The sequence below is a fragment of the Anolis carolinensis genome, chromosome 1 (genome assembly GCF_035594765.1).
Source record: "Anolis carolinensis isolate JA03-04 chromosome 1, rAnoCar3.1.pri, whole genome shotgun sequence".
Classification (NCBI taxonomy): Eukaryota; Metazoa; Chordata; class Lepidosauria; order Squamata; family Dactyloidae; genus Anolis; species Anolis carolinensis.
This window is the reverse complement of record NC_085841.1, coordinates 261,991,249-262,063,337: the sequence shown is the minus strand read 5'-3', so window position 1 is coordinate 262,063,337 and position 72,089 is coordinate 261,991,249. Positions and strand designations below refer to the sequence as shown.

General features: G+C 40.1%; 1 protein-coding gene and 1 long non-coding RNA gene across 2 annotated transcripts; one reads left to right on the top strand and one right to left on the bottom strand.

Moving 5' to 3' along the window:
* Nucleotides 1-11,800: 11,800 nt before the first annotated feature.
* Nucleotides 11,801-40,693, bottom strand: chka (choline kinase alpha). The gene is made up of 12 exons (XM_003214845.4): nt 40,187-40,693; nt 33,482-33,593; nt 25,198-25,251; nt 21,777-21,890; nt 20,936-21,069; nt 20,719-20,823; nt 19,735-19,793; nt 19,094-19,181; nt 16,414-16,522; nt 15,040-15,146; nt 14,588-14,669; nt 11,801-12,949 (listed from the first exon to the last, which is right to left on the bottom strand). The coding sequence occupies exons 1-12, from the start codon at nt 40,516-40,518 to the stop codon at nt 12,890-12,892; spliced, it is 1,356 nt and encodes a 451-aa protein (XP_003214893.1). The 5' UTR covers nt 40,519-40,693; the 3' UTR covers nt 11,801-12,889.
* A 22,738-nt stretch (nt 40,694-63,431) lies between these two features.
* On the top strand, nt 63,432-69,477 carry LOC134295356 (uncharacterized). The gene is made up of 2 exons (XR_010001900.1): nt 63,432-67,915; nt 69,270-69,477. It is a non-coding gene; the product is annotated as an uncharacterized LOC134295356 (long non-coding RNA).
* The last annotated feature ends 2,612 nt before the right edge of the window (nt 69,478-72,089 follow it).

The window sequence follows — 72,089 nt, the reverse complement described above, 5'->3', positions numbered from 1 at the left end:
GATGATTGTGGAGACAAATGGGGGGCATGCTGAGAGGCTTCTAAAGAGGGAGGCTGCCATCTTTGCCTTCCTCTGAATTTGAGAGTGGGATTTGCCCCAAGAGCTTCCAATGGTAGAATGTCACATCCTGGACCTTTTTTACTTTCCAAAATTGATAGTTTGCAACCATTCATGATCCCACAGCTGCATCTCAATCAAAGATACATATAGAAATACAGGACCAGTACGGCTCTATTGCACAGAGCTTACTTGGGCATGTATAAAGGGTAGTTTTTTAACAAATATATTGCTATTTCTCTAAGCATTTGCATTTTGGAAGGACCGAGGCTGGATCTACACTGCCCTATGTTCCAGGATCTGATCTCTAAGCTACTGGCCAGAAATCATGAATTTGGACAGAAGTCATTGGACAGCAGCAGGGCCATAGCCAGAAAAAAAATGGGGGAGGGGGGCGGCGGTTTGAAACTTTTTAAGCGAATCATGAAGAGTAGTTTCATAATGCAAAATAATTTAGAAATGAGGCTCCATCGATAAACTTCAGTGGACACTCAAGACAGATAAACTTCAGTGGACACTCATGGGGATTTGTTTAATCAGTTAAAATTCATGACTAAACCAGGTTTTTTTAAAACCTGAAAGCTTGGAGAAGATAATGATGCTTGGGAAAATGGAAGGAAAAGGGAAGAGGGGCCGACCAAGGGCAGGATGGATGGATGTTATCCGTGAAGTGACTGGCTTGACCTTGAAGGAGCCGCGAGTGGACACAGCCAACAGAGAGCTCTGACGTGGGCTGGTCCATGAGGTCACAAAGAGTCGGAAGCGACTGAACAAATAAACAACAAAAGCTATATTTTCTATCTCCTTTCTTGTCTTTTTTGTTTTTTCCATTGTTAGTCTTTTTTTTACATATTTCAAAAAGTTATTAAAATATATTTTACAAAGATTATTGTGGGAAGGCCTTCATTGTGTCTATTGTTATCTGAGGAGAAGTTATATAATCGTATTAAATATTTCATTGCAAGTCAAAAACCATATTTTTTGCACGTAAGATTAGGTGTAATTCTGAGTGTCACTGTATCTAGTTCTTGACAGTTTCAAGAAGAGTTTATTCCAGATCTCTGTCTTACACACACACACACACACACACACACAGATGCATTCCAGGAAACATCTGACTACATACTGGCTGTTCAGCACTTTTTGGATGCACTGTTGGCTCTGAGTCAGGTTCAAGGAGTTCAAATGCCTTGTGGCTTACTATAGAAGGGAGGTTGTAGATTTCAACCATCAATGAAGTACATAATGTTTGTACAAGCATCTGTGTACTCTGAACTGGAGATAAAAATGAGGTGAGGCAATGCCCGTCCATAAGGACTGAGATGACCCAGGAAGCACAGTGATAAAAAGGCCAGTGAGGTGGAAAGACTGCCAGAGCTAAAAAAAGCAAGTTCTTAAACTAAGAAATATTTCGCAGAATTTGGAAAAAGTTACTGTGAGACTATGCCTTTGGGAATCCCTCAGATAACACAAACAAGCCATCTAGGAAATTTTGGTCTGTCTAGTGTGAAAATATTTTCCATGCTCTGGTAACAGGCTAAGGATGGGGTTCTCAAACATTTTCAGCCACAGAGCCTTTTTTGAAGCAAAAGTTTCTCATGGAGCCCCAAGAAATGTTTATATGTTATAGTATATATTATATTATATGCATATCAGGCATGAGCATGGGCCTATATCAGGCCCCTGGTGGCGCAATGGGTTAAACCTTTGTGTCTGCAGGACTGCTGACCAAAAGGTTGGTGGTTCAAATCCAGAGAGTGGGGTGAGGTCCTATCTGTTAGCTCCAGCTTTCCGTGCGGGGACATGAGAGAAGCCTCCCACAGGATGGTAAAACATCAGGGCACCCCTTGGGCAACGTTTTTGCAGGTGGTTAATTCTCTCACACCAGAAGCGACTTGCAGTTTCTCAAGTCACTCCTAACATGAGAAAAAAGGCATGGGCAAAGTTTTTGACACATTGCGTTTTAAAATTTGACAGACGGGCTGGGCCATTGGAGGATTGATGGAGAGTGTTTTTGTGGGCTAACTGAAAAAAACATGAACAAAATGAAGAACAGTTTTAACCAACATAAACATAAGTATTTCAGTGGAATACCACAGGGGCCATCCAGTCCAAATTCTGCCATGCAGGAAAATCACAATCAAAGCTCCCCCAACAGATGACCACCCAGCCTTTGTAATAATAATAGTAATCGGAGCAACCCCAGGAGCCATTCAGTCCAACCCCCTTCTGCCATGCAGGAAATCAGAGCTCCCCCAACAGATGGCCACCCAACATTTGTAGTAGTAGTACAGTAGAGTCTCACTTATCCAACATAAACGGGCCGGCAGAATGTTGGATAAGCGAATATGTTGGATAATAAGGAGGAATTAAGGAAAAGCCTATTAAACATCAAATTAGATTATGATTTTACAAATTAAACACCAAAACATCATGTTTTACAACAAATTTGACAGAAAAAGTAGTTCAATACGTAGTAATGCTCTGTAGTAATTACTGTATTTACGAATTTAGCACCAAAACATCACAATGTATTGAAAATATTGACTACAAAAATATTGACTACTAAAAGGCAGACTGCGTTGGATAAGCGAATGACGGATAAGTGAGACTCTACTGTAGTAATAGTAATAATAATAATAATAATAATAATAATAATAATACCAGAAACCCCAGGGGCCATCCAGTTCATCTCCTTTCTGCCATTCAGGAACAATACAATCAAAGCACTCCCTGAGCGATGGGAGGGAAATTGGATTTTGGACGCAAGGAAGGCAAGGGGAAAAGGCTTTTGGGGGTGTGGGAGGCAGCGGGAGGAGCAAGAAAGAGAAGGGAGAGCTTGGAGGGGAGAGGAGTAAAGTACAAAGCCCCGCAATATGCTTTGCGGAGCCCTGACGGCTCCACGGAGCACACTTTAAGACCTGCTGGGCTAATGTATAATCTGGATGTATCAGAGCTCGAGTCTGAATCTCCAAAACTGCTTGGGAAGTCAGCGTTGTGTTTTGTTTTTGATGTGGGCTGCAAAGCCAAAATGAGTGCTGAGCAGCAGGTTCCCCACCACCATTTTGCATCTTAAAGCTATATTTATATCAATTTATTTGATTTGATTATACCCTGCCTTTCTCCAAAAATGGGAGAAAATTGATTTAATTTGTAGATGTGACTTTATCAGTCCTAATAGAGTGAAGCCAACCTAGTGAAAGATCTTAGTAGAAAGCTATATTTCCTTATTATTAGGTATAAATTTCTGATGAGAGAGTTGTATTAAATCTGGTGGATGGGTAGAGAAGATGAAATTTTGAGACAATGTAGGTCGGAATTTGGGCTATATAAATAAAAAAGGTGTGTTGTTCTGGACAAGATTTGTTATCCCACATATCAGTGGCTGTATGCACCCTCCTACTGTTTTTCTCGTCCCCAGAGCTCCACTGGTGAATTTCATCAGTGAAGTTAAAACGTTTAGGAAAAACAAGGCATGAAACTTATTTTAAGGGAGAACTGAAAAGCTAGGGAGTTTAATTCTGACCTAAACAACACGCGTGAACACTGTATGTCTTGTTTTACCTCAAAATCAGAAGTGCAAAAAACTCCATATCTAGTTACTGCTGCTAGAATTCAGTTTCATATAATAATTCGGCGGTGAAGCTGGGCCAGCCCTGGGTTTGTTAAAATTCTAAGCTTTATACTTTACTAGCTTGGGAACCCGGCGATGCCTGAGTTATTTGAAAAAGGCATTATTTGTCTTTGATTGTTAGGTATTCTCAGTTTGGAGTGGGGGAACTACAATTCCCAGAATTGTGGGTCAATCCTCCTCAAACTCTGGGTCTGTGTACCAAGTGTGGTCCAGATCTGTCATTGACTGGTCATTGCCTGGCTGCAGTGCTCTCTGGATGGGGGTGAACTGCTACAACTCCCAGATTCCAGGAGCAATTGTCCCAAAACATCTGTCAGTATCCACAGCAGGCTATGTTGAGTCTGTGTGCCAAGTTTGGTCCAGATCTGTTGTTGGCTGGGTTTGGTGCTCTTTGGACGCATGTGAACTACAACTCCCAAAATCAAGGCCCATTCCCACAAACCCCTGCAGTATGTTCAGTTGGCCATGAGGCTTCTCTGTGCAAAGTTTGGTCCCGGTCCATTGTCGGTGGGGGCCACTGCTTCCCTGGATGCAGGTGAACTATAACTCCCTTTTCCCCAAACTTGTCCAATATGTTCTTTTGGTTATGGGGGCTCTGTGTGCCAAGTTTGGTCCTGGTCCATCATCGGAGGGGTTTGGAGTGCTCATTCATTGCAAGTGAACTATAAACCCCAGTACTTACTACTCCCAAATGTCCAATTCCCCAATTCCCCTCAAAACCCATCAGTATTCAAATCTGGGCATATCAGGTATGCATGGCAAGTTTGGCCCAGAGCCATCATTGTTTGGGTTCATAGCATTTTGGGTGTAGGTGAACTACAACTCCTCTAAATTCCCCAGTAGAAGTCACAGTGCTCTGACTTGATGCAGGGCGAACTACAACTTCCACCATGTGGAGTCAATCCCCCAAACTCCTCCACTACATTTACTTGCTCAGTTCTGCTCTGTTTGTTATGCAGACAGATTTGAAAGGGAAGGGCAGTAGGCGGGGCCATGCAAATTTTACACCAATGGAGAACCCTGGGATGTCTGCCTGTGGTGGAGGACAATGCAAAATCTAGGATGAAGTGGCCCCCAAATGAAAGCATTCCTTGGGTGGTGGGCCGTAGTGTTTGGGAAGAACATTGGCAGAGGTTGGGATACATGTTCATGGCACTCGCTGTAACCACAATGTCAGTGGAAAAGAGTGACTTGGTGGCTCCTCAGCACTGGGAACTATAGCCTGTTTGTGGAGGCCGGAGACTGTGTGAGTGGACACCTGTGCCATATACACACATATGGGTTTTCATTTTTATTATGGTTATATCTATCTATATATCTATATCTATCTATCTACTATATATCTATAGATATAGATATTCAAGTATCTAAAAGAACCATGTTAAGTGTAACACCTTTTCATTGCAACATATATGTGCACATGGCTTTAATCTGCTTTTGAGTCTAAAGCTTGTTGCATTATACCATCTCTGTTTAACAGCTAATTTCTATGCCCTTTCCCCATGAAAATCCACTGTCCCCAGCCCATCTCTGAGTTACTGTAATATGGCTTCATTTCATTTCTTAAGAACTACAGGAGATATGAGAAAAAAAGGAATACATTGGAACAGTTTCTCAAACTGTGCCCCTCCCACTGAAATGTTGTTTGGGAAGCTTAGATGCTCCCAGATGAGATCCGTCTGGCCAGTTATGCTCAAGTCAGTGCTGCCAGGCATTTGAATACAACCCCGATCACTGTGGGAATATAGTGAACTTCCTTGTCCATCAGACTTGAAAACAAATCACGTTGTGTTCTTCTTGATTCAGGAAGACTATTATTAGGCTTTCCTCTTCCTTGCTGGGCTTGCTAATGAGTACAACCAGTTGCAGTTAAGAGAAACATGCCCCATCCCCGCAGCAATCTCCTTGTATCTCCAGGTACCAGCTTTAAGGGTATGTGGTGCCAGATGGCTACTTTCTCTCCCCACCAGCACATGTGGCTCTAGCAGGGAAAAAGCAGAGATACACCATGGGCCAGGTTAACAACATTTTGATTTAAAGGCTGTGGCTTAGATCCAGCAAAAATCTCTTGTAGATGGAAATGGCTCATTGCGTCAGCAGGAAGCTTTTGATCTGGCTCATTTTTTTCTGTTTTTTTTTTAATTGTGTCAGAAGTGAATTGAAAATATACTGCAAGTCGCTTATGGTGTGAGACAATCGGCCGTCTACAGAGACATTGTCCAGGGGATGCTCGGATGTGTTACTATTCTGTGGGAGGCTTCTCTCAGGTTCCCGCATGGGAAGCTGGGGCTGACAGATGGGAGCTCACCACATCTCGTGGATTCAAACCGCCGACCTTCAGATCTTCAGGTCAGCAGTTCAGCCAGCATAAGTCTTTAACCAATTGCGGCACCACGGCTCCCCCTGGGCATTTTTTCTGGTGACAAAACAAAAGAAAGGCATTCTCTCTGCTTCCCTGATGTCCCTTCTAGAAAATGGTTAACCAAGGAAGATAGCTCTTTCTGTGCCTATGGTCTGTGTTATTACCTTTCTAGCCCCAGATGAATAACATACCTGCTAGTTCCAATAATAAAATGAGGAGGAGTAAAATGAGAAGATTGCCCTCCCAATAAGAATAGTTTTCCCCTGTTAATGTTTCATTCAGTTCCCACATTCTAGCATTGCAACAGCTCAGCTGAGCATTTTGATATACTACTCTAGGCATCTAATGAAAAGAGATAAGCAAAGATAACAAGGAGATGTGAACACAGTAAATGTGAGTCCTCATGGTGTCTCACTGTTTGGGGACTACTGGTGGACTGAAGTGATCAAAGCCATAGCTTGCAGGAGTATTTTATAAATCGATTGTAGATCAAACATAAGCTTTGTATGTAGGTCCCAAGTTCGTTTGCAGCATCTTAACGTTTTTGAGGGTTTTTGGTAAATGTGAAGCACCCTTCTGGAGTGCTGCAGGGGGGTAATACACTGAACTGGCACTTAGTGTAAGGGACACTTCTGTAGCAGGAGAACAAAGGAGTTGAGATAAAATGGGAATTTGATGCAACCTCTTCCCTCTTTTATTCCAGGCAGTAGGATTCCTGATCCTTGAGATGCCTGGAGTCCGAATGATAAACTCTTCTCACAAAGGAATATATACATTGTGAAACTGCCTCAAGTAGATTTCATGCAACCTGAGCCTTTTAGAGCAGTACAGACCTAGATTTACTTAAGATCTCACTGAACAGTATGAAGGCCTTCAATTCATTTCTTTTGAAAGCAACTCTGTGATACTTCACATCTTAAGATGGTGATCTACAAAAAGCGTTGTCATTCTGAGTGCTGATTTGGGATTGGTTATGGAAGGCAAGGGCCTAAATATTCAAAAGACACCAGATTCCATCTGATCTTGGAAGCCAAGCAGAGTCAACTCTAGAAGGGAGATAGCCAATAAATACCAGGTACTGTAGGCTGCAAAGGCCCCTGGTGGCACAGTGTGTTAAAGCGCTGAGCTGCTGAACTTGCGAACCAAAAGGTCCCAGGTTCAAATCCCGGGAGTGGAATGAGCGCCCGCTGTTAGCCCCAGCTCCTGCCAACCTAGCAGTTTGAAAACATGCAAATGTGAGTAGATCAATAGGTACCGCCCCGGCAGGAAGGTAACGGCACTCCATGCAGTCATGCTGGCCACATGACCTTGGAGGTGTCTATGGACAACACCAGCTCTTCAGCTTAGAAATGAGCACCAACCCCCAGAGTCAGACATGACTGGACTTAACGTCAGGGGAAACCTTTACGTTTACCTTTTATTGTAGGCTGCATTTCAGAGGAAGGAACTGGAAAAACCACTCTAAGGACACATGGTCAACAGATGATCTGAAGACACATACACAAACATGGAAGGTGAAGCATCAATTTCTTTATCAAACAAGAATGTTTAGAAAATGGCAAAAGAAAATAGCTTCAGACAGGCTTAAGTACCATACCGCCATACCTACAATTCTGTAGAACAGATTGCAATTTCAATTTTCGTATTCCTTGGTTTTACTTTTTTTTTAATGACATTAAAAGGTTGTCCAGAAAAGGTGTTAGATCAATGAAGAGATAACCATTTCAGAAAGGAAATATACCTAAATGTTATTGTAACCCTCTTCCAGGCAGATGGGACATTTGAATTCTCCATATTATTGCAGTTCATACAGAACTACATTTTACCACATTGTGGCCCAAAGAGTCGAGTCTCATCATTTTTGGTAACTGAGGTCCCATATATCAAATGTCTATTGCCTACACTGCTTCCCCACCCCTTAAACAAAACAAAAAACCTGGCAAGCTACTCAGAATATTCTACTCCATGTGATATTGTGGCATGACCTTGATTCTATAACTCATGGATATCTTTATAGCCACAATCTTCTGGAAGTCTTATTAGGCCAGAAAAAAATCAAACTTAAAACACTCTGTCTGGATGAGAATTAAATATCTTTTCTATTACTTCTGAAAGACAATGTATTTTCTTTAGCTACTTGTGTTCCCTGACCTAACTACTTAAATTACTTTGTGTGCCCCCTTAGGTTAAAAATGTGGGTCTAGAACTACTAAAATTTGCGTCAAGTCCATGTAAGAAAGCAAACTGCAAAGCGAATGAATGCAAGTCTAAATTGTATCACATAATGCCATTATTTCTTACATAAAATCAAGAGGGAGCCAACTGGACAAACAAAAGCTTTCAGAAAGGGAGAGCCTAGCTTGTCTACTTAGTACAGCATATGGCACTGTGAACATTATGGATTTAATTTCAGCTAAAAATGCCTTCAGCTGTTTTCATACATCTCCCATGTAATCCTTCACTTTTTGCTAGCTCAATTGGTTTTGGCCTGAAAAGAATGAGGATTCCTTTTGCATATTGCCTTCAAAAACTACCTGACTTAAAGAATCTCATTGTGTTCAGGAAGAGAAAACAAGCAATGTTTTTTCCACGTTCTGAAGAAGCAGAAAGCAAGCAAGTTGCCAGGTTGGAAAATTAACATACATGACCAACTTTTGTCAGAGAGAGAGAGCTTTGCTGGTAAAAGAACACAGCAGTACAGAAGATGCCCGATTGCAGATGTAAAAACAAAGGATTAAATAAAGCCACGTGTAAAGATGTAATTGCTACTGTTTATAGATTATGTAATCCAAAGTCCTAGATTGGATGTTGCAGCATCTTCCTAAGCTTTGATTTGGAAATGAGGATTTTCATCATGGATCTGAAGTATGCCATTCCAGTGGGATTTCAAAGTCACATGTACATTAAGTCTTTGCAGTAACTATTTATAATGCCAGAATTGCTGTCATGTGATTTCACCATCTGGTCTGTTTGTCTCGAGGCAACTTCTTGAAGCTAACCTTGCTATCTGAAACCAGGGCTTTCTCCCAATTTCTGCATTAAAAACAGTGCATTTCACATACAATGAATATAAGAGCATGACCTGGTATAATAGCTCCAAACAAAATGCAGCATTGTCCAAACCCTTCATTGTTTAAGACAGCACGACCAACAATTTGTGCTTCCTTTGGCAGTCTTGAACTAAATTGATCAGACTGATGATGGGACTGGTGGAAAGGAATGACTTGGTTGAACCAAAGCACTACTTCCTATTGCTGTGATTCTGTGTTAAACTGAAAATAGCATGATCAGGCTCTCCAGCACCATTTTCTGTTCAGTGAATCTGACTGCATCAAATATTTGTACCTCAAATGCATTGTTTTATCAATGTTTTATGGCTTGGAGTATATAGCTCTGGTTGGTTACATTTTGAATAGTAAAAACAAAATTAATGCCAAGTCTGTTAAGGCGTTTGTGAAGATGCAATGTTTCTTTTTTGTTTTCTATTTTTCTGAAAAGCCACAATTTTACAGATGTACTTGCTTACACTGGGACACACACAACTGGGATTTTAGGTGAACTAATGATCTATCTTAAGCCTGTGGTTTCCAAACTTTGGCCTGGAGAAAAGAAGGTCATGAGGTGACATTATAACTACAGTAGAGTCTCGCTTATCCAACATAAATGGGCCAGCAAAACATTGGATAAGCAAAAATGTTGGATAATAAGGAGGGATTAAGGAAAACCTATTAAACATCAAATTATGTTATGATTTTACAAATTAAGCACCAAAACATATTTTACAAGTCTGCTACTTCTTTGGGAGCATGGCTGCACTTGGTTGTTGGGTATGTTGGCCCGCTGCTCGTTGCTGCCTAGAGAAATGGCTGTGGATCCGGGGGGAGGCAGACTGCATTGGATAATACAAAATGTTGGATAAGTGAGACTATACTGTATGTTTAAATATTTCAAAGGACATCATATTAAAAAGGGAGAAATGTTTTCTGTTTCTCTGGTGACTAGGACATTGAGCAATAGATTCAAACCATAGGAAAAAAGATATATCGTAATCTGAATATTAGGAAGAATTTCAAAGAGCCTTTTAACAGTGGAATATGCTGCCTTGGAGTGTGGTGAAGTTTCCTTCTCTTGAGGTTTTTTTTTTTTAAAAAAAACAGAGGTTGGGTATCCATATGTTCAGATTTCCTTGGTTGCATATTCCTGCATGGCAGAACAGAATTACACTGGATGGCCCTTGTGGTCTCTTCAGCTCTATGAACACGAAGGAAGGCAAAGGACAATGAGTAGTTTGCCCACATTACTCGAGGGAAGATTCCCCTTTCCAGCAAGGTAACCACAAATATTTAATGATGAATACAAGTATTGATCAATTTTGTACAATGATTACATAAAAATGTCAGCACATTTATATTGCTGAATAACCAGGCAAACAGAAAGATAAGTAAAAGGAAGAACCTCCATGGATGAAACAGTGTTGAAATGTGATAATAGAAGTGACTGGCTACTGAACTAAATAGTGGGGGGAAATATGATCTTCAACTGGGCACCGCAATTGAAGGGAGATGTTGACAAGCTGGAATGTGTCCAGAGGAGGGTGACTAAAATGATCAAGGGTCTGGAGAACAAGCCCTATGAGAAGCGGCTGAAAGAGCTGAACATGTTTAGCCTATAGAAGAGAGGGCTGCGGAGACACAATGAGAGCCATGTATAAAGATGTGAGGGGAAGTCATAGGGAGGAGGGAGCAAGCTTGTTTTCTGCTGCCCTGGAGACTAGGACACGAAACAATGGCTTTAAACTACAGGAAAGGAGATTCCACCTGAACATCAGGAAAAACTTCCTCACTGTGAGAGCTGTTTGGCAGTGGAACTCTCTGCTCTGGAGTGTGACGGGGGCTCCTTCTTTAGAGGCTTTTAAGCAGGGTGGCCATCTGTCAGGGGTGCTTTGAATGCGATTTCCTGCTTCTTGGCAGGGGGTTGGACTGGATGGCCCATAAGGTCTCTTCCAACTATGATTCTATGACTATATATATATTTAAAGATGTTTTCATTCATAGAATCTGAAGAAAATGTCAGAGATACTGAAAAATTAACAGTGTATTTTTAATTACAAAAATGATATACAGGCACTGAGTTAAAATGGTGCAATGACTCAGCTAAATCAGTAGGTTGTTGTAAACAGGTTGCCTGTGGAGTTAAAAGAGAGAGAGAAAAGAGAGAAAGAACAAAGGAGTGAGTTGCTGTGTTCGGTGTAGCTGGTGCTGTTTGGTTTGTTTGTAGTTTGAGAAATAGAAGAAAGAAGATAAAGCCTTGGATTGAATAGGTGAAGATAAGGCACTGGATTTATGCCCAGTTAAGTTGACTTCTGCCACCCTAGCAGTTCGAAAACATGCAAATGTGAGTAGATCAATAGGTACCGCTCCGGCAGGAAGGTAATGGCTCTCCATGCAGTCATGCCAGCCACATGACCTTGGAGGTGGTCTATGGACAATGCTGACTCTTCAGCTTAGAAATGGAAATGAATACCAACCCCCCAGAGTTGGACACAACTAGGTTTAATGTCAGGGGAAAACCTTTTACCTTTACCTTTAAATGTAATAAACTTTGTATTGGAAGAAACCATGTTTGGTAAATACTGTACTACAATTTCTTTATGGAAAGGGTCTTTTGTTTGTAAGACCACTTGTCTAACAAAAATTTTAAAAGACTGCTTGACCAAATAATGACAGTCAATGATAGCAAAAGTGTACTTACTTTAAAAAAAAGTTTATTTATACAATACATGTTAAGCAGAAAGCACAAGTCAAATAAAGATGGTTAAAGATATGTTTTCTAAAAGCTTTCAAGATAACATACACTTATTGTAGAGTTCACATATACATATTTCTGCACACACACAAAATCCACGTATTTGGTGGAGAAAGCAACAGGCTTTTAAATAAGGAGCAGTGTGCCCCTTACAAGGCACTGACATGCCACAATTGGTCAAATATCCCTCACTTGTTATCCAATTCCTTTGCCCATTTCTTCTTCCTTCTGCCAGAGAGGGACAGCTATAGGAATTCAAGGCACTCATTCCAGTGCTACCAGCCCAGAGAACATTCTGGAAAAGAACAATGCGTATCTCCAGGACTGTTCCTGGGCAGTCAGTGTGCATCCCTAACCAAAGATGTGAAGTAAGCTAACAGGAAATCTGAAATCTTATGTGTTCCAGTTTGAGATGGGTCTGTGTTACCTTGTTATACAGAGGTATTAGAATATGAAAGCTACCTTAAGAGATGCCAACACACATGGGCATTGTTTCAGAGGGTTTTTAAAACCTCTGTATATTAGTGTTAGCTTAGTACTTCTCTGGAGGAACGGTGTGACATACCATCATGGAAACCACCACTCCAACAGATTTTAGCAAAAATTCACAGTATAACAATTTTCCCTTATAAGAACATGGCTCATCCACTAACTGGCAGCAGATTATGATGCATTAAGAGAATTCAGTAAAATAGCTTAGTTTAAAATAGGGACCCACAGTTAACACCGCTTGTTCTTGAAGAATGGGATGGTTCACATTGAAACTCAAAGCTTCCCTCATAATACCGTCTAGATTAAAAAGCTTGATATTGCACTGTTATATTATACTCCAGCTGTCAATTCTCATTCCAAAGACTTATGAAACTGTAAATAAAGTAAACTTAGCCATTTTGTGCAGTCTTCAGCACTGCATCCGAGTAGTTGGAATTTGCAAAACCTTCATTACAACTACAGTAGCCTAAGCACAGTGGAATTTCTGCCCAGCTGCCTTCCTTATACAGTACAGAAACGGATTGTCCTGTCTTCAATCTTCACACTTTGAGTTTCTTCTTCTGGTCGAAGTAGGCATCAAATCGTGCGAGTGCATAGTCCTAAATGAGAAAGTATTACACTTCAGCATACTGAGCTACCCCCTCAAACTTCTCAGATTACAGTACATTTTTTGCATAAACCTATAGCAGAGTCTCATTTAACCGAACTGCGCTCATCCAACATTCTGTATCATCCAACGCCTGCCCAGATCCACAGCTGTTTCTCACACAGCGGACCTCTCCATGTGCCAAGCGCCCGCTGAGAGAAGTGAGACGCGGCCAGGAAAAACTTTTCCCATTGGGCATTGTGTCCGGCCTGCACCAGCCACATCTCACCCCTCCCGGCGAGTGCCTGGTGCGCATTCCTGCCTCATTGGGTCGAGACGCGACTGGTGCAAGCCAGGCACTTTGCCAGATGGGAAAAATCTGTACCGGCTGCATCTTGCCCCTCCTGGCGGGCTGCCTAGAGAAACAGCCAGCCAGGCATGGCCTGCCAATGAGATCACGCACTCCTGCGGCTGGAAGGGACCCCAATGGCCATCCAATCAACCTTATTCTTCCAGGCAGGAACCCAATCACATTGGCTCTAATTCAGCTTACAGTAGGGTGCTAGAGTTGGAAGGGACTCAATACGCAAGCAGCTAAAGGAAACCATGGGATCGATACAATGTTTAAATGTCTTAATGCTTCATGTTTTATGGTTATGCTGATGCTTTGTATAGGTTTTAATGATGTAATTTATGGCTACATGTGATTGCTTTGAGACTTGTAATGTTCTTTTATATGGATGTGAGGCATTGAATCTTTGCCACTTACTAATCCCCCCAGCGGTGAGAAAAGCGGTAAATAAATGAATAAATAAATAAATAAATAAGGGACCCCCCAAAGGTCATCCAAGTTGACCCTATTCTGCCAGGCAGGGACACAAACCCTAGAGTTGGAAGGGATCCCAAAGACCATCCAGTCGACCTTATTCTGCCAGGAAGGGACATAGTCACATTGGCTCTAGTTCAGGCATGCTGCTTTATTATACTACATATCTCCATATCTGACTCTGGCTTTTCCTTAATCCCTCCTTATTATCTAACATTTTCACTTATCCAATGTTTTGCCAGCCCGTTTATATTGGCTAATGAGAGCCTACTGTATTTTGCACAGAATAGTGTTAGAAAAGGTTACACCAAGTCAGTTCTCTTCTTCCTTGGGACCTTTTTTTTTTTTTTTTTTTTACAAATAAAACAAAGTAATGTCAACTTAGCTGTTTTTCATATATTAAATCTTACCCAATAGCAACTACTCCAATAGGATTGTGAGGAATAATAACATTTATATTCCTATATTAACCATTAGCATTACTATAAGCCTGGCATATGACTCAGCTTTAAAACACACACGGATGAAAGTTGTTTCTCTGAAAGGTATTCCCAAGTAGAAATACCTAGAAATTGCACTGGGATCTGAGTATTTGTGGGAAAATGGCCATATATACAAATTGCATTTAGCCTCTTTGTTGTTTTAGGTTTATCTGCTATAAATGTGGCTTTGTCTGCTACTGAAATGTAGATCCTGAGATCCTTCCCAAAACTGAAACTTGGCTAAAATTGTTCCCCAGCATTTAGGGTCCAGTAAAATACATGAAATAAAATAACTGCTGGGCACACAAACACTTATTTAAAGATAGCATTTTCAAAGACATACCATGTATCCAAACTCAATTGAGGATATCTTTGCTTGTATAATGGACCACAGACCCCAGAAAAAATGTGATGCAAGGGCAAACCTGTCAACAACAACAACAAAAAAATACACATTTCTACATGTTTCAATTTCAAATTCTCTTTTGCCTCTTTACTAGAATGGCCAAAACTAGACAAGATGTGCCCCCCTCCCCACTTCTCAAGAATCTCTGTTTGTAGTTGTTGCTATGGTAAAAAAGAGGCATTTCCCCTTTAAATTTGCTATACTTCTTATAGAGGCCTCCCCAAATGGTAATTTCTGCTTCAGAACAAGGCACATAGTGAAAATAAATCTTGTTAGATCTTTCTAAGATTTTATGTACTATTATATACCCTAACCAAAAATGAAAATTCAGCATTTTATACCATATGCGGAACTAAATTTGGTATTTTCAAAATAAAGACAAAGATTACCTATTTACTTCCGTTAGCATTTCTTCTTCTATTTTTGACTTATCTTCATTGCTCAGGTTTTCAAACCCACTTTGAGATGCAGCTAGGTAAGTGGAGATGAAATGGAGCTAAAAGAGACAAAATTGCAACTTAGTTTTGGTGCGGGTATCAAATTAGTACCAACGTACCTCAATTAACAAAGCCAGATAAAGGAGCTCCTTTTTACACAGTTGTTTATCACCCTTCCAGCCTCTTCCCCCCTCCTTATACTCTTGTCTCCCTGGAAATTTCTTAGCAGCATAGGAGGAATGGTAAAAGACAGCTAAAGGGCCGCTTGAGTTGAGAAAAAATACAATTCTATTCCAGCCAACTATGGTTGGTGCTTGTATCTACCTATAACAGACAAGGTAAGCACCAGCTGCCTCCATGTTTTGTACAATGTGAAAATCTTCAATCACAATATTCATTTTCAGATTATCGGCCCTAACAGAATTTTGCACTTTGGATTCGCTTTGAAAAAATCTTGTGAAGGGTCCCTGATTTACGTAATATTACTAAGTGATTGTTGTCAATTTCCACTCCACTCTGTCATCAATGGCACTGTACAGGTCTCACATACTCAGGGCTATGGCTTTATTATTTGAGTCTACCTGTAATGGGGACTTCCTTTCTCCTACTACCTTCTACCTTCCCATGTGATTAGGTACATAATTATTAGAGATGTGTGCAAAAAATTTTCCTTCGTTTTCTTTGTGCTACCGTTTCGACCGTTCGTCTACAAAATGAATGACAACATTTTTGTAGGAAATGAGAGGTGACATGAAAATGAAAGCCACACAGTCATTGTGTTTGCTTTCGTTTTCCTTTTGTTTTGGCCCCATAACAATAAGCAGTTACTGACAGAGGGCTGCTTTGCCATTACATGTGTATCAATTGGCATTAATAATAATATTAATAACAATAGTTATTCTGGGACCCTAATCTGAGTCTGGGAGAGAGCTGCTTCCCCATGACAGCTGATGCATGCCAATGGGTAATAATAACAACAACAACAACACCATCACTCTGGGGAAGACCCAAACATTTTAAAAGTTGGTGGGCTAAAAGGGGTCGAATTGCCCTCAGTGTGTAGCGATCTTCACCCTTCTAGCCCAAAAGCAAAGTGTTAAAAGCATCTCAGGGACACCAGATTTCAGTGCTCCTCTGCAGTAAGTTATATAAAGTGCTGGCATTGAAACTGCAAAGTGTAGAGTAGCCATAATCTACACAAGAAAGCATACATTATTAAGGTATGAAGTTAAAATTGAAGATACAGAAAGCTATGAAAAAACAACTATTCTAGGAATAAAATATTGAAAGCTTGAATTTCAAATTTAAAGACAAAAGGAAGCCTACCTGTTGTTTCCTGGATGGATACTTCAAAGAGTTTGCTTTAAAAAATGGGTATTTTTCATAGACATAGTCGTACATCCATTCACAGAAGTGATTTCCAATATCAAACCCTCTGGAAGAATAATAAAAATGTAGGAAATACTTTTAAGGTTACAAACCAAGTCTGGTTCCTAGTTTCAAGTTGCTATTATTACCCCTTACTAATTTGCAATATCAAGTAACAGATTATTATCATTATCATTATTAACAACAATAACTTTATTCTTATATCCCACCACCATCTCCTCGAAGGGATTCGGGCAGCTTACATAGGGATCAAGCCCAGCATAAGCAAGGATTGCAAGGTAAAACACAATTTAAAAAATATAACAAATAAACAATATACTGTAATTAAAACAAGAAAGTAAAAACACCATAAAATACATAATCATGGACAACACTAGTGAGTAAGAAATGTTATGCTACCTACATGAAACCCTGCATAGAATTAAGAAAAATCAGTGTTAAGCTTAAGTAACAGAATTTTGCAAGCTCTATCACCGATACATATCAAAGTCCTTAGTGAAATATTTTATCTGACATCTTTTAGTTGCAGGTGAAGGATTTTGCAAATGGCAGATTGCACAGTGTTTGTAAGTACAGGCAGTCTCCAAATTACAAACAAGATAGGTTCTGTAGGTTTGTTCTTAAGTTGAATTTGCACGTAAGTCAGAACAGGTACATTTTTAAAATGTAACTCCAACCAAATATAAATATAGAAGCTTTGGATAGCATAGGGAAGGGTTAACACCCCCCCCCCCCCCCCGTGGTGTTTGTTTTTCTGTCTGTGCTCCTCTTTAGAAGTTTTCACTTCACTTTCTGTCTCGGTGATAATTGGATTTTGAAAAATATGGCTTGTTGTGGAAACAAGTATGGGTGATAAAGCTTCAGTTGAGACACCTTTTCCTCATAATAACTCTTACAAGAGTGAATTTCTCTTCCTAGGGGTAGATTTCTCTCACTTCCTGCTATCTTACTCCCGTTCTTAACGAGTACTTTGTAAGTTGGATGTTTGCAACTCAGGGACTGTCTGTACTGAAGAAATGGAATAGTTCATCCTTCCTCAACCTACAGTTCTCTACAGATACTACATCTTCCATCGTATTTGACTATTAGTGATGCTGTTTGAAGCTAACTAGAGTTAATTGAAATCTGTGGAGAATGATGATCAGAAATGAGCAGTTTCATGGCTTCACAATCTAAATATTGAAACTTCAGTACAATTTAAAGGTTCAGCCTGGCTTTTCTGTGTCTCTAATCAGTCAGTATTTTCCCAGTGTTTACACAGTTCACTAGTACTTCTTTTAACGCAGACAAAGAGCCTTGAAAGATTGACACATTCTACATATCTGTTTCAGTTGTGGCACATAAACAGCAGCAACAGACAAGGGTTTTTTTCTCCCACCCTGGACATTTCACAGGTATATATACTCTCCACTTGCCCCACTCCTAACAGAACCTCTAAAGATGCCAGCCATAGAAGCAGGCAAAACATTAGGAGAGAATACTCCTGGAAAATGGTCAAACAGCCCTAAAAACTCACAGCAATTCAGTGATTCAGGACATTAATGCCTTAAACAACACATCAGCAGCTTTGTTCTAATGCTTTCCCAACAGAAAACGGCCTGGCTTCATTTTGAGCCAGATAAGCTACCTACATAATTCCTTGCAACCATGGGACTCAGTTTTCAAGTATGTGAAAACATCAAAATCATGTAGAAGTATGTAAATTCCCAAGACAACAAAGCTGCCTGCTGTTACATTGGAGCTGTCACTAAAGTTGTGACTGCATTAAAATTTTAGGCATCAATCCTTAAACGAATAAAAGCAGTTTGTGGATTAGTCTGTTTATGCCACTTTGTTTTAATGCTGTTTACAACCACAATGTACTTTAGAAGATCCTCCAGGCAGTGAAAACACACTTGCCAATTGACAGGTTTTGGTATGTGTTATTTCTACTGCACAAATACTACATGGGAACTAATTTAGTACTATTGAGAGAACAAGTTAGAAGAAAATAGAATCATAGAATAGTAGAGTTGGAAGAGACCTCATGGGCCATCCAGTCCAACCCCCTGCTAAGAAGCAGGAAATCGCATTCAAAGCACCCCTGACAGATGGCCATCCAGCCTCTGTTTAAAAGCCTCCAAAGAAGGAGCCTCTACCACGGCCCGGGGGAGAGAGTTCCACTGTCGAACAGCCCTCACAGTGAGGAAGTTCTTCCTGATGTTCAGGTGGAATCTCCTTTCCTGTAGTTTGAAGCCATTGTTCCGTGTCCTAGTCTGCAGGGCAGCAGAAAACAAGCTTGCTCCCTCCCATAGATATGCTATAAGCCAGATTTCTCTCCACATTTTACTGATGAGACACCAGCAGGCTAATTTTTAGTTTCTGCATATATTACATGTACAAGTGAAGAGACCCATTCTTCCCACCTTATACTCCTTTCCAATATTTAATGAAGTAGTCTGTCTTCAAACATTACACACAGATATTGAGTTGATCCACTATTTTACCAGACTTGGGCAAACACTAATGACTCAAAAAAGGCAGAAATAAATATAAGAGATGCAATTAAGAAAAATTAAATGTTCACTAATCTTACATTTCTCCTGATTTAAAGCCAGCAGAAAGGCTGAGCATTTACCTGTAATTGTAGCTGCTGTATTCAAAGTCAATAAGCATGAGCTTTTGCTTCTCTGAGTCTTCTCTACCTTCGAGAAGCAAAATATTTCCTGGTAGAGGGAAGAAAGGGACAGTAATAAAAACTCCCAAATGCCTCAATTTATTTCATGGGTGACATTTCAGTAAGTACGCATTAGGTCACGACACTAATGAGTCCCAAATATTATTATGGACTCCAAAGTATCCATTATCATAAAAACAACCACCATGACATGAAATGGGTTGCATGCAGGGAGGATTTGTTTACTACAAACACTCCAGGGAAAGCAACAATGATGTGATGATGCCTTTGATTAAAGGTTGAGCAGGGTTACAATGATGATTCTGATAAAATCCAAATTATTTTCCTCTTGATCTTGATATACAACATGAATGAAGATATGACATGGGTTTCTGCAATAACTCTGCAACCCTGTGCACTGCAGCATTAAGATCCTCCCCATTCTTCTTTGGGAGGCCTACCATAAATTATGAACTGCAGTCTACTTTAAACTAGAAACGTCCTCATTCACACCAATGGTTATACTTTGTAAGACACTACCTTTCATTCTTAACAAGGTTTTGAAAAAAAAAGTTGCAAAATGAAAACACACGTTATCATACCTTCTTGACAGTCATTATGGCAAAACACAACTGGAGAGGAAGTAGCTTCCAGTAATGACCTGGAAAAGAAAAGTTAAGGATTGAACCAAATAGCAATTTCATCAGTTTTCATTCTTCGAAACAGAATCAAGCAATAAAAAGGATTTCACTGAAAGTGAAATCAAAAAATCCTAACAGCTGGTAAACTGGCTGGGATTTCTGGGAGTTGTAGGCCAAAACACCTTTTCTTTGAGAACCTCCATTATTCTGTTTTTATATTTCTCTCTTTATAGACAAGTTGGTTGAGAGTTCTGTAACCACTATAGTGTGGGGGCAAATTAAAACTGGGTGCTTCAATGGATCCAAATGGGCAAGAGGCTTTACAGCAGGAGCAGGCAAACACACAAATCTCCAAGGCTGTTTTTCTGCTTGCAATCCCTCCACACCTTTTTTTCTGGCCAAAACCCAATGGTTACCTTCTCTTGCAAGCTGACAAAAGCTTTTAAATGGGTTATAAAACTGTTTAATATCAAAACATACTATTTTATCTGGAAATAAACATGATTTCTGTTGCAATCTGGGTGTTCTGTATGGCCCCTGAAAAGTCCTGGGGCAAAAAAATTGATCCTCAAAGTCACACAGTAACCCATCTCTGTTCTATACATAAAGCATGCTGCAAAACCAATCTGAAATATCCTAAGTAATCCTGAATTCTCAAAGGGACAGGAATTCCTTTGGAATCTCTACATGTTGCTTAGTACTATATTTTTCCCAACTTAACAGTGAGAAATTGTTGATCATCTGCAACTCAAGCATATCCTTGAATGTCCATAGGTACTTTTATCTAAATATACAACTATTTGTAAGAGTTCATATTAAAATACAGATAAAGAAAATCCATATAGGATTTTTACTTTCAGATTTATATTCGAAAATACCTACTATTCATCCCATAATAACATTTTGAATCTAAGTCAGGTAAATTGTTAAGAGCTAAAACCATACCGTAGTGTTTTCAATTCTTGAGGCAGGTTGTAACTGAGAATCTTGTTCAGTTTCCTAATGCGGGACTCCCTGGTAAACTTGATTCTCATCACTTGATTTAAGTACCTGAATAAAGAAATTTTAATGCAGTTAAAAATCCTAAACCACTCTACAAATGCATATCTCTCTTACAACCACTCCAAAATATCCTGAAGAGGAAAAAAATCAGTTTACTTACTTCTCCATAGTTCCGAAGAGCCACTTAGGTTCTTTATTAAATGGCATTTTCATCCCATGAAATCTTGCCATTTTCTCAGCTATTTCCGCTGATATATCAGGCAGACTTAATTCTTCAGTATCTAGTTTCCTACTCTGAAATGCATGTAACACAGTGGAAATTAATCATAAGATTATACAGTATTATACAAAAATTCAAACCATCAGATTCATTGTCAAAACAGCAGGATTCTTGTGACTGAAGCAATTTACACTGACTTTGTTTTAATGCTATAATTTGCCACCTTAAAAGCGAGATTTTCCTCTACTGGGCAGAATACACCATGGTTCATTCTATTAACTCCAATTGGGGAACAGTGCTTGGGATGGGGAATATTTTTAACCCACACACTTCCAGATGCCTGTACTACTCCTTCAAATGGAAACAGAAAATGATGTGTTTCATTTTCAGACAATTCAGGCTTTTGGGGGGGGGTGGGGGTCATAGCGATGCAGTCATGTTTGCCGTTAAGCAATCTTGGTGGGAGGTAAATAACTTCTGAATTTTTAAAAGAATCCTTTTGGGATATGGGAGTTTGTAAGATGTCCTGAAAGGAGTCAAAGCTGTGGGTGCATGCAGCTCACACGTTGTAGTTTCTGAATATCTGAATTAGAGTTAGTACCGTGAAATTTTTTAATCCAAGAATAATTACCATATAATCAAATCAAACCATAAAATGAAGTTACAGAATGCTATTGCTACACATTGGCACATACTTTATTTGCACATCTGTAATTTTTTTTTGTAATCTGCACAGAGAGCGGTTACAACTACCATTGCCACACTAATAACGGGCACTCACAGGAATGAATTCCTCCAGACGGCCTTGTGGAAAGATTCCATAGAGCTTTGGTCCAAGAGCTCTTTCAGCAAGAATGGCAAACATAACACTCTCCAAAACTACCGCTTCTGCCCCCTAAAGAGAACAAGAAACATGAGACTGGGACACATATAATTTTTAATATATAACATAGTAATACATTTTACATTTCTAAATAAAAATAGTCAGGTTGCTAGAATCAGTTACATAATCTTATGCTATTAAACTACCAAGACACCATAGTTATTGTCTCCTTGAAAGCTTGTTCATTATCTTTCTGAAGGTGGCATTCAACAGACAAGACTGTTAAGTTCCAGTAGCAATTTCTATGATATACCTGCACCAATTTCCTTGGAAATTATGAAATAATGAAAAATCCTATTTGTGGGCTATTCAGTTTTTACATTTGAACCCATAACCAACGTAAGTAAACATGCTCTCCATACTGTAAGTTAATCAACATGAGAAAAAATGGCCTTTTAAAATACAACTCTAGGTATCCAAACTTCTAGACGAACTCACAGTATACTCCACTTTTGGGACTGTGTGCAATATTACTGACAAAAACACTGCAGCAAACAGAGCAAAGGGAAGTAAGGCTAGAATCCAGGCTATATTCTTCATCATTTGTTACCTGGTAGCAGACATTACATTGTGCTTATAAGCATAGGAGAAAATGAAAGAAGGACACAACATCAGTGCCTTTGTAATTACTTATTACTGACTCAAATTGGTTGAAGAACATGCTTTAGGCAATCCAAGATTAACTGTGTTAATCTTTAACTTCAGTGTTATTAGTCTCATTTTAAATGGAGATTTCAAGATTATTCCTTCTGTTTTACTTTGGCATCTACAAGCAATTTCTACTGGCTCAAGGTCTGTAACTAATTTTATGTAGGAAAAACAAGATGACTTACAGAAAACACAAACATGTGTGAAGGAGGAATATACAAGTTCTTGGAATAAAATGGGCTACTGTAAAACCATTTGAGTACCTATGATCATGCTACTGTTCTGAAGACGAATCTTGTGTTTGCGTTATGAGATTGCATAGTTCATTAGACCCTCCACATTTGTGTGTTTGACTTTCGTGGATTTGATTATTCATGGATTTGATTAACATGAGAACATGCCTCTACGAATCTATAGGTTTTTCAGCACTATTCTACAGCCAACTTCCCTAAGTAAAAACATTGTTTTTTAAATTTATTTTTCCATTTTTGCAGCGGTCCTGCACCCCTAACCTCACTCAGTATGGAGGTCACTACTAGCTGTTTCTGATGGTATAATTCTGATGCAACCTCTCCCCCTCAGAAATTTTTCTCTCTGAGTAACAGTAACAGTGATTCCTTACCTCTTATTTCCAAAATCTCTCTACTACATGAGAGATACTGATGACATTCCAGTAGGAATTCAATCTATATTTACGGCATATAAGATGACTTTTTAACCCAGGAAAATGTTGGGGGTTGGCTTATACACCAGGTGCTGAAACTTCCGAGCTGGACTGAGAGTCAGGGAGTCAGCAGGGGAAATGGGAAGAAAGCCCTTCTCCCGCCCAGCTCATTTGCGAGGCAATGTAGGATGTCATGGGAGGCAAAACACATGGCGGGACCTCATAAGACCCACACAGGAGCAGATGTAGTTTAAGAACATCTGGAGGGCCATAAATTCCTCCTTCCTGGTGGGTTTTCTGGGGGAGGGGGGACAGCTCCAAGAAAATACAGATTGCCTTTTTCCTTGCCCTTCAGGCCCCGGGCATGCACCCGCGTACATGTGAGCCGCTGCCTCAGAAGGAGCTGAGGAGGCTTGGCTTGTTCAGAGCGGTTGTCTCCTCCTTGCAGCCAGCGGAACTTGTGCTGCTAGCAGGGTGGACATCAAGGACCTCCTTTCCTCTCCTCTCCAGGTGAAGCGACAACTTGGCCCTTGAAAGGCAAGCGTGGTCTTGGAGAGGCTGAAAAAGCACAACACCCCAACGCAGGGTCCGGGGAAGCTCCTGCCTTCAGTGGGTAATTTCTTCCAAGGGCAGAGAGTCTGCGAGCCGAGAAAGGAATGGGGCATGAGGCTTAGGCGCCGCTGCCACCCAACTTCTCTTCAGGCAAAAGCAAAGAGCTGGCACGCTTCCTTTTCTCCCTCTACACTGTCAAATTCGTGTGGCTGGACACTGCTTGAACTGCCTTTGGCTCCATGCAGTGGGATCCTGGGAATTATAGTTTTACCAAGTCTTTCACCGCCTCTGCCAAAGAGCAGTAGTGTCCCAACAAATCCCAGGATTTGGTAGATTACTTTAGTCTACAACAGCAGTTCTCAAACTGTGTTTTGTGGAACTCTTAGGACTCCGTGAAGCACAGTCAGGGGCTCAGTGGGTCCCCTTGTATTTCTTTCTTTCACACTACAAACAAGATGTGTGCATAGAAATTTGTTCATGTTTTTTTTCCAACTAGTTCTGACAAACATTCTCCATCCATCTGCCTCTGGCACAGCCTGTCTGTCAAATTTTAAAATACAATGTGGCCCCTATGACCAAAAGTTTATTGGGGATCCATGATAAACTTTTATTTTTAAAAAGGGCTCCACAGCTTTAAAAGTTTGAGAACCCCTGGACTACAAAATAGGGTGACTTCAAATGCGACTATGGCTCTACATGATAGATTAAGAATCACTTCAAATGGGAACACCACTGACTGTTTCTAGCTTTTACCTGAACATCCCACAAAGCAACACTACAAAAAACCCACATAGGCTCACTTCTAACAAAGAATCACAACTTAATGAGCTACATCAATGAGACTTAACACATTATTCAAATCCCCCGATGATTTCAACAGGCCTAATTAGCTATAGCCTGGGCAACTATATTACAATTTGGGCAACTATATTACAATTTGGGCAACGAACTGTACTTCTCTCCCAGGCATTTGCACTATGATTGTACTTGCTCACAGAACCATAACCTCCAAATTACTTATGTACATTCCACATAAGAAAGAAACAAAGGGATCAGACCTTGCAAGAAACTCGGATGTTAACCCCATTACAAGAATTAACACCAGCCACAACTTCAAGGAAATGTAGGAAATGTCCTTCTGCATTCCAGATGGAAAGGTATGCATGCTTTGAGAAGCTGATAGAAAGGAGTTATATTTAATCTGATACTCCTGATTTGGAGAAATGAGTATCACGTTGAAGTTAATAAGAAACAGGCTTGGGAACATATTAGCCAAGAGAAACTTTCCCAGGAGGGACTTAGACAGAACCAAACTGCTCAATTACCCTTGTTGGCATAATAGGTATTACGGTAATCTGACTTCAAGCATTTTTTAGTATTGTGATTACCTATCAAGATATCAACTGCACATATATTGCGTGCCTGATGAAGAATGTTTAAAACAATAATACTTACTTGTAAATCATTTTCCTTTTGAGCCTGTCCAGATCCTCCTTTGTTACAGGACCTCTATGAATGAGAAAAATCAGTATTTACAATGAGAAGTTGAAGACCAACATCACCATCTTGCAGACACCGCAATAAGGAGTTAGAAAAGCCAACTGTACATAGAACTATTTACTGGACATTGATCTGAAAGTGCCAGACATTTCAACACAACTTTTTTCTCATTCCAAAAAAGACATAATTTCAAATGTTTTAAAAAGTATGTGCCATTGAATCAATATTCTTGCCTATAATGACAGAACCAAGATCTCAAGCCTGAGATGGCCTTACCTGCATGGCTGCAGCAGGTAGGAACTAAACATCTATTGAACACAGAAGCACCCAGATTTGGGACAGAAAAATGAAGTTTTAGTATAAACCAGCTTTTTTATAGAGATATAAAATCAGCAAGACACCAACATAGTGGAAGCATGTAATATAGAAAATCTGGTTTAATAATATTGTATCAAATCTTTAAAAAAGATCTGTAACAGCAATAGTGTAAGCCATTTTGTGATAAAACTTAAATCACTTATCAAAGGAAAATAAGCAAAAACAAAACATAATCAGTTCCATATTTAGAGGATTGCAGTGTGCTTTTTTAAATATTCACCTCAAAGTATTTCAAAGGTTCCAAGTTCTGCTTTAAATATTAAGCTCAATGGCACATACTTTTACTATATTTACACCTACAAAATGCAGCAGAGATACAAGCTTTGTAGTCCATTAAGGATTTCAAAGCTATGAAACAAAAATGTCTTCCAGTTTTGTTCAGCGGCAATATATTAAGGCTACTATAATGCTTACTTCTGTAACAACACATTGCTTAAAACCAAACTATGTTGAGAGGCCCCTAAAGGAAGCCTTTGGTTAAAATTACTAACACTGAAGATAATGGAAGCAAGAATAATGTTTTGCTTTAACATTTTGATACAAAGGCCAACTGAAAAATATCAAGCACTAGTTATCAAGCACTATAGAATTTCTCTCAACTTACTTGTTTCCACTTGAAATAACAAATTTTCCATATTATAGTAGCAATTCTTTCCATTAAAATTCACAAAAATATGTAAATACTACTGCAAAATTACATTTCAACAAAAGCATAGATTTTCTTGAATATTCACAAAGACATGTTTACAACTACATATTAGTGATGCTACACAAAAACATTTTTATCACTGACACTATTCTCTCTCACTGACTACTCCTTGAACAGCAGTCAAAGATGCACATCATTCAGAATAATTTTGTTTCATGCTCCCATAAGATGGTATAATCTATCAGAAGCAAATTGGATTAGAGAGGTTTTACCCAGGTCTTTAACAGGAACTACTTTATTTATTAGGAAAACAAAAGTACTGAAGACTGACCAATATTTTGTGGTAATTTTCAATTAGGTGCCTTAAAAATCATTGCACCAATTGGATTTTCTGTCAAGAGGAAAGTGAAGGAAACTATCTAAATATTTTCACAAAAGAGAAACTGTATATGCTTACTTCTCTCTTTTTGTCCCAATTAACTTGGAGAAGGGATATTACATGAATGCGACTGTTTCTAAACAACTCCATTTGAGATTCAACTATTCCAAAATAATCACTTTGATTTAGTTTTATGCACTGTATAACCAAGAAAATGTAGGCAATTCATCAAGAGTGCACAGGTAGCTTTAGTTGTTAATGCTAATATTAATAAAGAGATATTGCTGAAAGTTTGCTTCAAGAATTCCTTAAGCAAAACTCACTAGACCAATATGCTCACATTTCAAATACCTGCTTAGGTAGCAACCCACTCGCTGACTTTTTATAACAGGACTCTTATTGTGCAGAGTATGGCCAACTTCCAAGGTGATTACAGAAAAAGTATTGTATCCTTATTAAGAACAAAAGTAATAGGGAACTATGTTGTAGGGAAAGGCTATTGTAACTGTTAGAAACAAGCAAGTATTTATTTAACAAGTCTGCAAGTTTGTAAAAATCAAGTTGTCAAACCTCATTGTATGTTATTAAGAGAGACACATGCAGAAAGCTGGTCTCTATAAATGTTGATGTTGAAATAAATAATAAAACAAAGTGTGGTTATGTAGAAAATACAGATGCAGGAAATAGCACTGTTGCTATTATAGTACCAAATAATTTGGTAGCACACTAAGACTATAAAAATGAAAATTAGTTGCAGGGGTAATTCAGCAGCCCAAACTATCTACTGATATATTATTAATTACCACATGTTGCTGAACTTCAAGCTGAGTAATTATGTTTAGTTTACCATTAATGAAGAGCAATTAGAAGACAAAAATGTAATTCAGTGATGATACAAATGAGAAGAGTACACAACATAGTCAAATTATAAAGCTGGTTATTTTGAGATAAGGGTTTCATATATCAACAATTCCCACCCTTGTTTTTTGTATCAATGGATAAGAAAAGAAGTCAAATCTTATGTGGAGCCTGAGATCTAGGCCATCAATGCTATACTTCCCATATTTGTATATTAAGACCAAAGGAGAAACTTTAACAGCAATCTGGCAGAGATGTAGTAATTTTCTGGGAAAGTCAATCAGTATTTGGTGTGCTTATTATCCTTTAGAGTCCACTTCTCTCCACAAAACTTCTGACGTGGCTGACACATCTAACTTTTGCAAACAGATGAATCTTGCCTCTGGGAATTTGTTATCCACTTTTATATTCTACTCCTAAAACATGTTTACAGATGATGCAATGTAAAGACTGTTTTATATAGGAATCGACTGGTAATTGTGAATATCACATCAGGTAAGAGACAATAAGTCGTTTTATAAGTCATACAAAACCCAACCCCTTTTACTTAATCCCTTTTACTTCTGATTAAATTACCATTCTTTAAAAGGAGCAACTGGAAGAACTGTGTTTAATGCACTATTCTGGCATTCATTTAACTCTCATTTAACAGTTCAGATATGTTTTTTTAATTACAAGGCAAATATTTTCATAACGGCACACTCGGAACCACAAAAAAATTAAACCCAGAGAGAATGCTCCAACTTCAGAGATCTCATACTATACCGTGAATCGTGTCTGTCACCTGGAAACCAGAGTGCTCTAGGCACGATCGCATGGACAAGCCTGCAGCAGAGAACACATGCACATACAACTAAAATGGTACATTACCCTCAGATGACCCTTAATGCCACCCAACAAAACAAGTGTCCCCTTAACAGGATTTCTGCTATCAGGCTATTTGCCAATAAAAGGCATTTGCAATTATTCCTTGCTAAAAGACTTTAAGAGCAAGATTTACATCAGTAATTGAAAATTACAATTAAATGATTCCATGCATTTTTTTTTTCAATTACAAGCGATACCACAGAACTGCTGTCAATACTCCTAATCTCATTCTCTATACAACTGAAATGGCAGAGTCAAAAAGAACATAAAGTAATCAAAAATGCTTCATATTTTATGCAATAATTTGTTTTATCTGTTAGTAAGAACAGATTTAAATTTTTCAGTATCAGAAATGGGGTATGAGAGGTTATTCTCAGAGCTCTATTATTTGGACAATAGCGGTCGTCTGTAACAATTCAGCATTACTTTATATAGTGAATGCATCCTCCTGCAAATTTTAGATTAAATGTACAACAGAAGTTCTACAGTATTTCAAACCAAAATTCAACCTGTTTAAATGGATAGTTGTCTTTAGGGTTTAGACACTAAATAGTATGTTTTTTCACAAGTCTTTTCAAGATAAGCAGAGGGGCTAACATCCACTTTAGAGAATCTATATGCAAAAAAGGACTTCCTTGCAGCTGCAGATACACATGCTTTCAGTTTTTCAGAGTTAAAAAGAAACTGAAGTACAGCATGGCATTTGCTTTTCAAGCTCACTGGTATTTAGTTTGAACCTTAATCCTTCAAAAGGACATAGATGTCCCTTTTTAAAAACTCAACTCTCACCATGCCTTCATATCATACATTCAGACAGCGGCTTAAAATAAAAGCCATAATATAGGTCCCCAAGCCCTTTCTTCATAGTATCTTAAGCCAACTTAAACAATTTACATTTAACAGTATAGACTGACATTTGTGTCTTCCAGAAATTTTGAAAAAAGCAAACTGTAGTCATATTAACTGTGTAATGTCTAATTTAAAGTGGATTCAGCTGACATATGTAGATTGGTAAGTATTTTCCAATCATCATTTTAAAATGTTGACTTAATGAGTTCAAAACATTAAATTTTTTCTTGGGACTAAATCTGAACTTGATAATGACAGAAATAGCTTATTCATATGTGTTCTAACTGAAGTATTACTTTAACCAACTAAACCAAGTAAAAGATTACCTTCCTTCATCTTAAACCATTTGAATAGTAATTAAGGATTATATGTAATGTAAGAAAAATGATGGACATGTGTACCTGCATTTAAAATCAGCATCTCTGTGCTTTAAAAATATTGACAGCGTTTAAAAAACCTTTCTATATTATTCTTAGTTTTATAAAAATGAGTAAGTTCTCCAAGATCTCAAAAGATGAAAGATCAGCTTGCTTATATATCAAAGACTGATCTGGAAGAGACAAATGTTTATACTAAGACCCTCAATACAAGCTGAAAGTTTTACCTTGGGACTGTCTCTGCTTACTTAACCCTTAGTGAACTGCACCAAGAGCAGTCATTTCACTGCCACTATGGAAATAAAGGAAGTTAGATATCTCAAAAGATCTTTAATATGAAGGGAGAAAACAGTTAGGTTGTTAACACTCAAATGACTGGTCAAAGTAGACCTTGAAATTTTTTTTGCATCTGCTGTGTAATTTTCTTCAGAAAAAGATTTATTAAAAATATGGGATATTCATGAAAGTAGAATTAGTCGGCATCCAGATTTATGATTCTCCAAGCCTGGATATTCATAGTACCATGATTACAACATGTTCATCAGAAATTCTACAGGAATAAATGCCAAAATTCTTGAAATACCACTTTTCCCCCCACATGATAGAAAATTCTTGCAGTGCATTGATTTCCATCTTTGTTTTTTACACTGGCTGAAAGGTTTTTTTTAGCGTGTAATCAATCCATATGGTGTGCCTTAGCAACGGATTAATTAAATATTCGTTGTTGCTGTGACTACTGTATATACTCAACTATAAATTGATCTCATGATTGAGTCAAAAATAGGTTATGGGCCCAAAATTACAAAATTTGCCATGACTGGTTGATAATCTGAGGGTAAAACTTAGGGGTATGTTTACAATTGCAAGCAAAAACTATGCTAAATAACTTAAAAAACCATGCAAGTATAATGGTTTGTTTTCTGAATTGATGACAAGGGAACTAAATTGCAGCTGTGCAACATGAGGGACTTGCTTTGGACTACTTACATGCATGCTTCTAGCAAAACAAGCTAAGAGGGAGAACAGAGACCAACCCAGATCAAACCTGGGGTGGAGTGGTGATGCTAGAGATCTACGGAGTGGATTCTCAAAAAGCAACCCAGCAAACTCCTCTTGGCTTGATGTGAGTAGAAGCAGTTACCAAGGGTGTTTTGGGTAGCCTCAACTTTCTCCTCCCCTCTCTCTTGAATTAGGTGGGCCAGCCTCTGTGTGCCTCAAGCCAGGTGAAGTTTGCTGGATTGTTCTTTTGAGAATTTGTTCCCTCATTCTCCTCCTCACAGTCTCCTTGGAAATCCCTGAAAAACTGTCCAGTGTAATCACCCCAGGTTGGGCTGCTAGTGGGGTTTGAGGGAAGATTGTTGAAAAGCAACTCAGCAAACCCCTCCCAGATTGTGACATGAAAAGGTGGGAACTAGGGCAGCCTCGGCAGCCTCTTTCTTTCTCCCGCAGTCTGGGCAGGATGGTGTCTGCATCTCAAGCTGGGAGGACTTTTCTGGATGGCTTTTCAAAAATCCAGTACCTTGGCTCTCCTGCTCAAGCTCCCCAGAGGTCTCTGAAAAAACATTTAGAGTGATTGCTTTTAAAGTAACTCCTACAGAAAACTGAACTGTCCCATGGATAAGGTAACACAAGTTTTAGGGGAATGTTTTAACCTAAAAAGTCTCAATTTATAGTTGACTATATACAGTATCTTTATAATGTAGCCCTAGCACAAATATTTAAGGCTAATGTTTCACTGTAATGTACTTCTAAGATGGACAATAAAAAGATATGTTAGCAGTAACTTGATTGCAGATTTCCAAATCCATTATTTTACGTATTGTAATATAGAACCCAAGATTCATACGTGAAACCACAAACTGATGTCCCAAGAATACTTTCTGTTTGTTTTTGAATACCTACATGAAGATACATTAGTTATAAGAGATTTGAATACAAACAAAGACCCCTTGGAGATTTATAATAACGGATCATTACAGGAGGAGGATTTGTATGCATTAAATATCTGAATCTTTAATATAGTTCTCTAACCCTCATCTGCTATTGCCTGCTGTTTCATATGAATGATGAACTTATTATTATTATTATTATTATTTTTATTATCTGCCCACCCTTGACATAAGAGAAATACAAGGAGCCACCCTTCTATTAGTAGCAGAATCCCATTATCTGTCACAACAGAGTTCTATACACTACTACAAGCACATAAGTATTACAGCCAATGCCATCATTTATTGGCTTAATGCACAAAGTATGAAATGTACACCTGTCATTTTAAACAGCTATGCACATGTGACTCATACATGTTTAGAAGACAGTTATGAAGTTTATTATTAAATAAATCTATAGGAATAACAACTATATTTGTCTATCAGTTGCATAACTGGCAACCTCAGTGTCTACAACATGGTCAGTAAACACTTAATACAAGTATACTGGAACCCACCCTGATTTCAGATACTACTCATATTATTAAGTTATACTATAAAATGCTAAGTTTAAAGACTATTTCATACATACTCAATAATATATTTACAGGCAATGCACTATTTGGAGACATGTTCCAATGAATTTAATGATATTTATTGTTAAGTAAATGAATGCTGAATTATAACCTTATAAATTAAATTTTGTGGTTAAGTTTTTTTTCCTTTTCTTATTTTTTAAAAGACATTTGGTTCAGTTTATTACAAGTACAATGCTGGTGTGTGGAGAATTCTCCAAAGAGGTTCGAAAGAGTATTGACAGATCAGCTTTGCAATTTGGAAATGTTTTAAAAGCCACTTTTGTCATTTGATGTCTTAGGTGGCTTTTGTGGTAAGGAGCTTCTTTCATCAGGTTTAAGATATTGCAGGTAATGTTGCCAAGGTCAATCAGGCTGCAATTTATGTTCCAGTAGTTTCAGGACAGGCTAATATAACTATTGCCAAAAACTGGCTGGATCAAAACACAGCTGTTAAGTGATTAAATGACACCCACCACTGGGAATACATTGCAAATACTTAAATGTCTATTCTTAAGTACTCTACATATTTTCAAGTTCAATTCAAAGCATTAACTCTTATCATTATAGTCTTATACAGCTATTCACCAAAGTTCCTGAAAGAATGCTTGCTCATATATCAGGGTATCCATACACTTCTCTTCATCTTTGAAACCTTTTTTCAGGACCCTCTCACTGAACAAACATGGTTTCAGAGAGGTTTACCTGACATGCACATTGTATTTTAGTGCCATACAAAACTATATCTTATACTGTAAGGTTATCAATACTTGATTTGCTTTCAGCTGTTCATAAATATTTGTGATTTTGAATATGTGCTTTTATTTTATTTTGTATATAAATTGAAAATAGAAATATGGCTGAAGAGAAAAAAACCCCCATCTAAAATGGATGATATACCCACAGTGAACTGCTTCCCATTTAATATTTCCAATCTTCCATATTAAATATGAAACTAACAACATGGGGAAAGGGAGCACAGGGTACTTTTACCAATTGTTTTGTTTGATTAACAATATTAAAGGCCGGGCATAAACGGAATTTTGAAAAATGTTTGTGAACTACTGTGTAATGAACATTAATGATGCAATTTAGTTCCAGACAGGAAACAATTTATTATTAATGCTGTTTCTCAACTCAAGTCTGTAAAACAGAGAAGACAGTAAATAGTAACACCTTTGAAAATGTTATTGGCAAAATGCAACAGCAAACAACAACTGCAACTTGCCTAAGTTTCTAAACAATAAAAAATGATCAAATCTAGACAAGAATTCTCAAATTTATCAGCAAGTATGAAAGCAATATTGTGTTTCAGTATTTCATGCCTATTCTAATTCAAGATGTTTAAATATCTACCCAATCCACTACCAAATACTCACCATTTGTAGAATTGCACCATATAAACGAAGAAGAACAGTGCGTGGTTCATCTGCAACAGTCTCTATGGTATCAGGTAATGAGCACTGGAATAGCATGTTGCTTAGACCTCCCCTATGAAGACAAGACACATGGGGGATCCATTTGATTCATTTGTCCATAATGGTAATATTATGTGCCATGAACAAGAGTACTACTTATGTTAGTCATTAGAGTTTGAAAATGTAGAGTTTGAAATTCCTGACTAAAGGAATTCTAGGAGTTCTCGTAAAAAATGGCCTTTTTCAATTCCAGTTCACCATAAACAGTCCATTTTTCTGCAAATAACTTGGGACATCATTCATGGAGTTACCTCATATTATAAAGCTAACATCATGACGTATCTTAAACTGAAAGTCAGGGAATTGGCTCTCTGCATTTAGGCCTCTGAATTAACCCAATTCTCCATTTTGTCTATAACTAAATTTCTTATTTAACTAATATAGTAGGCCATGACACAAGGAGAATCAGTGTGGTGAACTCTGAAGACCAGGATTTGAATCCTAGTGGGTCACCTTGGGCAAGTCCCAGTCTCAAGTTTCAGAGAAAGGCAAACCCATTCTGAACCAATCTTGCCAAGAAAACACCTGTCAGGTTTGTGTTAGGGTGGTCACAGTTCATAAATGACTTAAAGGCAAGCAACATAACACCAGATATTCACACTGATTTTGAAGAATGCCCCCTTAATACATGGTTTGTACTTTTGTGTCTAATTTTTAGAAGAGAAAGGGTACACTGCTTCTCTTCTCATTTTGAACCCAGTTCCTGGGCTCACAAAGTGCCCTGTGTGTTGATTTTGTCCTATCTGCTTTAGAGTCTACGTTTTAAGAGACTGAAAAGAGTATGCCTCAAGAAACTGCCCTCCTTACTGGGCACTTCAACTGTAGTTGAGAACACTGAAGAAGCAGTAATTATGGGAAATTTTTGGTACCATTTTTACACAGAAAAGAACTGGAAATAGATACAAAACCTTTTACCATGACAGGTAAGATATTACTCCAGGTTAATGTTCATTTAATTTCACTGGACAATATACAATTAAATTTATTCTATTCTATTTACCTATGTAAATGTACAGAGCTTACTGAGGGAAGAAGATGGTTTTACAGAATATTTTCCTGTTTTTCAGTTTCTGAAATACTTAGACACCAGCCCTCACATGAACAGAAAACCAAATGAGTGCTTTACTCCTTTCACAGGTTGTTCTATACTCTTTTCTAACTCAATTACAGCAGGCCAGTAGCAAAGATTAAAAGGGGGAGTGAGTTGTTTTTCTTTTTGAGGAAGACAAAACACAATGGCATGAAAGCCTCCAACACACTCTTTACTTCCTTGTTTTAAGTAAGACCAAAAGGGGAAAATCCCAGCTACAGTTATGTCCAAGAGCAAATCAAGCAAATTTGTTTGTCCCATGCAATTCAGACTACATTTAACTTTCCAACCCAGACTTCTTGCTGGTTTGGGGGGGGGGGGGGAATGCTTCCAGAATATTTGCTTCCTTTTCTACTTAGACAAGTAAACATGTAATAATAAGAATTTTGACAGCTACTAATACTATTGTAAAAATAATTGATCAGAGAATGGATATATGAAGCATGTGTAGTCCTATGCACCTTATTTACACAAAAGAAGCAAGATATCCATATTTAAAACCATTTTAAATATACAAATAACCATTAAAAACAGGGTTGTTGTGTGTTTTCCAGGCTGTATGGCCATGTTCCAACCTCTGAGGATGCCTGCCATAGATGTGGGCGAAACATCAGGAGAGAATACTTCTGGAACATGGCCATACAGCCCGGAAAACACACAACAACCCTGTGATTCCGGCCATGAAAGCCTTCGACAACACAATAAAAAGACAGCTTTTTTTAGTTTGAATTCCTTCCACTGGAGGCAGAAAAGTCAAGGTTTAATAAATAAAGCAAAAGGAATGTACTTATACGTGTACAGAGCATCAGATTGCACAAGAATTATTCTCTACCAGAGTACTGTCAGCACACCAAGGTTGAAACAGCATGCTTCATGCAAACATGTGTAACAGAACCCTGTAACCGCCTATTATGAAGATACTGCTTACACTGTAGATTATTTGTATTTAGGAGACAGAGTTTGCCTTTGCCTTACCCTGAGACTGAAAAAATGGCACTTATCAATAGTCATCCACTGAGTTTCAAATCCTGCTCTACGGAGTCACAGCACAACATTCAAACCACCATACTATGTTGTCTCTCAAAGAGACGTAGTGAGGGGGGGGGAAGCATTTTCATCTCATTCAACCTTCAAGTACAGATCTGTTTTTGAGGTAGCAAAAAAAAAACCTTTCAAAATTACAACGCATCATGGAAGAAAGCTACATTTGTCTCTAGTCAGGCCTAAACTTAAAATATCTGTCTGTTATAACTCCACTGATCTTGAATCAATACATTAAAAGGAAGTATTTTTTAACTCCATGATGAGACTCTACACCAGTGGTTCACAACCTTGGGCCTTCAGGTTTTTTAGACTTCAGCTCCCACTGTTTTTAATAGCTGGTAAACTGGCTGGGATTTCTGGGAGTTGAAGTCCAAAACACCTGGAAGCCCAAAGGTTGGAACCACTGCTTTACAAAGAGAAATAGCTGCTTCTTAAATGGTTCAATGATCACAGTTTCAAACAGATAGGAAACCTTGCTTTCTCTAGCTTAATGCTGCTCAAAATTGTGCCCCTTGTACTTCCTAAACCACTGACTGGAGATTTCCAGGAAAGAAAGAAAAGGGTGTAGCCAATGGGTGCAAATATAGCAGTAATGCTGGCCCATTAGGAAAAAGAAACCCCTGTCAGTTCCTTACATCAGACAGATTAAGCACTACTCAAGATATTATGGACTACAATTCCCATCAGCCACAGATACTATGATCAATTGCTATGACTAATTAAAGCAGCTGTTCTCAACCTGTCAGTCCCCAGGTGTTTTGACCTACAACTCCCAGAAATCCCAGCCAGTTTACCAGCTGTTAGTATTTCTGGGAGTTGAAAGCCATCTGAGAACCCACAGGTTGAGAACCACTGTATTAAAGGATGTTTGAATATTTCGGGAGGGCACTGGATATTCTATTTTTGACTTAAGCAATCTATTACTGATGACCATTTAGAAATACAACCTAAAATGGCATAAACAGATGGAATTCAGTAACTTCAATGATAATAGTGTCAAGATATATATGTAAGAATTCTGTTTTCAGTCTGGTATCACAAGGCCACAATATATGACATGATGTTCCATTTGTCTTTCATGATAAGATAAACTTCTTATTAATGCCCCACTGCACAAAACAGGAAGGAAGAAGAAGCACTTTGCTTTAGTCCTCCACTCCCACAAATACAGCTGTAATGCTGCTGAGAGAATCAACTCTGAGCAGCAGTGTTGGAAAAATACTTTTTGTGGCCAAAGAAACGAACCTAGTTTGTAAGGGCAGCACTGTTCAAGTGGAAATATCCATAACTGCTTGGAAATATAGATTAAAAGGAAGATGTAGCTAAGGCACTAGAGCAGGATGGAACTGGGGAGGTGCAAATTACTTTCTCCCTAGGAAGGTAAGGATGATTGACAGCAAGCCTTGCCAATCAGGTAGACAGGAGGGCGCAGCCATAGCCAGCATGAAAAATTACAACCCTACACCACTGGTAAACACCCTATCTTAAACAAACTTTAAATATTGTATTGATATGAAGGCTGCAATCCAAAGCATACTTAGAGAAAATATGCTCTATTCACTTCAGTAGTATTTACATCAGTACAGTTCTTCCAAACACTCTAAAAATATTAGTATTCCAGTCACTCAAATCTTAGCTACCTATGATTTTTGAGGAAAAGCAGAACCTTGAGCTCAGTTACTACTGAAGCACTGAAATAACTAAGTTGGCATTTAAACCAACAACAAAAGAAATCAGCATTAGTTCTCCTTGATGAAGTGAATGGTAATTGCCTCGACAATCTAGTTTAACTTGTTTATAGGATTCATTTTGCTTAATTTAAGAGACCATTCTGTAAAGAAAATATACAATCTCACAATAAGCTGTTCAGAAGACAGAGAGAAAAACTTTCCACTCCAGATTTACCAATATTGTATGCAACTCAGTTATCTACTCATTACTGGCTTTATGAGTAAGAGCAAGACACCTGATACTACAGGAACTTGTTGCCAAGAAATGACTCATACTGCTGAGCAGTCTCATTAAAAAAAATCTCAGGGCAGAAGCATAATGCCAAGCTGAGTCAGTTTTGAGCCATGCATTTTAGAAAGGGCCACGCAACTTTATCTTCACTCATCCAGCATTTGGACTTCTAGATTCCTGAAACTTGTTTCATATTGATCAGATGACCAAGTTAAGTGAACAGCATATTTCAAAAATTTAACAATCCTTGAAATATGCATCTCTTAAGTCTAATACATCAGAACTACTGTTATCTCACGTTTAGAGATTTTTATACAGGGATCATTGGACAAACTACTGTGACATCTTATTTTTCTCACATATGATAAGCTAAGTAGCAAGCCTTAAGAATCCCCTACATTGTGCAAAACTAATCTTAGACTGAAGTCAGAAAATCATTTTAAGAATAAGGTATCTCTAAAGTAGCAAATAAATGTACTCTCGTTTCTCGTTTCTAAATCCAGTTGTGCTCATTGCTACATTTCAAAAAGGCCTCTACCCCAGTGATATTTGAAAGGATATCATGGGAGCAACAAATTCCAACGTCAGGAAAAGATAAAAATAAGGAAGATTTTCCTGATGGTAAGACCTGTTCAGCAGTGGAATACGCTGCTTCAGAGCATGATTAAGCCAACTTTAGCATTCCTGAAAATGTTCAGGCAGAAGATGGTTATAACAAAGTATGATTCAACAGACAATACCTGAAACAAGTAACTGATGGGTTTCCTTACACCAGTGGTTCTCAACCTGTGGGATGTTTAGGCCTACAATTCCCAGAAATCTTAACAGCTGGTAAACTGGAAAAGTATTCGTACCATACATCAAGGGAACCACTGACCGCATATGGAAGCTGATGAAGAAACACAACCTATAAACTATCTACAGACCTACTAAGGCAGTGGTTCTTAACTTGGGGTCCCCAGATGTTTTTGGCCTACAACTCCCAGAAATTCCAGCCAGTTTACCAGCTGTTGAGATTTCTGGGAGTTGAAGGCCAAAAACATCAGGGGACCCCAGGTTGAGAACAAATGCATTAAGAAAATCAAATAAATGCTACATTCAGCAAAGGACAAGAGGGATCCTCTAATCTCTACAGGAGTCTACCGTATACCATGAAGCTGTGGGCAAGTCTACATAGGGACCACCAAATGCAGCACTGCCCAAACACGAATCAAGGAACATGAAAGGAACTGCAGACTAACTGAACCAGAGAAGTTAGCCATAGCAGAGTACTCGATGAACCAACCTGGACACAACACAGCACATTATTTGAAAACACAGAAATGCTGGACCACTCTAATAACTACCATGACAGACTACACAGAAAAGCCACTGAAATCCACAAGCATGTGCACAATTTCAACAGAAAGGAAAAAACCATGAAAATGAACAAAATCTGGCTACCAGTATTAAAAAATTCTAAAATTAGGACAACACTAAAAAAAAAGAAAAAAAAGAATTCCAGACAGAAAACATTCAGAACCAGCTAATACCTCCAAACAAAGGATTACCCCAGGCAGTAAGCAGCTAGTCCTTGAAGCTGCAAGTCCATTCAATGCTAATCAAGGTGCCCAATTGCTACATTAACGCTTGCCTCAAACAGACAAGTGTTCTTTCTCCCACCCTGGACTTTCCACAGATATATAAACCCCTCTTGCCTAGTTTCCAACAGATTTCACAACCTCTGTGGATGCCTGCCATAGATGCAGCTGAAACATCAGGAAAGACTGCTTCTGGAACATGGCCATACGGTCCAGAAAATTCACAGAGGCCCATTTTTGGGTGTGGTAGGCCAAAACACCTGGGACCCACAGGTTGAGAACCACTGCCTTAAACTGTCCATTGGGTGCACTTAGAGCGGGCATGGGCAAACTTGGGCCTTCCAGGTGTTTAGACTTCAATTCCTAACAGCCTATATTGTGGGAATTGATAAAACACCTGGAGGGCCAAAGTTTGCCCGTACCTATCTTAGCCGAGGGACTCAGCCGAGGCAAGGAAAAGCACGTCCAGGCACATCACATCCTCAGAAGAAGGGAAACTCCCCCTCAAAAGATGTTCCATTATTAAATGAAACAGCCCTTTGTCCAACACCAGACACCTTTCATTGTGTGAAACTGCACTGTGAGGGCGTTGCTGAGGAGCCCTTCTGTACCCTGCCGCATTCGATGAGCCACTAAAGAGAAGGCCATAGAACAGGTATGGGCCAAGTTGAGCCTTCCAGGTGCTTTGGACTTCAACTCCCACAATTCCTGACAGCTTCAGGCTCTGAAAGCCTCAGGCGCTTAAGCGGATGAGGAAAAGTAAAGGGCCCGAGGCTGTGAGGAATGGTGGGAGTTGCAAATCCAAAGCACCTAGAGAGTTGGCCCATGCCTGTCCTAGAATTAGAGATGAAGGGACATCCAGTCCAACCCCATTCTGCCATACAGGCACGCTGACACCAAAGGGGGCACATGCTCGGGGGTGCTGCTGACCTGATGGGCGTGATGCGGATCTGGTCCTCGCGCAGCCCCCGCCACGCCCCCCGCAGGAACTCCTTGCACCAGAGGTAGGCCTTGCGCCGGGTGCGGGGCTCGGGTTGCTGCTGGTCCTCGGCCACCGCCGGCGCGGAGGGCGGCGTCGGCGCCAGAAGCGGCAAAGAGGCCGGCACGGACAGGGGGGGCGGCTGCTTGGCCTCGGCTTCGGCCTGAGAGGAAGGCGGCAAGGGAGGCGAGGGCGACGGTGGGAGAGCGGGCAGGATCGGGCCCAAGAGCAGCCCCAGCGGGGAAGGGTCGGCCTCGCCGCCGTTACAGAATTTGGTCTTCATGACGGGACAGAGAAAGAGAGCGCGCGAGAGAGAAGGAACAACGGTCTCAGCGGGAACCTCCTCGCGCCTGGAATCTCCGCAGAGCGTCTGCCGCGCGCGCCAGCCTGGAGGTTCTTATAGCTTCCCCGACACGCGGACACCGCCCCCCTCCCCTCTCTTTGCCTCCCCTCCTCGCGCCGAAGCTGCGCACGCGTTCACCTCAGGCTCACTAGCCCCCCTCCCCCCCCCTTCCTCCTCCTCTTCTTCTTCTCCCGCTCCCCTTCGCCTCTGTTGATTGGCTGCGGGCCGAGGCACCCGTAAGGTGAATGCGGTGGCTGCGCCGCTCCCTGTCGCTGATTGGTCCAGACGGAAGAAGCGGCGCTGAGAGGCTATTGGCTGCTTTCACTCCGTTGCTCTGGTGATCAGTGCGGCTCGGCGGCTTCGCCCGTTTCCCAGGGAGGATGCCTCCTGCTGCTGCTGCTGAGGGAACACAAGGCGAGGGAGGGAAGGAGGGAAGGAAAGATGGCTTCTCCGAGCTGAGCTCCAGTTCCAGCTGCTGTCCCGGCTTTCCCCAGCACACGGCTGTTCGGCAGTAGAACTCTCTGCCTCAGAGTGTGGTAGAGGCACAACTCCCAGAAATCCCAGCCAATTTACCTGGGAATCCCAGGTTGAGAACCACTGTTTTAAACAGGCTGGATGGCCATCTGCTTTAAATGCGATTTTCCTGCTTCTTGGCGGGGGGTTGGACTGGCTGGCCTATGAGATCAATTCCTACTCTATGATTCAGTGATCCAACCTTTTGGATCTCCAGGCAGGTTTAGACTCAGGAGAGGTCTATGATTCTACAGTGGTCTCCTTCCCCCCCCCCCCCCCAAACGTATACCCCCCTTTAACAGCTCATCGTAGCCACCCTAAATGTGTGAAGGCTAAGCATATATACAGGGTTGCTGTGAGTTTTCTGTACTGTATGGCCATGTTCCAGAAGCATTCTCTCCTGATGTTTCACCCACATCTATTGCATGCATCCTCACAACTTCTGAGGAACATGAAAGGCACTGCAACCTAATCCAACTAGAGAAGTCAGCCATAGCAGAGCACTTGATGAACCAACCTGGACACAGAATATTATCTGAGAACACAGAAATGCTGGATCACTCCAACAACCACCATGTCAGGCTGCACAGAGAAGCCATTGAAACTCTCCTGGGCACACAGAAGACTTGGGCGACTTGGAAGGTGCTGAACAGACTGTGCTCTGGCACCACAAGATGCAGAGCTACACTTAAGAAATGGGGCTACAAAGTGGAGTCCACAACATGCGAGTGTGGAGAAGAGCAAGTCACAGACCATTTACTGTAATGCAGTCTGAGCATGATGGAGGACCTTCTTACAGCAACACCAGAGGCACTCCAAGTGGCCAGCTTTTGGTCAAAAGAAATTTAATATAATGCCAAGTATTTAACTTTGTGGTTTTTCTATACATTATAACTATTTTCAATTCACTTCTGGCATGATAAATATAAATAGTTTTTTTCTGCCTAAGTATAGTATCTTACATTTGTCCTTGTTGAAATTTATTTTATTAGTTTCATGATTTAACCATGACAAATGACAATTCTATATTCTAACTGGGTGCATCTCTACCGTAGAATGAATGCAGTTCGACCCCACTTTTTAACTACCACGACTCAATGCTATGGGAGCATGAGAGTTGTAGTAGTTTCACAGGTCTTCGGCCTTTTCTGCCAGAGAATGCTGGTACCTCACCAAACTACAGCTCCCATGACTCCATAGCATGGAGCCATGGCAGCTTAAAATGGTATCAAACTGCATTCATTCTACAGTGGGGATGCAGCAGTGGCCATCCCTGCCTAGCCAGGCATTGCCCAGACCTTAAACCACCCTTTCAGATTATCTTTTGATTTCAGCACCACTGCAACTAGAATTAATGCAGATTGATTTCACTGTTGACTACCACATGGGAGTTGTAGTTTCACAAGGTCTTTTACCTCTGCCAAAGAGTGCTGATGACTCACCAGAACTACATTTCCCTCGATTCTATAGCATTGAGCCTGTGGCAGTTGAAGTGGAATCAAACTGCATCCAAGATGCACCCCACAACCTTTCATCCTATCAAGGGTTTATGTGGGGGTGGGGGTGAACAAAACACATCGCCCCTCCCCCAAATTATAAACTGTTATGTGTGTGTGTGAATACACTTTTTGTATGTTTAGTTTGTGTGTATGTATATCTACATACCGTATATGTAGCTTGTGTGTATACATATTTTGTATGGTAATCTTGAGTATGTATATAAACACATTTGTATGTTAAGTGTGTGTGTATAACATATGTACACATTTTGTATGTATGTGTGTATATATATACATGCACACATTTTGTATGTTAAGCTTGTGTGTGTGTATACACACATTTGTATATGTCAAGTGTGTATAAATATGTACACATTTTTGTTTGTGCATATATATACATATATGCACAGATTTTGTATGTTAAGCTTGTATGTGTATATACACACATTTGTATTTAAGTGTGTGTGTATACATGTGTACACATTTGTATGTGTTGTGTGTGTATAATATATAGGGGGATATATATATGTGTGTGTGTGAGAGAGAGAGTACAGTAGTCTCACTTATCTAACATAAACGGGCTGGCAGAACGTTGGATAAGCGAATATGTTGGATAATAAGGAGGGATTAAGGAAAAGCCTATTAAACATCAAATTAGGTTATGATTTTACAAATTAAGCATCAAAACATCATGTTATACAAGAAATTTGACATAAAAAGTAGTTCAATACGCAGTAATGCTATGTAGTAATTACTGTATTTACGACTTTAGCACCAAAATATCATGATGTATTGAAAACATTGACTACTAAAATGCGTTGGATAATCCAGAACGTTGGATAAGCAAGTGTTGGATAAGTGAGACTCTACTGTATATCTATTATAAACGCTGCCCACCCCCTGCACCTTTTGTGAGGAATAGCCGGTGCCTCTCTGCCCCTCCCGCGCCTGCCTTCCTGTCTGCCTGCCTGCTTTCCTATCTATTGCAATCTCCATTTTCTTTTCTTGGTCTTTTTCAACCACCCTCCTTCCTTCCCTCCCTCCCTCATGTCTCCTTGGCACGTGGGCTCGCAATCGGAGAAGGCCTCGTGCCCTCCTCCAAAACCTCCGACACGCGAGAAAACAAAAGGAAATGGAGGGGAAGAGACTGTGGAAATAGAAGTCCAGTTGAAATGCGCTGCAGGGCTGTCGAGTGGCGAGTTCGGGGGAAGGTCACGGGGAGAGCGACCCGTCCTCCCGCCTCCTTTCTTTCTGTCTGTCTTTCCCGGCTGCAGTTGCTGTATGCGAGATCTCATGGGCGCGGCATGATTTCATGTGAGGGACTCATTGTCGTGTGAATGGCCAGCTTCCAGAGCAGAGCTTTACACACTTCCCATGTTGGTGCCATGCTTTCCAGGCATGCAGCCTTTCGCGACCTGGTAATTCAATATTACTAGCAAACCGGAGGTCATGCCAACAGAGGTTTGGAAGGGTTGCTGTGAGTTTTCCGGACTGTGTGGCTATGTTCCAGAAGCATTCTCTCCTGACGTTTTGCCCACCTCTATGGCAGGCATCCTTTGGGGTTGTGAGGTCGGCTGGAAACTATGCAAGGGAGATTTGGAGATTTTTCCTTCAACTGTACTGCAGTTTCAACAGAAAGGAGGGAACCATGGCAATGAACAAAATCTGGCTACCAGTATTTTTAAAAAACTCAGGACAGTAAATAAAGAACAACACTTGGAAAACGGGAATTCCAGACAAGAAACAATCAGAAACAGCTAACACCTTCCAACAAAGGATTCCCCCAGCAGGAATCAGCCAGGTCTTGAAGCTGCAAGACCATTAAATGCTAATCATGGTGATGAATTGCAATATGCATATTTTCCTCCAGAAGACAAGAGTTCTTTCTCCCACCCTGGACGTTCCACAGATATATAAACCTCACTTGTCTAGTTTCCAACAGACCTCACAACCACTGAGGATGCCTGCCATGGATGTGGGTGAAACGTCGGGAGGGAATGCTTGTGCAGCATGGCCACACAGCCCGGAAAACTCACAGCAACCCTGTGATTCTGGCCATGAAAGCCATCAACAACACATACGTAGTACTGCAGTTGATTCTTGTGTAGTTTCCTCTACAGCCGCTTCCTGCGGTTAATCACAAACACCCTTTTCAACAGATTTTGTTTTCTTAATTAGAAACGTATCAATTTCAGTGGTCATTACTCTATCTACACTTGAACACCACTAGCATTGCACTTCTGAAGTGGTCAAACTTCTCTGGAGGTTTTTAAACAGGCTGGATGGCTATCTTGGGCTGAAGGGGGTTGGGCTCGATGCCCTTGGAGGGTCTCCTTGCACTCTAGTGAAGCACAGGCTGCTTGGGAGTCAGTGGAGTCTCCTTCTGTGGAGGTTGTTGAGCTGAAGCTGTCTGGCTGTCTGTTGGGGGGGCTTTGACGCTGTCTTCCTGCCTGGATGAAGGGGATTGTATTAGATGACCTTTGGGGGTCTGTTCCAATGCTATGTTTTCCCTTCTCAATGTGGGCCCCTCCCCTGAGCTCCCCCTTCCCCTCCCTATCCTCCATGTTTCCTCCCTCCTCCTCCTCCCCACATATTTGGGGCAGGGTGGAGAACCAAGGACAATAGGGCGTTATTGTTGCTCTTGCTGCCTCCTCAAGCAGTCAACAACACACTCCCAGACAGTCTTTGTTTGTGGGGGCTTTTGGAACATGCCATTCATAACCATTTGGAGATTATAACCTTTTGGAAAAGTTTGAACTTTCAGAGAAGAACCAAAAAACCTGTTTGAGTAGAATCTTCTCATACGATATACAACCAAATGTAATATGCAAGGCAATATCTTCAGCTGTTAGACTGAACCTATTGTCTCCGATCTGTTTGGAACAAAGAATATGCCAGTGCATAAAAACGGCAGAGTTTCAGAAGTGTTTTTTCAGTGCCTAAAAAATGTATCTACTTGCCCATAAAACAACTAGTGTAGTTTTATATCATGCACTCAAGAGACAAAAATGAAGTAGGCTTTGGTAAAATAACATGTTTGGTTTATTCACAACCATCATGTGTTCGGCATAACAAAGGTGCATAGCTTATCAGTCCAGTTTCAGACACTTTGCATTGTTTTAAACTTTGTATATTGTATTTTATGACTGTTTTAACTGTTTTAACGTTTTAGTTCATTGTATAATGGTGTAACGGCATCAATTGCCACTTGTAAGCCGCCCTGAGTCCGCTCGGGTGAGAAGGGCAGGGTATAAATAATTGAAATAAATAAATGTTTAAGATAATTTCTCTGTGCAGATGACACAGGACATCTTTCTTACAGCAAACAAATGTTTGCTCTTAGCAGTCCAAAGTTTAAAAAGAATCTAAAATGGAGTCTGAGATCTGAGCAGTCTCAGATCAGATCATGTAGTCTGCAGCCCCTCCTACAACCTCTCGGGAAACATAGAGCAAAAGAAGCTGCATATCAGAACATGCATACAAAACAGTAAGCAAACAGAATCATAACAAATATTAACAAATATCAGAGAAGGCTTAAAGAAGGTTGTAATGTTGATGTGCCTGACATTAATTCATCCCTCCAGACGTTCAGTTCAGAAATATGGAAAATTACAGCTCCAAGTCATTTGGAAAGATTTTTTTAAAAGTCCTGTTGCTGACTCATGGGATGATGAATGAACTGAACTCATTGTCACAGCACTTGCTTGTAGCAATGGGAGAAATTGGCAGTTTAAAACCTCTCTCCCCTGCTTTGCCTTCTTACGATTGATTTACTACCCTTCCTCCTCCAATAAAGTGAATTTATCTCTGTTTTTGATCTCACTTATTTTCTTACAACAAGCCATTTGGAGGGATGGTGGTGATGTCACAATTGTATGATACCTTTGAGCCATCTTTCAGGTTGGAAAGCAGCCAATCGTGGTCAATAATAGCTGCTTACTTCATAAAGGGCTAAAGTCTAGTCTCTAGGGGTGCATCTACGGCTAGATCCACACTGCCCTATATCCCAGGGTCTGATCCCAGATTATCTGCTTTGAAATGGATTATATGAGTCTACATTGCCAGATAATCTGGAATCAGATCCTGGGATATAGGCCAGTGTAGATCCAGCCTTAACTGTAGAATTAATGCAGTTTGGTACCACTTTAACTGCCATGGCTCAATGCTATGGAATCATGGGAGTTGTAGTTTGGTGAGGCACCAGCACCTGTTGGCAAAGAAGGCTAAATACCTTTTCAAATTACACTTTCCATGATTCCATAGCTTTGAGCTATGGCGGTTAAAGTAGGGTCAAACTGCATTAATTCTACATTGTAGATACACCCTCAGGCCTCTCCACACAGCTGTGTAGAACCCACATTGAACTGGATTATATGACTCAGATAACCCAGTTCAAAACTGATACTGTGGATTATCTGATTTGATATTCTGGGTTTTGTGGAAGGGCCCTCAGTGTGGTGCAGCCAGCTCTCCATATCCATGGGTTCATCCATCTACAGAGTGAGCCATCCATGGCTTGAATAGATTTTTTAAAAAATCTCAAAAACCAAACTTTGTGTTTTCTAGTTTATGTAAAGGACACCACTTTATTATGGCATTGTATATAATGGGACTTAATTATCCACAGATGGAGTACCTCATCATCCTACAACTCCCAGGATTCCATAGCATTTAAAGTGGTGTAAAACTGCAGGTATGTTGTGGGGCAACCCCCAAATTTATTTTGTAGGGCAAAACTAAATTATGCATTTTATACCATATTATTCTTACTGCATCTCAGACCATTACGGCCTTACATTGCTTCAGGATTCTTGCAACTTATACATGCTCCTTGTTGGATTCCCCTCACCCCAACACAGGAATCTACTCCAGATACTTCAGGATACTTCAAGAAATTGTTTAGAAATCATACACCCGTTTTTAATTAACTCAGTATAGGCTTTCAAGCAAACTCTCCAGTGAGTTCAAATATGCCTGGAAGGGAAAAGTGTTGTGGAATGATGTCCTTCTCTACCAAAAGCACAGTGTGGTTGCTCTCTGTAGTATTGACTTTTTGATAAAGGTGCAAAGGCCTCCCTGTCCCAGGCACAGCAATCACGAGATGAAAGGCTTTGGTGGCACAGTCCCAAGAATCTGCATGTCCAGGAGCCACGCTGGCCGTAGATCTGGTTATGTAAGAAGTGACTCACTTTACATGAAAGCAGATAAGTTCCTGTCACCTGTGTGGATTTCCTGGCTTATTGTAGAAGTATGTTCTCTTCCAATACACTGACAACTGAGCACCTTATAATGGTCATTGTAAAAATGTAAACACACAAACACCTACAGAAAGTCCTGCTCTGAGGTCATTGTGCCATCCTGACCAGTTTGGTTTTTCTCAAAATTTTCCATATTTCATCTGGACTTTTTTCTCAGCTCCCTCCCCTCTGCTGTCTTGAACAAGCTTTGCTCTATTTTCTGTTTCTGGGGTGCACATGAACTGTGGCATTAATGCAGTTTGAGCCCACTTTAACTGCCTTGCCTCAACACTACCGTGTTTCCCCCAAAATAAGACAGTATCTTATATTAATTTTTGCTCCCAAAGATGCACTAGGTCTTATTTTCAGGTGATGTCTTATTTTTCCATGAAGAATTCACATTAATTGTTGAACAAAAAAATGAACATTTATTATATACTGTACAGTAGTTGTCATCACAAACCAGCATAACCAAACATACGGTGAATCTTATCAATAATTTCTTGTTACTATCATTATTTCCATGTACAATAATCTATGGTACGTACATTTACCGATCCTGCATGCTCTGGTGTTCTGTTCAGTGAGCTTGCTTCCAAACAAAAACTTTGCTAGGTCTTACTTTCAGGGGAGGCCTTATATTTAGCAATTCAGCAAAACCTCTACTAGGTCTTATTTTCTGGGGATGTCTTATTTTTGGGGAAACAGGGTATCTAATCTTGGAAGTTGTAGTTTTACTAGGCCTTTAGCCTTCCCTGCAAAAGAGTGCTGGTGCCTCACTAAACTACACTGAACTACATTGAGCCATGGTAGTTAAAGTGGGCTCAAACTGCATTAATTACACAGTGCAGATGCACTCTTCTTCTTCCTCTCCTCTCACCCACCCACCCACATATATGTATCCTTCATACCATTCTATGCTTAATGTTAGATGGGACTTCTATTCACACCTGTCTTATAAAGCATTGTGTCTGACTTCACTGCACAGCCTGATACTATTTCCCCTGTCATTCTGCACTTTAGGGCAACGGACTAGAAGTATTTAGCAGATATTTTTAAATTAGTCATACCAAACTGCAAATCCCAGGACTCCATAGGGTGGACAATCAAGTGGTATCAAATCACAATATCTGTGTAATGTAGATTAACTCAAAGACGTTCTGTGGTATAATGCCCGAATTCCTAGTGTTTCCCCAGCCTCACAAGTAGTAGTGAAGAACTATGGGGAAATGCTAATTATTTAAAATTTCTATTATGTGTCATTTTATGCATGTTTGCTGTTGTAAATTTGTTGTTATAGTCTATATGTTTATGTATTATTTATTTCATGTTTGGCACTTGCAGTGCTTTTTTGAGCTGCCCGAGTCCCTTCGGGGATATGGTGGCGGGGTATAAATAAAGATGATGATGATGATTATTATTATTATTATTATTTCTGAGGAGTCTGGAAATGTAGATCCTGGCACCTAGATCTGTTCCATAACTCCTGATTTTTGCCTGAAAATATTGCGTGTGAGAAGGGAGGTTTTTAGAGAAATATATGAGTGTGATAGAGTGATCTCAGTGTTTGAGTAAGGGCCCTTCCACACTGCTGAAAATGCAGAGAAATCCGGTACAAAATGCCAGTTTTCTCCACATTTCTTGGCCACGCAGGGAGCCAAAATCTTGCTGTTTTGCCTGAGACATGTCCAGATACCCATTTGTGCTGATTTGCAATTGGCATGATCAGCATGGGTGGGCATGGAGATCATCCCATTTCCCTCCCTTCCCCGTTTCCCCCTTACAAACAGAGAAAGCTCTTGGGGAGAAGGGATGGCTGTGGGGACTGTCTCGTGGGGTCGTAAATGGTGATCCCATAATTAAGTCCCTACTGCCTTCATACCTGCCAAGGTCCAGATCTTTCAGTAAGATTCAGATATTTGCAGGTATTTTTAAACCTGGAATAACCCTGAATAATCAGATTTATTCCACATTGATATGGGTTAGCCTGGAGTATTACTTGGATGTCCCAGGCTAACCCGTTTCCTATGACACATTATGTGGTTGTATAGATGGGGGTCTAAGACTCTGGGAGACCATAGTTCAAATTCCTTCTCTAAGGGTGCATCTACATTGTAGAATTAATGCCATTTGAATCTACTTTGACTGTCATGGTTCAATGCTGTTTCACAAGATCTTTAGCCTTCTCCATAGCATTGTTCCATGATACTTACAGTGGTTTCAAACTGTTAATTCTGCAGTGTAGATGCACCCTAGATAAACTTTGCCAAGAAAATCCATAATGGGTTGGAAGTAAGTTAGAGGTAACTTGAAGACACACAGTAACAACAACGACTTTTGAAAATGCAAGAACATCCCACATTTCTCTCTGTGTTTTTCACCTGAGGTGGAGAGGGAGATGATATTATTCTACTACAATAAAACAAATACATGGTAATGGGATTTGAATGATACATGCAACGTATACCTGCAATCAGGATAAGAGTGAATGTATATGATAAAATAGACTATAAGCTTTTGCTGTAATACATGTGTTAGCTTTGTAATGTGTCACAAAACTGTGCTAGTTTTGCTTCAGTGGACTAACACAACTATCCATCTGGAAATACTTTTTGATGGATCTGTTCTTTAGTGACAAATTGAAACATGGGGGTGAGGTGCAGCAGGGAGTTTCCAAACAGTAAAAAAGGTAATATTCTTTATGGAGACTCTCTCTGAAAATTGAATTCTGCATATCCCAAGCTGAAAGTTAATGGAGCATTATGTTTTGTAAGTAAAATGTCTGGTTAGTTTGATAGGAGTTCTTCATAGTGTTTTTAAAAATTCTCTGCCAAAGCTAAAGCGTTGAACCTTGAACAAAACATGAAAAAAGAGAGATGTCAGACACAGCAGGCATTTTATTCCCTGGCAGCTGTAAGCAGCAAATTCTTGCTTTGTCTTCACAATAGGTAAGCCTAGCTCAAAGAAACTCGAATTGCTTTGTGATACTAACACTTGCTACTCACGTTTTTGTGCAGATATCGACACTGCATATCAGTTGTAAGAAGGGACTTTAGTTTGGTCCCAGTGGAAGCTCTGTTCACTTTAATTAGTCAGTACAGAGCTTGGAAAAGTTAATTTAGGGGATTACGGTTTCTTGAATTCCTCAGACAGCATGGCCCCTTTCCCAGTCTCAGCACTTAATACTGCATGCCACTGATTTGCCCTATCATGACTCATCCCCACGTGACGAGAGAACACTTGTCCCTACTGTTCAGAGTTTCTGCACCAATGAAGCCTCCTGGATCATTTGCTAAGTGTTCTCTCATTTTTATATATAGAATCATAGAGCTTGGAAGATACCGCAAAGGCCATCCAGTCCAACCTCCTGATATACAGGAATATACAATCAAGGCACCCCTGTCCAACCTCTGTTTAAAAACCTCAGAGAAGGAGACTCCACCACCCTCTAAGGCAGCATATTCCACCATCAAACAGCTCTTACTATCTGGAAGTTCTTTCTAATGTTTAAGCGGAATCTCTTTTTCTATCATTTGCTTCATATCCAGAGGCGGTCCAACCATAAGGCGAACTAGGCACTCGCCTGTGGCGCCATCGCCCCGGGGGCGCCATCATCCTGGGAGGAGGGCGCCACTCTCTGCCTCCTTCTCCTTCGGACCTCCCGGTGCCCACGCTGGGCCTTCCAGCCGGCGCAGGACCGCCTTCGCACCACGTGAGCCCACCTTTGGGACCTTCAGAGATTGTGAGGTTTGTGGGAACTTGGAAGCTAGGTATGTGGGGTTTATATATCTGTAGAAGGTCCAGGGTGGGAGAAAGAACTCTTCTTTGAAGCAGGTGTGTATGTTGTAATTAATCACCTTGATTAGCATTTAATGGCCCTGTGGCTTCAAGGCCTGGCTTCTTCTTGCCTGGGAGAATCTTTTTTTAGGAGGTGTTAGCTGTCCCTGAGTGTTTACTGTCTGGATTTCTTCTGTTTTCAGAGTGTTGTTCTTTATTTATTGTCCTGATTTTAGAGGGTTTTTTTTAATACTGCGGGCTATCTGGGTTATCTAAGTCCACACTGCCCTATATCTCTGTTCAATATTTAGTGCTAAATTTGCAAATATAGTAATTCCTACATAACATTACCATGTATCGAACTGCTTTTTCTATTGATTTGTTGTAAAACATGATGTTTTAGTGCCTAATTTGTAAAATCTTAATGTAATTTGATGTTTAATAGACTTTTCCTTAATCCTTCCTTATTATCAAACATTTTCGCTTATCCAACGCTTTTATTTTTCAGTGATTGGTTTGGGGGGGGGGGGGGGGGCGCCAAAATTCTGTTCGCCTACACTTGAAAAATACCTAGGGCCGGCTCTGTTCATATCCTAGTTTCCGGAGTAGTAGAAAACCAGTTTGCTCCATCTTCAATATGCCATTCTTTCACATATTTTAACATGGCTATCATGTCCCTTCTTAACTTTCTCTTCACCAGCTAAACATACTCAAATTCCTAAGCTGCTGTTCTTAAGACATGGTTTCCAAACCTTTTATCATTTTGGTTGCCCTTCTCTGAACATGCTGCAGCTTGTTAATATCCTTCTTGAATTGTGGTTAAGATGATCGACCAGTGTGGTTCATAACAGTGAAACATTTTGATTAATTTGTGGGAATTTTTGCTCGTAATGTGAGTTATTAAGAATGTATGCTTCCAGTCCCTTTGCCTCTTCTCCATTTTATCCTTATTTCAAAATGGTTTCTGCTTTGTACTTGTGAAACAGTCAGTCACTTTCTCCCCCAGTGTCACAATATTTATATTTTGTAGCTCTCGAGAAGATTAATGCCAAAATGTTGCATTTGTTTCCCTGGAGATTTTTGTCTGTCTCGTACACATGCATGCTTGTGCATACAAACACATGCACTTCCACACATTTTCTGAGTCACACAAAGGTAGGCTTTTGAAACCTGCAATGGCATGTAGGCAGATGTAAGGAACCCAGGCCAATGCATTACCAGCTTTTTCCAAATTTTCATTTATTACTCATTTCTTTATCTATAGGTGGAGGCTATTTTATAATCTAGTAAGTAGAAAGAGAACCAGTGTACTTTAGTAGTTTGATTGTTCAGCTAGGACACATGGAAACCAGGGACTCAGCTGGGAAAAAGATGACTTGCCCTGTTGAAAAATAGAGTGTGGGTGGCAATTTATCGTTTGAGGAAGTAAGCACTGCAGTGCCACCATTTTAGCTTAATGTTAGCACTATTCTTCTAGGCAGTTCTTTTAAAAAAAAGATGTAAGGAGGTAATGCGGTGGGAAACAAAAGCCAAACATGCAAAGAATGTAAAGTAGAAAAACATCTGTGGATAAATGGATACAGCCACATCTAACATCATAACATTTGGAGGACCACTACCAATGTGTTACCCAGTTATGCTTGTTAAAGGTGGGGTTATGTGCACAAACTGTTTCCACTTGTCTGTGCTTTTAAACTATTTTTAAGGAGGAGTTTTTATTCTGTTTTTAAATGTTTTTATCTATATATTTTGTATATTAAATATTTTACATCCTTTCTGAGCCCAGGTATATTGGGAGGCTATAGATATTAATCCCCCAAACAAACCCACATTACAAACAAGACATCCCCAAATGAATCAAAGCATGTTGACATTTTATTGTGGTATTTGCATAAATCAGGAGACCATTTGGAGAGGGAAGCAAAGTGTCAAGAAGCAACATTAATTGGTGCAGCATAAATTGCTCAAATTGACCATCTCTCTAGATGTGCCCAATGGCTCTTACATGAGACTGTTTCTACTTTGGGATTAAATCCAGTGTTAGTCCTAACTAGAAAAAAAGTCAATGAATTTACTGTGATTTGTTAGCTATCACTTCTGTAAGTCCCATTGATCTTAAAGTGTTTAGTCTAACTGGGATGAGCATTAGCCCTTTGTTTTACATGGTAGCCCACAGGACCAAGCAGTAAAACTTGAGGGGGTAACTCATGTTATCATTGCTTGGAGAAAATCACAATTTTACCCAATCCACCTTTGCAGTTCTTTGCCCTACTACTTGCCACAACAGTTCTTGCTTTGTAGAAAGTTGGCTCTCCAAGCAAGACCTGACAAGAGGATTATAGCCAATATGGTAAATTATATAAGGAAATACTACTCAAAGAGTCACATCGACCTGGAACAAAACCTGAGATTATTTGGAATGGGCACATAACATTAAGTTGGGTAGATTTATATATTTTGAGTTTGTTTAGGCTTTGGTACCCCGCCTTTTTGGGCTGGGCTGGATCTAGGAAGTTTCAAGTAGAGAATGAATATCAGAACTACTACACTGTAGCTGACCATAAAATTCAACTAGGGGTCATTCTACACAGGCCCTAAAATCTGCGAGAAACTGGGATAAAAGGGGTAGGGTGGTTAGATGATGCTTGCCGAAAATGTGTGCTGAATTGTGTCATCAGCTGCAAGACACGGGTTAAAAAGGTGCACTTAAAATCTGAGATCAGCCAAAAAATGTGCATATTTGCATCACTGTATATCCCTGCACTCAAGAAAAACACGGGACTTCATTGTCATATGCTGGTGTGGACTGCTCCAGTGCCCGTGCACATTTTAAAATCCTGAAACAGCTGATGGAGCCACGGACACACAGGTGGCTAAATGGAAGCACAATTTGAAAGCAATTACAATGAGAATTCTGCAACCATTCCTTTGTTCTCATATTTATGAAATTAATCAGAGCTTGAATTTACACATTGGGCACCAGGATGGCAGACAAGTGACCCCAAAATGAAGTGGGCAGAGGGGATCTGTGTTTGCCTTCCTCTGAGAGAGTGGCACCTCCCCAATGTCACCCAGTAGGTTTGTATAGCTGACTTGGGACTCAACACCTCGTTTCTAATTTCATAAATCAACACTCCAATCGTTATTGTTTATTTACATCACTTGTGCCCTGCTCTTTAGCTCCTACAAGCTCCTTTGCAAGATAAATAGTGTGATAGTCTCTGCCCTGAGGCTTACAATCTAAAATTAAAATATGATACACAAGGTAAAAGGCAATGGTGGTGGCAGCTGGGTAGCAGGGAGACAAGTTCAGTGCTCAGAATATAATGACTAGATGGAGATGGTTCAAGCAGTCTGGTGCTGGTTGCCACCCAGATCAGAAAGTTAATGGCATCTGCTGCTACTTGTTCTCTCAGTTGCAGTGTGTCTAGACAATTGGATTGTAAAATATCTTCTTGCTGTGCAATCAAGCAATGCATCCTTTTGCTTGCCCTTCTATGATATTAAGGCTTCATCTACATCAGTGGTTCTCAACCTGTGGGTCCCCAGATGTTTTGGCCTTCAACTCCCAGAAATCCTAACAGCTGGTAAACTAGCTGGGATTTCTGAGAGTTGTAGGCCAAAACACCTGGGGACCATAGGTTGAGAACCACTGATCTAGATGGTTGTTCAAGAACTGCTGAGAACTGCAAGAAAAAAGTCTTTGTTACGTTAAAGTTGATAGCTGTAGGAGGGTTTGTCCAGTCGCAGCCAGATCTAGACAGGATGGAGGTCAGCCAGCTAATCCCTCTGTGACTTGTAGGGAAGGGAATGTTCTATCTTTATGAAGAGACTGCAAGATGTTTGCTTCTTAATCAAGGACTGCCGCCACTATTAATTGACCACAGTCTAAGCATACATGGATTTTGACCTGTGGTAAGAATTTCCCTGCTTATTGTTTGTTTTGGAGTTGAAGAGCAGTCCTTCCATTCAAGATTCTTATAAATAATCAAATAGCTTCAGATGTAAGCAGTCAAGTTTACATTGAAAGCTAGTTGAGATGTATGGGACTGGTTTTGTGACTCAGTCCAGGCTCCTAATTCAAAATATTTATTCAAGCATCAAGGATAATAAAATGCATAAAAAGAACATTAATGTATAGTTAATGTTTCATGCTGGTTCATCACCTTACCTTACACAAATCGTAGAATCCTTATACGTGCCAAGGTGCAAGGTGGAACAAGCAGCTCTTCAAGGCCAAATTATGTTTATGGTGCATTGTTCTGGCAGGAATGCTGATCAACAAACAGCTATTCAGATAGGATCCTGGGACTGGTGAGGTCCAACAAGCAGTCATGGGTGAAAATGCTTATACCAAAGGAAGTACCATTAGGATGTGGACGGGCAGTTTGTGCAGCACTCACAAACCCAAACAGGCTAGATAATGGGATGCATGGCCAATTTACAATATCTATAGGACATTAAGCTGTCCAACGTGGCTTTAAGAGATCCACATTTCTTGTTGACCACAATGTATTCTGTATTCTTGTAAGGTTGGTATGCTATTTCATTTATTCATCAATTAAAATATTTCCATCCTTTGCTTTCATATGAGATCTCGGCATGTGGGCAGTATACAATTAAAGCAAAACACACAATTTCATATTAAAGAAAAAACAAATTAAAAGCATATTCAGTCAAATTAAGTCAAACAGCAGAAAGACTAAGGACCTCATTGCCACACAACATGGCGAATCTGTGGGGCAACGTGGGAAAAACGGTTGCCCCACGTCACCCACTGCACCCCTTACTTCATCCCACAGGGATAAGTGTGTTGTTCTCTATGGAACACAATAAGCCTCCCATGTTCCCAGGGAAATATCCTATCATGCTGCCAGGACACTTGCTCTACGGAGTCCTGCCGGAAATTGCCTTAGGTCGTGTGATGGGGTCCAGTGGGCTCAAAGGAGGAAGTGTGTAGCAGCGTGCTAGAATGATCATTTTCTTTTGTGTGATGAGGTAACTCAATCAAAACCATGTATATTGAAAAAGAGAAATTAGGTCCCAAAGGCATTTACAAAAAGACTTTTAATATTAATTTGGTGAGTGGAAGAAACCAATGTTAGTACCATTTGGGTGTCTAAGAGGAGTGTATATAGGGAGAGGTACTCTATCAAATATTGAGTTCCCAAGCCATTTATTATATGCATTGCTTTTGTTGCTATTATGGAAGAAAGAATCGTTGCTAGGAATCCTAAAGTAAGAGAGGGTTCAATCTTTGGATTTTGCCATAGACCTCTCCATTTACATTGCCTTTTCTTGGATTCTGAGAAGCAAGACTTTTACATCAATTGCCCCAAGGTATAGAATGGACCTACTACTTCTTGAAGTTCCTCATTCCTGCTGTACTGATCTTCTGGAAAGAATGGAAAACAAACATATCTCCTGTGTTTAAACTACACATTAGCTTGCTGGGTTTGTCTGTTGAGTACTGCTTTTCTTCTAAGACCTGTCCCTCCGTAAAATATTTATTTCACGTGTATGCAATATTTATGAGCATGTGCAAAAACAACTAATTAACTGGGTTGCTGTGATTTCTGGGCTGTATGGGGATGTCTGAGGATGCCTGCCATAGATGTGGGCGAAATGACAGGAGAGAATGCTTCTGGAACATGGCCATACAGCCCGGAAAACTCACAGCAACCCAGTGATTCCAGCCATAAAAGCCTTCAAAACACAGCTAATTAATTTTTTTAATAAACTCTATAAAATACATGCATTCTAGAACAAAAATAAAGAAACAGAGATGAAGACTTGTCGTAATAATAATATTGTAAAAGAACCATTCATTCCTCAGCAACCTTTGCCCTTTGTTTCTTCCTTGTGACATACTAGATGCAATTAACCAATAATTCATCTATTATCCCCAAATTTTTCTTTTTCCTTTCCCTTGTCCCCCATCCCCTATTTTCCTATAAAATGTTAAATAAAAATATTTGAAAAAATAGAAAAAATGGGATTGTAAGACAAGTCTGAGAATGAGAGAAAGACCGATTTCCTTATCAGAAGTGTTCTACCATGAGACAATCATTATCTCTCTTTAGACACAAGCTATCCCAAACAGTTTTTAACCACCAAAATATTTGTTAATTGTTTTAAAAGGACATTTAAGGAACAGTGTGCATTGCTGTGTATAAGAACTGTATACTGTATATCGTGAATTAAGCAGGCGACAACTTTCTTTTTGAACCATCTTAAGCTCTTACTAAAACTAAAAAAAGTCGTAAGTTTCTATACAGGGCGTTTCACTTCAAAGTGGGAGGAAGTTTAAGCAGTTGTGGTTTTTAGCTCTGCTAGTGTCGAAGTGTGCACTGTGTGATATCAAAATGAACGTGAACCGTTTTCTGTAAAGCAGCAGTGGTCAACCTGTGGGTCCCCAGATGTTTTAGGCCAACAAACCCCAGAAATCCCAGCCAGTTTACCAGCTGTTAGGATTTCTGGAAGTTGAAGGCCAAAACACTTGGGGAGGGGACCCACAGGTTGAGAACCACTGCTGTAGAGCAAGAATAATTCAGTGTTTTATTTTTACAAATACAGGATTGTTCTGCATTACGTGGCTTTCTGGCAAGAACACCTGCTATCTGAAAAGTGAAAACCATGAAAAAGGATGAGACAAAGACGTCATAGTGCCTTTCAGTTAAATTAAATAACATCCGTATTATAAAGTTATTTTTGATGATGACAGGCTCTACTTTCTTTGGGGATGACTTGAAACCCTAATTTGATCAAAATGCTCTTTTAGAAACCTAAATCATTTGTCCCTTCTCAGAGCCACCTTTTCCAGCAATCACTGGGCAGAGGAAATGCCCATTAAACCAGCTTCTTGCCCAACATGCAGGGATGTCTAGTATTGACTTCCCCGAGCTATGAAAGAAGTCTGGACTAGAGCTCATTAAAATGTATTTCATCTGCTTTTCATTTCTGAGCTTATGGGTCTAAAGTATAACCTCAGTTCATGTGTGAAACAGCCAAAAGAATGTGGAGGAAGAGGTCTCTGAGAGGGCAAACCTGGATGTGCCATGCAATTTGCCCTGGACCCTTAAAATAAGTTGCTGCCTCAGTGAAGTGAAGGGCTCTTATCAAAAGGTAAAATTCAACAGCCAGCTTAGTTGAACTTTATACTTGGAATGGGTGAGGTTGCCATCTTGACCTTTGTATTGGAAAATAGATCACAATTTTACAGAAATTTACATAATGTCAGAAGCCAGGACAACTAATGAAGCTGGATGGTAGAAGATTGCGGAAGTACTTCAGGGCACTGAATTTGCTATCTCGGTGTTATAGTGATACCCAGCAAGCACCATAGGTGGCTTCTGTGACACAGGCATCCGAAACCCTTCTGAGACCTAGTGGGAAAGCCTTGTTCCTCCCACCAATATCTTTCTGTTGCAACTCCTTATTGTGCTGTTGCTGCCCAATGTGCCCATCCCTACATCACCAGAGGCTGGAGGATAATAAAGGATCCCACTGTGGAAGAACCCCATAGAGCTAAAGTGCTGAGTAAGAGAGCCTTTGAACTGAAATTCCTGTTTGACAAGTGCTTAATCCAATTTTGTGGGTTGAAATGCCATTCCAGTCCATACAACAGATTTTTGGTAGATTTAAGAGATAGAACCATCTCACTCATGCATGGCACAAAAAAATAAGAGACATTTCATGCAGCAGAATTGTTTCCCACACTTCTCATTATGTAATAGTATGGCAATCTATACAATGATCCAAATAAGCGATTGTGATATTTTCTAGAGGAAGAAATTTGAACTGTTACGGTCCTGCCAAGTATGCCTGTTTGACTTGTTTAATACAAGGGTAGTTGCAAGAATTTTGACTCACAACTATTTATATTTGTTTACTCTTTTGAAGACTCAGCTTATTGTGCAACTAGAGTCATAAGAACTATTACAGGTAAATATTTGTACCAGCTTCTGTATTCATTGGTCTATTTGGTTTGTTTCCAACAATAGCCAGAATAAAACCCAATTGAAGTGAGAGATTAGGCAATATCTCCAGTGAATGTGTTCATCCTGAAAGTAGGTTGCTAAATTTGAAGGTTACTGAAGTGCAAACTGCTCAAGGTGGTCATGGCAGTTTGGGATAATATTGCCTTGGGAAGTGTACACCAAAAAAGACACAGAACAAGTTGACATCTTTTATAGAGACTCTAGCATAAAACGTTTTTTTAGGCTAGAGTCTAAAACTAGCCCAGTAACTACAAGAGATCTGGTCACCCAAACAACCTCTCTAGCCTTACTAACCCGAGGAAGGCCAGCTATTGGTTTTAGGCTGTGCTGCACTCACCCTGATTACACAAATATTACCTTGTGAGGGACATGGAACTAATGAATTCAGGAAGATACAATATATTTACAAATATTGTAGGTAAAGGTAAAGGTTTTCCTCTGACATTAAGTCTAGTAGTGTTTGGGGGTTGTTGCTCATCTCTATTTCTAAGCCGAAGAGCCGGCGTTGTCCATAGACACCTCCAAGGTCATGTGGCCGGCATGACTGCATGGAGGGCCGCTACCTTCCCGCCACAGTGGTACTTATTGATCTACTCACATTTGCATGTTTTCGAACTGCTAGGTTGGCAGAAGCAGGGAGTTCACCCCGCTTCCCGGATTCGAACTGCTGACCTTTTGATCAGCAAGTTCAGCAGCTCAGCGGTTTAATCCACTGTGCCACTGGGGACTAACAAATATTGTATCTCACTTAATTTTCCTTTAACTATATGGACCACGTAAGTTATATATTCAGGCTCACGCAGCTTAGCATTTCTGATTATGGTTTTTGAGATGATGGGCCTATCTATGCATCTGGTTAGTGAGTGCTAACATGACATAATGACCATTGACTCAGACTAGAAACAGGGACACCAGGATTTATATTCACATCCAGCCATGCAGTTCACTTTGAAACAAGCCTTACAGTACAGCTCCCATACCTACTGGATGGCAATTTCATTTATCCACTTGCAATGAACTATGGCCTCTAGGGATTTTCTAAGTCTTCAGCACAACTCTATGGCATTCTTGGAAGTCCTTTATTTCCCGTACTAGGGTTAATTGTCAGGTATCCACATAAAGCAGTGGTTCCTTACCTGTGGACCCCCAGATGTTTTGGCCTTCAACTCCCAGAAATCCTAACTGCTAGTAAACTGACTGGGATTTCTGGGAGTTGTAGGCCAAAACACCTGGGGACCCACAGGTTGAGAACCACTGACATAAAGGGTATGCAGATATGGGGGTCATATTTTTCAGTATTTTTCAAACTACCTTACAGAGTGGGTGGGTGTGAGATGCATTCCCAAACTCCTTGAAGGAAAATGAGGATTTTTAAAATGTAATAATTACATAAAGACTTGGTGTAGATGGAAAACAACAGTACAGGGTTGCAAAGACTGAACTGTGTTCTTGTCCCAATAGGCACAGCTGGGATGCAGCTTGTCTTAATGTCTTAACTTGCTTCCTCAAACGCTCAGAATAATAAACAAGTTTCAAATCCTAAAACGCGGTTTCCTTGGCACTTCCTTGAATGCTCATGAAAAACTTTTCTCAGTCTTGACTATGGCCGATATTCCCCGGGGAATTGCCTAGCTAGAGTTTGTTGGTTCTTATTCTCTTATTTCCTCTGTATGTTTCTAAATATTATTTATTTACCATAACCCCATATTTCTTGTGCTCTCTTTTCTATGGCAGTCCAAACCTATGAAGATGACTGGAAATTTCCTAACACTGCAAAAAAGGAAAATAAACTTCCTTTTGCTGTACTTTAGATCATGGTGGAGCAAGTTTGGAGTAGCTGGGGGCATTTTTGTCCTCTTCGGTCCTTAGCAGATCACATTTCTGAAATCTCCTTTCCTTGGAAAAAAAGAGTGTAAAAATACATACCTAGTCATGTTCTCTGAAGTGTCTGGCTATACCAAGCTCCTCTTTCAAACAGTCTTTTAGAAGTAGGGTGTGACTTAGCTCTTTTTTTTCCTCTAAAGAAGACTACTTTGGATTTTTAACAGCTCCCTCTTTCCCCATAGTTGTGTGAAATGCACTTCACCTATTCCTGGCTTAGAAATGTGTGCTGTTTAGCCTTTGTCAATTGTGAGAAAGGGAATAGAACTGTATGTCATGCACATTACATGTGAAAAAAAATCCATGCATGAGACTGGTGAAATAATTATGCCATTTCTTGGAGTGGGAAGGACATATTTCTAGCAGTGAGAAAATAAGAGCAGCTTTTGGACTCACCCTCTCAATCTTAGATTGACTGCAGCAGGAGAAACCAAATTTTCTTTGAAAATCATGAGACTGTAAACCATTAAGCATTATAAAAATTATAATATCTTAGCTCAAATAATTTTAATCATAAAACCACAGAGCTGGAAAAGAGCACACGAGCCATCCAGTCCTACCCCACTCAATATAATCACATTTTTTGTCAATTTTTTTGGTACGTCAGCTTTAATATTATGGTAGAGAAAGAGGGCAATAGGGATGACACCATGAATTACTACACTACGTGATACTAACCTAAGCAATGCCACTATTTCCAATGACTTATTCCACATTTGATGGAGTAAGGAACTATTTCCCCACAAATAATAGTGTTTGAAAGGATAAATATGTTCAGTTGTAATGGGAAGACAAGTTACGGCATTTAAAACTAGTAGGAAAACACATGCTGGCGAACTATGATTGAGCCTCAAATTCTTTGCACACTTTTTTTTTTTACAAACTAATTGGCAAGCACATTTGACTTTTCCCAGCATGAAGTAAATATAGCTATTCATAATATCATAACGTGAAATAATGACATCATATATGAAGAATTATAACAATCTAACGTTCATGGAACAATGAATTCTCTCACCTTTGTACTTAGGAATATTTTGAACCAGATGGACTTACAAATCTGGATAGTTGCTTATTAACCTGTTATCTGAGAATCCAAAGGAGTTGTTGCAACATCATGACTTCTGTATGAATTGCCATTGGTCTTTCAGCAAATATTAGTTTATGCCAGAAACAGAAGTTCTGTTTAAGAGGTCAAAGAGCTGGCATGCCTTTCTTTGCAGATTTTCCTCTTCCCTTGTGGAGAGCAATTCTACACTATTTACTTATTGTGTTTTTATTTAACATAAATGCTGCTTTTCCTCCAGAGCAGGACCCAAGGCAACTTATAAAACAACAAAATAATGCATATATTATACAATATAAAAATTAGAAATCATACAATACAATTAAAGAAACAAAATAAAACACACACAAGTTAGAATACAGTAGAGTCTCGCTTATCTGTCATAAACTGGTGAGCAGAATGAGCAAAACTGACGGATAACAGGGTGGGTGCTAGCTCACCCACCCTCCCTCCCTTGCTCACTTACCAGGCTGCCTTGGGGCCCGGCCTGGCGAAGGAGCGAGCAAGCGAGTGAGCGAGGGAGGGCCTTCGCTGTCCTCCTTCACTCACCCGTCCCCAATCCCTCTGGTCCTTCACCATGCCGGGTCCCGGCGGCACTGGGTCCCAGCCTGGCGAAGGAGCGAGTGAGTGAGCGAGCAAGGGAGGGTCTTTGCCACCCTCCTTCACTCGCCCGCCTACCATCCCTCAGCTCCTTCACCACACCGGGTCCCAGCAGCACCAGGTCCCGGCCTGGCGAAGGAGCGAGTGAGCAAGCAAGCAAAGGAGGGCCTTTGCCGCCCTCCTTCATTCGCCCACCCGCCGTCCCTCTGGTCCTTCACCACTGGGTCCCAGCAGCACCGGGACCCGACCTGGCGAAGGAGCGAGCGAGTGAGCGAACAGGGGGGGGGGGCTTTGCCTCCCTCCTTCACTCGCCCACCTGCTGTCCCTCGTTCACTCACCCCGCTGGGACCCAGCAGGGTGAGTGAGTGAGTGAGAAAGAGCAGGGGAGGACATTTGCCTTGAATAATAAGGAGTGTCGGGTAAGCGAACTCAGATAAGCGGGACTCTACTGTATATATTGAAGGGGAGGGGCTTCTACACTGCCAGATAATCCAAGTTATCAAATCAGAAAATCCATATTATGTGCTTTGGAGTGGATTATCTTAGAGCCCTTCAAGACAGGCCTTATATCCCGGGATCTGATCCTGGGTTTTCTGTTTATCCCAGATTATCTGGCAATGGGGACTCATAAATCCAGGTTAAATCAGAAAACCTGGGATCAGAGCCTAGGATATAGGGCCTGTCTGGAAGGGCCCTTAGTTTACACTGCCATATAATCCAGTTCAAAGCAGACAATGTAGAATTTATACAGCTGTGTAGAAGGGGCCATTGAGAGATTGTTTCCAAAAGGCAACAAAACCTTAAATAATAAATAAATAAATAAATAAATAAATTGAAAAATAAGTTATAGGTAGCAGCACATTGTTGGCTAGGAGTCAAATATTATGTTCAGATCAAAACGATCTAAATGTATGCAATCACTTCTGTACAGGGCTTGGAAAATTGCCTGTAATAGCAAAAGAATGCATATCATCAGCATAGTTTTAAAAATGCCTATAAAATTTGTTCAGATTGATTTGTTACCTTTTGGAAACAAGCTCCACATTTATAAAACATGTTCAGTAACAGCTATTCCTGCTTCAATAAAAATGTTTTCACCTGCCAGTGAAGAGAAAGCAGACAGGGGCCTCATGGCTTCCCACAGAAAAGAGTTCAATAACTTGTTGGGCAGCCACTGAGAAGGCTCTCTCTTGTGTCCTCATGTGATGGTGAAGGGACTGAAAGAAACCTTCCTTTGTAAATCTTAATATTCTGTCAGGTTGTTATATGAATATGCATTCTTTCAGATAGTCTGGACCAAAACCGTCTAGTGCTTTATAGGTCTACAATTCTGTAGTTGGGGTGATGAAAATGCTAAGTTACACCATCATAACTATTGCCATCATCTATATGTGCACATACCAAGAGTGGCAGGGGAAACCCATAATTTGGAAAATCTCAAAATGGTGCAAAAATAGCACATTGTATCCACAGTATTTATGGAAATCACCTAAGTGTATGAATTGGGAACTGTGCTGGCCATGATGCCCACAAGCCACACACAAAGCTAGTGCCTGTGAATACATGATAGCAAAGAAATTCCCCATTTTGTAGCACAATCCACAGCAAAATGGCAAAGCAGCATACCCGCTCTGTGAACCCAAGAGACATTGACAGTATTTACCACACTGCATCATTTCTGAGAAATCCCTCCAAGTGAGGGCTCAGGTCCCCTTTTGTTGATCCCAAGACATATTTCTGACAGAAGGCATAAAGGAAGAAACATAGCTATGTAGGAGAAAAAGCTAATCTGGAGTACACCCAGTTGCTTTGGCGGAGATGTTCAAGACCTGCCCAGCAATAATAAAGAACCTTTTGACAAGTAGACAAAAAGCCAGGAGGACCTGCAACAAGCACAAACACATGAGAGCAATCCAGTGTGCAACATCATAGACATGGGATGGAGAATCTTGACCTTAAATTATTATTATTGATCACGGTATTTTGCAAATGACTCATTTCCATTGTGCCTAAACAGAGGTTCATGTTGCATTACAAGACTCAATGACTTTCATCACCAGTTAGGAAGGGCATAAGGTTCATCACATTAATTTGAAATAGGGCAAGAAATAAAACTGAAACTATTTACAGAAATGCTCCAATTTAAAGTAGTTCTATTTATTGCATGAACTTGTTGAATGCATTTTCATAGATTCATAGAATCATAGTCCAACCCCCTGCCAAGAAGCAGGAAAATTGCATTCAAAGCACCCCCGACAGATGAACTTCCAGCCTCTGCTTAAAAGCCTCCAAAGAAGGAGCATCCAGCACACTCTGGGGCAGAGAGTTCCACTGCTGAACAGCTCTCACAGTTAGGAAGTTCTTCCTAATGTTCAAGTAGAATCTCCTTTCCTGTAGTTTGAAGCCATTACTCCGCATCCCAGTCTCCAGGGCAGCAGTAGACAAGCTTGCTCCCTCCTCCCTATGACTTCTTCTCACATATTTATACATGGCCATCATGTCTCCTCTCAGCCTTCTCTTCTGTAGGCTAAACATGCTCTTTAAGTCACTCCTCATAGGGCTTGTTTTCCAGACCCTTGATCATTTTAGTCTCCCTCCTCTGGATACATTTCAGCTTGTCAACATCTCCCTTCGATTGCAGTGCCCAGAATTGGACACAGTATCCTAGCTGTGGTCTTACCAAGGCAGAACAGAGGGGTAGCATTACTTTCCTGGATCTAGACACTATACTCCTATTTATCATTGAACCCCTTGCTTGGGGTCTCCATTGAAATTGCCAAAACCCTGAGCATCTTTTTGTTTACTTGATTGGAACGCATTGTTTACCTGACTGGAACCCAAATGGAAAGGAATACCCCACTCCATTCCTTTCCACTTGCATCCCCCTCTTGGGCAGATCAAAAACAGATGCAAACCTTTAAAATAATATGACATTTTATAAAATTTCCCGTAACGACTGGAACCAACCAGCGATGGCATCGGATAGAGACTTGGACATATCAGGAGGTGGATCCTAACCAGAACCATTTCAGAACAATTAGAATCTAGCATGGTAGTTTTGAATAGCCGTCAGAAGGCTATACATAAATTTGTATGCTTGCAATTGCACCATGTCCGTTTTTTTGGAGCACTGACTCTGCTGACATCCTCTTTTGCTATTGAAAATAAAGCCTCTGATCATTGCCTTCTGCCCGTATGTGTCGCATTCGGTCTTTTGGATCTAGACACACTGGGCCTGAATCCACAGTCCTTATAGAAATTGAAATTACATAACAGGTAGATATGAGGACGTTGTGTCCCCTCAGTTGACTGGCAATGTTTGGGAACAAGGAAACTATCATCTTACTTCTCTGGCTTCATTCCCATAGAAGTTTATGCAGTGAGGAGCAGATGTGCTGCCAATGAACCCATTTACCTTAATTATATTGCAGATGCCTTCCCCTCTTTGCATCTTTAGAGAGAAAAACATTTTAAGTTTGGGGTAACATTGTTGCAATACAAATCAGTATCACCAATGTCAATGAAGTTTTTCAACAATTGAAACCATATTAAAGGTATGTCAATGTGTTGTCGAAGGCTTTCATGGCCAGAATCACTGGGTTGTTGTGCACTTTCCAGGATGTATGGTCATGTTCCAGAAGCATTCTCTCCTGACGTTTCACCCACATCTATGTTAGGCATCCTCAGAGGTTGTGAGGTATATTGGAAAACTAAGCAAGGGAGGTTTATATATCTGAGGAAGATCCAGGGTGGGAGAAAGAACTCTTGTCTGTTTTAGGCCAGTGTAAATGTTGTAATTTATCACCTTGATTAGCATTGAAAAGCCTTGCAGCTTCAATGCCTGGGTGATTCCTGCCTGGGGGAATCCTTTGTACTAAGGTGTTAGTTAGATTCATGTCTGTAATTCCTCTGTTTTCAGGGCGTGGTTCTTAATTTACTATTTTGATTTTAGAGGGTTTTTTTAAAAAAAATTATAAGTTTTGTGAGCAACTTTGATACAGTTCTTATTATGACAAGAATGTCTTTTCTGGATACAATAAAAGCAATTGAACAATATAACACAGACAATGTGAAAGAAGGTGTGAGGGGTGTGATTTTAGAGTTTTTTTTTAAATACTGGTGTCCAGATTTTGTTCATAATCATGGTTTCCTCATTTCTGTTGAAATTGTCCATATGTTTGTGGATTTCAATGGCTTCTCTGTGACATGATAGTTGTTAGAGTGGTCCAGCATTTCTGTGTTCTCAAATATTATACTGTGTTCTGGTTGGTTCATCAAGTGGTCCTCTATGGCTGACTTCTCTGGTTCAGTCAATCTGCAGTGCCTTTCATGTTCCTTGATTCATGTTTGGGTGCTCTGTTTCTTTCTCCCACCTTGGATCTTCCACAGATATATCAACCTCCCTTGCTTAGTTTTCCAATATACCTCACAACCTCTGAAGATGCCTGCCATAGATGTGGGTGAAACATCAAGAGAGAATGCTTCTGCAACATGGCCACACAGCCCAGAAAACTCACATCAACCCAGTGATTCCGGCCATGAAAGCCATCAACAACACATAGTACTGTGGTTGATTCTTGTGTCATTTCCTCTACAGCCTTTTGCTGTGATTAATAGTTTGCAGTATCAATATAAATAACAGTTGAAAGGACTTAAATATACTCACAACCTCTGGGGATGCCTGCCATAGATGTGGATGAAATGTCAGGAGAGAATGCTCCTGGAACATAACCATACAGCCTGGAAAATGCACAACAACCCAAGGTATGTCAACTTTGTTTTATGAATATTAAATTATGTATGTAAAAGACATGTCAGTAAAACTCACCATGATGAACATATCTAACAAGAAATCCATATTTAAAAAAAGAAGCCATGTTTCTCGGTCTGCTTCTTGCATGTTTCAAGTGTGTGTGTGTGTATGTGTGGGTTTAAATGTTCAAATGAAAAGTATGCTAGGGAGAGGGGGGAGTCAACATTGGCCATCTTTCCTTTCCATCACCTCAGGTCCTTGCCTCCCAGGTTTGCTCTAGAGTTTGAAATATCCCAGGCTGATGAAAAAGGGCCCAAGTAATGTAGGACAGAGAAAGAAGGTGCTGATATTTTATGCAATAGTTTCAGATTCATGCACAAGCTCATCAGACTAAGGCTCCTCTCAGCTTTGGACACCTCATTTTCTAATGCTTTATTCTTTCAACACCTTTACATTATAGACGAGTTATATAAATTTGAGGAGGGATCTACCCTTTCATCAGTTCTTTTTTCCCATGAGGCTCACTTGGGACTAATCATAAATATGTCACAGTATACTGTAGTGTGATATTTTTGATTTTTTGGCAACCAAAATACATTTGTAAGCTAAAAATAATGTGTTCCACTTTTCAACTGATTCCTTTCCCAGAGTGTTGCTGTCCTTAACCCATCAGAAAGGTAGAGGCTTCCTGTACAGAGTCCTTCAGAATATGAGCGATCTCTAAATTCTAAAAATGCAGAAATATTTATTAAAGAACTATATTTTCAGGGTAGAGGCAATGCTATAAAGCCTTGATGCTGCTTAAAATCTCAATATATCTAAAATGAGTCTGGTTACGGATTAAGGGGAGAACTCAATGAGCTGCAGGTAATAAGGAGAGTTCAGCTCTTCTCTGCTTCACTTAGCTTTCATTGTGAAAATGAAAAGCTTACTCCACATTTTATGCACGAATGGAGGAAACATGATGAACAAACATGACAGTCCTGTTATAACCAGTTTGGCCCTAAGGTAGAGAGTGTGAAATGCGGGTGGCTTCCCATCAGAGAAAACCTGAGGTTTAAAATCTTGTTAATATGGACAGTTGATAGCTAGAGGAATTTTTTGAAGAGTAGTAAGCATTTCTAACACCAGGCTGTTATGAACCATAGCTGCCATTTAGTTTCTATAACTATGGCTCCTATTTTCAAAAGGTTAGAAACCTAAGGTCTTATAGCTGAACATTATCTTATAGCCAAAAATCTCTCGAATTAAGGCTGGCTGTTAAACAAAAGCCTTTAGTTACAGGCTGAATGCTATTCTGAAAATGCTTCGGTTCATTCTAAGTAATACTTCTTTTTACCTTCTTCCAATCATGGTTATTTTTAGGTAAGAACAAAAGAGCAAGAAGAAACAATACAGCAACACAACACTGCCAGGCAACTACCCTGATTCTGCCAGTCCCATGGAGGAGATCTTGTTATCTTCACATGAGCAGTTCCTATTGAATAGTTCTGCTTGACAAGGTACAAAATTCCAGCTGTGCTGGAACTTGGCCTTCTTCCAAAAACTTGGGCTGAGTTGATGGTGAACTGGGCCATGAAAAAGAAGACAATGAAAGAATGCTAATTTTCACCAATGTGTTCCAGGGAAAGGTGCTAGACAGAGGAGGATGGAATCTGGATTTCTGAAACATGAATTCCATTACATTACCTTTATATTGTACATACACAAGAATTATTATCTTAAAGCATTAAAAAACAATATTGTTCAAGTAACCCAATTCAAAAAATTTATTCTGAATCTCTAATATAAAATTTCTATGGGATTGAGGGTGGGTAGGGAAAGGGCTGTGCATCTGCACAAATGTAGTGAACAGTGTTTTCAGAAAACATTCTTCCTGCCCAACTCAGGCCCCTTCTACACTGTCCTTATATCCCAGGATCTGATCCTAGGGGTGTGGGGTATGAGGGAGCCCCTGTGACACAGCAGAAGTAATGGATACTTCTCCTCTTCCCCTTGACTCATTCCAAAGCAGCTGGCAAATTGTTCACGACCACTGCAGTCAAGCTTGTAAAATAAAATTGCATGGAGAAGGAGAACCTCATACTAGTGGGAAGCACTTGACCTGCAAGCATCTCCAGATTAGGAGATGTTTTGACTCCTAATCCAGTTCCCAAACTGACTCAATAGTCCTTAAACAAATTTGGTCTTCAGTAACAGAAGTAGACACAACAAAGCCTTCATAGCACTGGAGTGGTGATAGCAGCCTCTAGATAACCGAAGTAAAAGGATTGATACACATAAACTGCTGGTATGGTGTTGTGGCTAGAGTACTGGACCTGAGGCTTTTTGCAATACATATTGTAGCAGTATGATTCCACTTTAATTGCCATACTTTGTTTCTATTTAATCCTATGGTATGTAGTTTGGTGAAGCAGTAGAGCTCTCTGGCTGGCAACACAATGTCCTTCTCCATAAACTAAAAATCTTAGGAGTGTATAGCATGGAAGCATGGCATTTAAAGTGGAATCATCGTGCTCTAATTGTGTGTAGATGCTATACATTCACTCCATAGTTTTCAATTCTTTGCTGCAAAGAAGCATTAGGAAGAAATTTAGCTGAGATATTTTGGAAAGGAGGGAGAACGCCTCTTCAGATGGGCTTCCAGACTTGGGACCTTTTCACACGAGGCATTTTTGCCCCGTTTTGCCACTTTTATTTACAACAAGGATGGGGCTTGCCATGCACCATCACACAACACATGGCAGGCCCTGCCCACATTCCTCCCAAAGTGGAAAGGAAACACTGAAAGGCACTTTCTCCACCTCTACCGGGTGGAAAGTGTAGTTTGGGTAGTTTCAATGGAGCTACCCGCATTTTCCTCCCCTTTTTGCAGTATGATGGCAGAAAGGGCAGTGGGGCAATGTGCGTTGCCTCTCTTTAAGCCATCTGATGGGCACATCAGATGTCCCATCCCCACTGTGTGATGGAGGAAGGAGGGAGGGCATGCAGGGCACCACGAGCAGCCCGGCGTGCCTTCCCTTTTGCGGTGCAATGGCAAGGCCCAATAGGGCAGTGTGAAGAGGTCCCTTGACTTCTGTGCAAAAACAAATTCAAATACTTTTTCTAAAGATATAGAAAGAAGGGCATTAATTTTGAATTCTGTAACACCCACACCTCTCAAAATCTTCCTTCAAGTCCCAAATTTCTAACATTGAAGAGAGTGAGACGTTGACAATCATTCATTCAAAATGAATGCAATATTTGCAATATTGTGTTGTTGAAGGCTTTCATGGCCGGGATCACAGGGCTGTCGTATGTCTTTTGGGCTGTGTGGCCATGTTCCAGAACTATTTTTTCCTGATGTTTCGCCCACATCTATGGCAGGCATCCTCAGAGGTTGTGAGGCATGGAAAAACTAGGCAAGGAAGGTAAAGGTATATATCTGTGGAGAGTCCAGGGTGTGACAAGAGTCCTTTGTCAGTTGGAAGCCAGCATTAATGTTTCAGTTAATCACCCTAATTAGCATTGGAAAGGTTTGTCTCTTGCCTGGGGCGCATCCTTTGTTCAGAGTCATTAGCCGTCCTTGGGGCTCTGTCCTTTGCAATATTGTTCTGTCACAATCCACTAAATGCGTAGATACTCAGATGATGAAACTCCTTGACAGCTCCAAGTCACCTTACTGTTCATTTCTGAGTTCAAAGTTTGAAAGATAAAGGATAAGCACCAGACTAATTCCATGAGGAGTGTCCCATCAAGGTCTCTTAGTAGGGAGCGTAGTGTTGAAACACCAATATTGATTTGGCTGGTGTACCAAGAATACTTCACATATTTCATATGCTCTCTTGTGAAACTCTGTCTTCTGCATGTGCCTTGGAACACGAGTAACATCCTGAATGAAGTCATTGGATGTTATCATAAGCCATTTTTTTTGTTTTTGTGGAAGTCTGTCTCAACCTACAGGCTCATCCTCTAGTCTCATCCCCAAAGCTCATCCTTCAGTCTCACTCCCCAAACTACAAGAGCATCCTTCAGTTTGCTTTTTACATACAGACCTGATTTATCCCCTTTCATTCCCTGATGATTGTGTCTGGGGAATAAGTAGTTTTGAAGAGTTTTCATTTATATTTGTACCTTTATGGGCCATCTTAGCTTCTGTTAAGAGAAACACAGTCATACAATAAGAAGGCATTAACAAATCTTTGG

Excerpts from the sequence above, each read along its gene's own strand:
- chka (XM_003214845.4), bottom strand. The coding sequence starts at position 40,518 with ATGAAGACCAAATTCTGTAACGGCGGCGAGGCCGACCCTTCCCCGCTG. Across the intron at positions 21,891-25,197 it reads AAAAGGAAAATGATTTACAA|GGGGCAGAAGCGGTAGTTTT; the intron begins GTAAGTATTATT and ends TGTTCTCTTTAG. Across the intron at positions 14,670-15,039 it reads ATGCTAACGGAAGTAAATAG|GTTTGCCCTTGCATCACATT; the intron begins GTAATCTTTGTC and ends TGTTGTTGACAG.